At 38.6% G+C, this 71,631-nt stretch overlaps 5 protein-coding genes and 1 long non-coding RNA gene across 14 annotated transcripts; 3 read left to right on the forward strand and 3 right to left on the reverse strand.

Moving 5' to 3' along the window:
• The first annotated feature begins 1,221 nt into the window (after positions 1-1,221).
• LOC148398961 (uncharacterized) lies at positions 1,222-6,596 on the forward strand. 2 transcript variants are annotated; one of them, XM_088374359.1, is made up of 7 exons: positions 1,222-1,409; positions 1,599-1,676; positions 3,060-3,158; positions 3,252-4,022; positions 4,169-4,311; positions 4,830-4,939; positions 5,557-6,596. In XM_088374359.1, the coding sequence occupies exons 1-7, from the start codon at positions 1,391-1,393 to the stop codon at positions 5,690-5,692; spliced, it is 1,356 nt and encodes a 451-aa protein (XP_088230485.1). In that variant the 5' UTR covers positions 1,222-1,390; the 3' UTR covers positions 5,693-6,596. The 2 variants fall into 2 exon arrangements, with proteins under 2 accessions (XP_088230485.1, XP_088230484.1); XM_088374358.1 differs by having other exon boundaries at positions 1,225-1,409; positions 1,511-1,676.
• Positions 6,597-8,639: 2,043 nt separating this feature from the next.
• Positions 8,640-26,546, reverse strand: LOC148398962 (calcium-binding protein 2-like). Of its 3 annotated transcripts, XM_088374070.1 has the most exons (8): positions 26,380-26,546; positions 25,992-26,174; positions 19,098-19,319; positions 12,114-12,144; positions 10,893-11,027; positions 10,357-10,466; positions 10,102-10,249; positions 8,640-9,661 (listed from the first exon to the last, which is right to left on the reverse strand). In XM_088374070.1, the coding sequence occupies exons 1-8, from the start codon at positions 26,437-26,439 to the stop codon at positions 9,636-9,638; spliced, it is 915 nt and encodes a 304-aa protein (XP_088230196.1). In that variant the 5' UTR covers positions 26,440-26,546; the 3' UTR covers positions 8,640-9,635. The 3 variants fall into 3 exon arrangements, with proteins under 3 accessions (XP_088230196.1, XP_088230194.1, XP_088230193.1); XM_088374068.1 differs by lacking the exon at positions 19,098-19,319 and having other exon boundaries at positions 26,380-26,539; XM_088374067.1 differs by lacking the exons at positions 25,992-26,174; positions 26,380-26,546 and adding an exon at positions 19,603-20,085.
• LOC148398963 (uncharacterized) lies at positions 22,953-24,964 on the reverse strand. The gene is made up of 3 exons (XR_015858074.1): positions 24,389-24,964; positions 23,959-24,033; positions 22,953-23,858 (listed from the first exon to the last, which is right to left on the reverse strand). It is a non-coding gene; the product is annotated as an uncharacterized LOC148398963 (long non-coding RNA).
• Positions 26,547-28,362: 1,816 nt separating the features above from the next.
• Positions 28,363-33,783, reverse strand: LOC148398964 (prostaglandin D2 receptor 2). Of its 6 annotated transcripts, none has more exons than XM_088374562.1 (3): positions 33,691-33,783; positions 32,492-32,550; positions 28,363-30,541 (listed from the first exon to the last, which is right to left on the reverse strand). In XM_088374562.1, exons 2-3 carry the CDS (start codon positions 32,545-32,547, stop codon positions 29,239-29,241), a joined length of 1,359 nt encoding a protein of 452 aa, XP_088230688.1. In that variant the 5' UTR covers positions 32,548-32,550; positions 33,691-33,783; the 3' UTR covers positions 28,363-29,238. The 6 variants fall into 6 exon arrangements, with proteins under 6 accessions (XP_088230688.1, XP_088230692.1, XP_088230687.1 ...); XM_088374566.1 differs by having other exon boundaries at positions 32,508-32,550; positions 33,691-33,756; XM_088374561.1 differs by lacking the exon at positions 33,691-33,783 and adding an exon at positions 33,611-33,656.
• Positions 33,784-35,104: 1,321 nt separating this feature from the next.
• Positions 35,105-44,512, forward strand: vwa11 (von Willebrand factor A domain containing 11). Its single transcript, XM_088374424.1, has 18 exons — positions 35,105-35,160; positions 35,677-35,864; positions 36,321-36,457; positions 36,548-36,692; positions 36,895-36,988; positions 37,557-37,685; positions 38,242-38,428; positions 38,588-38,757; positions 38,912-39,024; positions 39,159-39,275; positions 39,357-39,530; positions 39,648-39,780; positions 39,924-40,076; positions 40,192-40,284; positions 40,425-40,690; positions 42,503-42,636; positions 43,598-43,757; positions 43,895-44,512. The coding sequence occupies exons 2-18, from the start codon at positions 35,682-35,684 to the stop codon at positions 44,282-44,284; spliced, it is 2,778 nt and encodes a 925-aa protein (XP_088230550.1). The 5' UTR covers positions 35,105-35,160; positions 35,677-35,681; the 3' UTR covers positions 44,285-44,512.
• Positions 44,513-44,940: 428 nt separating this feature from the next.
• On the forward strand, positions 44,941-48,591 carry LOC148398966 (uncharacterized). The gene is made up of 4 exons (XM_088374425.1): positions 44,941-45,572; positions 45,648-45,766; positions 46,487-46,538; positions 47,304-48,591. Exons 1-4 carry the CDS (start codon positions 45,278-45,280, stop codon positions 48,380-48,382), a joined length of 1,545 nt encoding a protein of 514 aa, XP_088230551.1. The 5' UTR covers positions 44,941-45,277; the 3' UTR covers positions 48,383-48,591.
• Positions 48,592-71,631: the final 23,040 nt, after the last annotated feature.

Genomic DNA, 71,631 nt, shown 5'->3' on the forward strand with positions numbered 1-71,631 from the left:
GTAGTATATATTTTAGAATGACTCGCTTCTGGAAAATCATTAGCCACCCTGAATAGCAGGTCTCGCTGAGCTGGTAGTCGGTACTGCCGTGCGATTTATTGTTGACAGAGATGTCATCCACTCTGCCCTCATCCTTACAACTCACTATCGCCTGAAGTCCCTGAGTCACTGTAACATAGACCTTCTTTAAACTGAGTCAAAACACATAGAGTCATTGACCCTCTTTAAAACTGAGTCAAAACGCATGAGTCTATTTAAAATTGATTACTAAAATACATATGTATCTTACATTCTGCACTGTTTGCAATTCTTAGTGTGAAGAAAAAGTTGGAAAAAGTTGACCAACTGACTCAGCCTTTTTTCAGCTGCACAATCAGCAACTCTGTGTTTTGTAAAATCGCTTCTTCCTGATATTGTTTCTTATTGTGAAATAGTGCCTGAGTTTCTGTTGTGCAAATATTTCTTCTACCTGAAAGTGGTTCACTTCTTACATTCCCAAACAAAAGATAAATTAATTGATGAGAATTGAGGGATTCCAAAGATGTTTTCCCCTGTAAAAACGAAATTGTGACTTAAAATGACTTTAGTTTTGTGTCATGTCATTTCTACAAAATGAAACAACTGAATGGACATCCTCTGAGGCCGGTGAGTCCATAGTTTTCGCCAGGGGTTGTGATATCCCAATATTTACTGAACCATAATACATTTACTCATGTTTTTTATTTTAGGAGATTTCAAGTGTATTCCTAAAACTTTGAAACCAACATTGAATGAGCACCATTTTATCAAAAGAGTACCTAATAGTGCCTTATCTCACTTCATGTATTTTTTAGTGCCCCTCTCAAAGATGTTTTTTTTCCCAACTGAGTTGTATGGGTATAGGTTACATCAGGTTATTAAATCCTTTATCTTTGAATCATCACAAACAATTTAAAAGGAGTACGTATATAGACTTTCTATGTACATTTTAGCTTGGTGCATCACATCATGAAATGTGTGTTGAAATGACAAGGATACATGAAAAAACAGATGTTTTTAATGTCAAGAATACACTTGTGTATTTGTTTAACAACTATACTGAGAATTGTTGGGTGAGCAATCGAGGTTGGGAAGAAGTTTACCAACTGGCTTCTTTTTGTGATGCTATAAAAACTGTACATTCAGCATCTCTGTGGTTTGTAGAATCTCCTCTTCCGTTATATTGTGAAATAGTGCTCGAGTTGCTGAGCAGTTGCATCACTTTCATCCGCATGAAACTGCTTTCTTTCTCACAGTCACAAATGCAGCATAGGTCAGTGGATGAAGTGTGACTATGATTTAAATTAATAGCACAGCTAAGGAACTATTTAACTAGCTGCTCCAATTTGCCAACTCGACTTTTAGAATTTATATGAACACTGCAAGGAGTGGTAAGTCTTCGTCTTCTTTAAATGTTACATCTTTTTTTTTATCTCACATTCAATTTAAAGTGCCCCAAAATTAAATGCAAATGCTTTATTTATTCATCCAGCAAAAACTTGTACCTGGATCAACTATTTACTCCAGCAGCAAAAACGAAGCGGCTAGAATAATGACTGTTAAGTATCAAACTTCTACAGAGACAACCATGGACATAGACGATGGGAGTGGCGGTTACAAGCATCTTTTAATGAATGGCAGCAAGCTTCAGTATTCAGGTAACAGAATTCCAGTCTATTGCTTTGCTTCATATATAATATTCTCATTATATATGTTCTTACACACTATAACCTTAATAATGTGGCTTGAAAGGTGATCAGTTTATATAATTATAAATACATCTCCACAGGGCTGTTGTTAAAGAATCAAATTGAAGCAGGAAATATTGTTCTGTCTCCGTCGATCCAATTTTCACATTTATATACATCCAAAACATTATTATTGCTGCAGGAATAATCATCCAAATGCTCACAATACCTAAACTGGCCACTGGGAAATTATCTTTTGTAGTATCTATTGTTATATTTATTTATAACATTCAACACTATACTGCCTACTAATAGTGATTCATTTGCTTATGTAAAAAAAAAAAAAAAAGCAACAAGTCCAGACAGAAACATAGGAAAGGCAACGCGGGTATGCTAACAGCCAAGAAAGAAGAAATAAACTCCTTCACTCGCCTTGTTAGTTTCTTTTGCTCTCGGTGAGTGGGGGCGAGGTGTCTGTCACTCAATCAATTGTGAAGGAGTGCAAGACATTGATGAGCAATGTGGCCTCCAATTTACATTAGTTTTCTAATTGTTCTATAATTAAGCATGGTCCTTATACAACTCAGTAACAGCCACTCTGCAGTTATATTACGTGAGCCAGTCAACTATCATTTTGATTTGCTAGAGACACAGAATACGCAGCCAGTCAGACGCATGTATTCACAAGTAAGATAGTGGAGACAGGGCTGATACAGTAATCCCTCTCATTTTTAACATACATACATTTTTTGTGTATCAATAAGTGTATATTAAAACATATAATTAGAACATCAAATAATAGTTTCAAACATGTAAATACTGTTTATATAGTACACACTGTAAATATGTTTTTAGAATGCTTTTATTATTATAACAACTTTTTTACAACAAAATACAAGTGTATATACTGTAAATATGTTTTTAGAACACTTTTATGATGATAACATTTTTTTATAACAAGGTACAATACTGTAAATATGTTTTTAGAACTCTTATTATTATAACTTTTTTGTTAAAAAAGGTATACGTGTACGTACTGTAATTGTGTGGATAATCCCTACCTTCTGCTGGCGTGTGGGCAACTTTCGTGCCATAATTCCTCAATTTAGAAGTTTTATTTTGAATTTGTGAATTTTTTTTTTCTTTTTAATTTGGGAAAAAATCTGCGATGTACTTAATCCGCGATGTAGCAAGGGATTACTGTACGATTGATGCCACCCTTGTTGCTATCATTTTGCTAATATTGTGTGAGTGGTCTCAGCTCACCGGATCAAGATGCATAAGTACCTGACTGTGTGATGGACAAACTTCAAATGCCACATTACTAATTTAGTTTAACATGTTTGTTTTCAGTTTATGCATTGAGGAACAGCCCTTTTAGGGTTTCCACGCTTTTTCTTGGGCTGATGTGTGCTATCCTGGTGGCTGGGGTCATTGGGCAATCCATCCACTGTGAGTCTACCTTTTGTTATGTTTGCCACAGATGTCAAAAGTTCACCAATGGTGTAAAACTGCTTAACTTTAATACATCTATTTTCTGTGCAGACTCGAAAGTGGGTAAAGACAATCAGAAGAAGTTAGAAGATGTAGGGGGGGAGAAAACCAAACTACAGTCCCAACTCAAGACTGTACAGAATGAGAAAAAGAACCTGGAAGTCAGCCGTGAGCAATTACAACAGCGTTACAACTACATATCTAAATCGACCACTCAAATAAAAACCAACAACGAGCTACTGAAAGCGGAAGCAAACCAACTAAAAGAGAGTCAGAGTAAATTGCAAGCAAGTAACAATGCTCTAAACAAAGAACTCGAGCAATTGAAGGCCACTAAAGAGCAGTTGCAGACTAATAACGATGCCTTGTTAACTGCCAAAGACTTACTACAAACAAAGTATGAATCACTGAGCAAGAGCAAAATCGTCTTGCAGACCAACTACGATACTGCAATTAAAGAAAGGGATAATTTGCAGAACAGATTCAACAATGCTACAAGGTCAAGAGAGAAGGTGCAAATGAGTTATAACGGCCTGATCAAGGACATTGAGCATCTCCAATCGCGATACAACTCCTCTGCCAGCGAGAGAGACAACATTGCAAGCAGTCACAAAAACGTGACATTGGAAAAAGAAAATCTGCAGGCAGTTTACAACACACTTGCCAAAGCTACTGATGAATTGATGGCGTCCTATAATTCCACAATTGAAGAGAAGAAGTATCTTGAAAGCCGTGTGAAAAATCTGACTGCAGAGAGAGACCTGCAAAGAGCTGAGATTGATCAACTGCAGGCCACAGTCATAAAATTGAACGCGTCACAAGGTAACGCTTTCTATTTCTAACAAATGCAACCAACAAAAAATTGTTAGATGGCATTTTTTTTCTGTAATCATGGCATTAATACTATTACTTGTTCCCATAATATATTTTTTTATATCAATGAATAATATTCATTATTGATATTGTAGTCAAGGTCTGTCCAAGTGGTTGGAAGAAGTTTGAGAACAACTGCTACTATAGCTCTTCATCCAAGAAAACATGGTACCTGAGCAGAAACTACTGCCAAGGAAAAGGAGCAGACCTGGTAGTCATAAACACCAAAGAAGAAATGGTGAGTTGACTTTAAACTGTATAAAACATTTCCTTCTTTGAGGCTCAGTGAATCTCCTGGTTAGACGAGTCTTTTACTAGAAATCTCACTCGTCAACATTTTATCAAAGTAGTTCTAACTTGGTCAGTTTGAAATAAGCACTTGACACAACAATGGACTTGACACAACAAGAGTGACAAAGTGCTGCACAGATGAAAGTCGAAACAAATTGCCCAAAACCATATACGCTGTACATGAAAACACTAAATGGGAGATAAAATGAAAAGAAAACTCCTTGCCAATATGAATATGTATATGTTCAAAGGTACGTAATTAGCTCACACACACAAGAGATTATTTTTATAAACTAAGACACAAGTTGCATTTCTTACAAAAACACACACAAAAAAAATACCATTTCATAAGCAGATTGTATTTGGTTTCCTCCATTTTACAATCATTTAGTTGGTTTTTTGTTGTACAGTCAGAGCAATTAAATGCATAAACAACCAACATTTTCCTTACGTTTCTTTTTCTAGGTATTTGTTAATGGATTGTTTACAAGTAACAAAGAGATCTGGATTGGACTGACCGATGAGGGAGTAGAGGGTCATTGGAAGTGGGTGGATGGGACCGCACTGAGCCTAGAGTAAGTAAAATATATAATCTCATTTTATTTTATTAACCTCATTGATCAAGAGTTATTTACCAGGTTACCACACTTGCTGCCTTTATAATTTTCTTCTGACGATATGTTAAGATTTCATACATAAGCATTTTACACTGTTCCCTCAGTTATTGTAAAAAAAAATTCAATTGATAATGCTGCAGTCATTTCTGCAGCAACTTTTAAAGTCCCGATGATCGTCACACACACATCTGGGTGAGGTGAAATTTGTCCTCTGCATTTAACTCATCCCCGTGTGATTTTGATCCATCCCCTGGGGGAGAGATGAGCAGTGAGCAGCAGCGGTGTCGTGCTCGGGAATCATTTGGTGACCTAACGCCCCAATTCCAACCCTTAATGCTGAGTGCCAAACAGGGAGGCAATGGGTCCCATTTTTATAGTCTTTGGTATGACCCGGCCAGGGTTTGAAACCCACAACCTTCCGGTCTCAGGGCGAACACTCTACCACTAGGCCACTGAGCTTTTTAGTCATTTGCATGGAACCCAATTACATGGAAAGCTTCAAATCTCCATAAGGCTTCTGGCCTTCACGACCCAATCTTAGGCCTTGATATAATGTGTTTCCTTCGGTATTGCAGGTATTGGGCTGACGGACAACCGAATAGTTACAATGGTGACCAGGACTGCGGGGAATTTTGGTACCGTTCTTCAGGAAAAGCTGAATGGAATGATGAAAAATGTAGTTCTCAGAGATATTGGGTGTGTGAGATGTAGATGCCTCAGTAAAGGCAAGCACACTCCCACGATCTTGAAGACTGTACACATCTTCATTGCACTCTTGGGTGCTGTGACCCATAAGTTAAGGTGTTCACTGTTTATACTATACCACGCCTGGACCACATTCTCCCAAAGAATTTTTTTCTGTTGTATACCCGGAGGCTGAAGCACTCTGTAAAGGTCTAACATATTGCATGATTTGACTCAATTATTTGCTTCCATGTTCTGCTGGTGATGACTGGGTTAGTGTTGACTTGTCCCGGTGGTCACAACATCTGCAGTTATTGTAATGGTGAGTTAGATGTTGATCATTCTCATTTTTTTTTCTCAGAATTGAGGACACCCTTAGAATTTAGTGAGTCAACAACTTTGTTGGTTGCGCACAAACATCCAGGTTATACCTGTATTCGCGACATACCAGAAGTCTGGATGAGAGAATTGACATACCTTTTCAAGTGTGCAAAACAGGCAGGCGGGTGAAAAAACGTGACTTGTGCACCCATGAGAGAATATGGGCCTTCATAAAAAAATATTTATCATGTGATATTTGTGTGATAGAATTCTAGCTTATGAAGTATACAAAGAGGGGAATTTTAAAGGACGGTAACACCCAGCCCTTTTTTTTTCAACCCAAATATGGATATCATCTACAGCTTTATTCACAGACTGGAAGTAAATTTTAGTTTTTGCTCTTCTTTTCTTGTTTCAGATTTTGTAGTTCCCTCCTTATGTTAATCGTGGATGTATATATACATTTACAATTAGTTACCATTAGTTGATTCTGAAGGATAACATCCAGGAGCATTCTCTTTCATGGAATACATGCAAATGCATAAATATGTATAATCTGCATGAACAAATAAATGTCTGTGTAAGCTTCAAGCCAGAGAGACAGTTTAAAGGGACGGTGTGGATTTCTTTTGCCCTTTAGTGATGAACTAAAAGAATGCAATGACTCAAGTCCAGTTAATGCATTTTGAAGCACATGCATTAACTACTGTGTCTCAGAAAGACCACATGTCACAAGCCCACCACTAATTTCTTCAACAGAGATGCAAGCAAAATATCACCACAAATGACTTCTAGTATTCTCTCAAATGATTAAGTAAGTTCACTCCATTTGTTACACATGCAAATTAATGCAGCAATTTTGCTCAAGCCGTGATTGGCTTGCCAGTATTGCCCCCTCATGGTATACATACCAAACTGAATGACAAAAGTGAAAAGATGTAAATTTTTTGGTGTTGTCGGCTTTCTACTTTCTCTTCCTCTTTTATGCCTTAAATGATCAAATCACAAAAATGAGAGAGAGAGATAGAGAGAGATAGAGATAGAGATAGAGAGAGAGAGAGAGAGAGAGAGAGAGAGAGAGAGAGAGAGAGAGAGAGAGAGAGAGAGAGAGAGAGAGAGATCGAGATAGATCGAGATAGATAGATAGATCGAGATAGATAGATAGAAACAGACATGCAGTATATTCTTATGAAAGTGTCATGCAACAGTAGTAAGTAAGTAAGTAAATAAATAAATAAATAAATACATAAATAAATAAACCCAAGATAATTTCTGTGATCGTACCAATGTCCCCTGTGTAGTGTTAAAAAGTCTCACAGTATGGGGGAGAAATGATCCCCTCAGCCTTTTCGTAGAGCAAGACAGTGCCAGCAGCCTGTCACTGAAGCTACTCCTTCACTTGGTGACGGTGCTGTACAGTGGATGGACGGGGTTGTTCTTGATGGACAGCAGCCTGGCCAACACCCGTTGTTCTGCCACAGACGTCAGATCAGGAAGCTCTGCGCCCACAACAGAACCTGCCTTTCTCACCAGTTTGTTCAGGCGGGAGGCATCCCTCTTCTTGATGCTTCCCCGCCAGCACACCACTGTAAAAAAAGTGCAGGCAATAGCGTCCTTCACTCCTACCTTCTTCTGATACGGAAACTGTAGAAGGTCGAGAGCATCTCCTGAGGTCTGATGTGTTGAATCAGTGATCGTTCCAAAGTCTTCATCAAATGCGAGGTTAGCGCAGTTTGCCTGAAGTCATTCAGCTCCACAGGTCGTGGTTTCTTTGGGACAGGGATGATACATGATGTCTTCCACAGCTGAGGCACCACACCCTTTTTTAGACTCAAGTTGAAGATGTGCTGTAGTGAGTCACCCAGCTCCAGAGCGCAGGCCTTCAGCAGACGAGGAGATACCCCACCTGGACCAATTGACTTGCTGGAGCGGAGTTTCCTCAGCTGTCTGCTCACTTGATCCACTGTCATCCTGGGTGGAAGGGTATCGTCCACCGGTCTGCAGCTGAGTGACAGAACATGGGCAGATCGGGGAGCAGAAGGGGCTGGCGGGAGCGAGGACGAAGGCGAGCGGGTGTTGTTGAACCTGTTAAAAAAGTCATTCAGCTGCTTCGCCCTCTACACCGCCACTAATGGGGACATCTTGCTTTAGGCCGCAGCTGGTGATTATCAACTCATCCCATCCCACACGTCCTCCATGCAGTTCTTCTCCAACTTCTGCTCCAACTTCCTCCTCTATTGCAATTTTGCCTCCCTGAGCTGGACCCTTATCTCCCTCTGCACATGCTTAACCTCTCGCTGATTATCATCCTTGAATGTCAAGCTCTTCAAGTGCTATAAGAAACAATAAATTCCTGGGAAAAGTAGAACAGCTGTCACAAACTAACATGTGCACTGCAATACACTCATCAACATTGACGCTGACTGAACATTTTCAAGGTTATGATTTGAGTTCCACATTGAGGGCAATGGCGAGTGTTGACAGCCATGACCAGAAAATTAACGATGTGACGCATCATGAGCTTCTAGGCAACGGTAGAGAAAAGACGTCCTGCTACTAAAAATGTTCAGGGACATGGACAAAGGTCAATTCATGCATGCACTTAAAAAAACAACAACAAAGGGGTGGAACCACATCAAACATCTAATATGAATTAGTTGGATAAAAGTGCTTTATTTCATTTGTAATGGCATCTAACACTGTAAAAATATAGCATTTGTTTTGTTGAAACAGTTACATATTTCTTAAAACATTACCATCCAACAGTGCTACTATAACCCAATAGAATAGATTATGTGAAAAAGTAGGATTTTAGAAGAAGTAGTCATAACAGTCTTTTTTTATTTAAAATGTTTTCAAACATTTTCAACAATTATTTAGCTCATAACTTGATAAAAAGCTGTTTATTTGAATAAAGTTTTTAATGGAAATGATTATGAGCGTGAATAGTAACAATCTCATCTGTTTTTTTTTAACTTCTTACCAACGTTTCTTCAAATACTGTTGATACATTTAATCTCAGAACCATGGTAGTTGATGACTTTCTACATGATTATTTTCTAACATTTTCTACCAACAAAAGGAAGCAAACTAGGGTGTCGGTACAGTATTTTCCATCTTAAACATTAGTTATCACATTCACTTAGTGTTATAATCTAAATTGCGGCGATGAAAAAAGACACCGGATTACTTTAGTTGTTGAGCCCCTGAGTATTTGTGACTGCTATAAAACAAAAGATGTGCAATGTCGCTAATGTTGCTCCAACAGTCACATTAACATGGTCAGTATTGAAGTCCTAAGTCTTGATGTCTGAATTGAGGTTATTCATGGTGAAAAATTTGTTTGCGAGCAGCAGGTTTGTTTTATGAAAAGTCAGTTTTTTAAATTTTCTTATCCATCACTTTTATTCTATTCATAATATTTGACCATGAGCATTACCTTGCTCAGCTGCCCTTCTATTTCATATCATTCCATGATATGACTCAAATTCTCAACAGTCACATTACATTGTCGCAGAGCGGTAACACATGCAGAGGGTTCTCCCACACCTGTTACAGAATAAAAGGGTGGATACAAACAATGTATAGCAAGAAGAATTACAACATTAACAGCGTGTAGTCCCCATTCACTGCAGCATAGACGCTTCGATCAGCGAGACATCATTCGGACAAACTCTGAGGAAAGAAAATATTCTTATCAAGGCCATCCTTTATTTGATCTCAAACTGAATTTTAATCCAGTTGCATATTTAAGGAGTCGGACATGTGTCCTGTACATTCATTGGCCATGACATTGGCTACACATGCACATTCAAATAAAATCCAATATTGATAAAATGTTGTCTGTTCAAAGATAATAGCAAAACACCCAGTATTGATTGATACTGACACGTATTCCTTCATATGCCTTGTTTCATTATTTTATCAACAATAATAATAATAAAAAAATAATATATGTGATGCAAGCAGCGGATTATAAATATGTCACTGCTAATACTATCACTTTTGCAGTGCTTAATTGTTTAGTAAATATAAAAACAAAAAAATGTGTATGGCACAGTATATATTCTAAGCAGTTATATCTATAGTGGAGGTACATACATACACATACTCACCCTCAAAGTCCACCTGTCCGTCCCCGTTGAGGTCGACATCACGCAGGATCTCATCGATCTCACGGTGGTTGAGTTGTTCTCCCATCAACTTCTTCATGGCTTCTCTCAGCTCCCCAAGGCTGATCTGACCATCTCCATCAGAGTCAAACTGGGAAAAGGGCAAGAACAACAAGGCCAAATGCAAAGGATCCCACAATTAATGATTTTATATCATAATACTAGACAACTTGTCGAAGCAGCATCTGTAATTCTTACTTCTTTAAAGGCATCTCTCAGCTCTTTGACTCCAATCATGTCTGCAGTCTCAGCCAGCATTTTTGGACCCATCAACTCCACAAAGTCTTCAAAGTCTACTCTGCCGCCACCTGGAGGCCAATAACCACAAAAGGTTAAAAAAAATATAAAACAGATTTTTTTTTTTACCATAAAGTCACACTTTAACAAGACTTATTATTTTTTAAAAATATATATTAATTTGTTTGAAACACCCCAAGGATATATAAGCATTCTTTTGTGTATGGTTTGTTAAACAAGCAGTGTCAACAAAGGCCTGCTCAAATAATATTTCAAATGAAATACGCATTTTTTACTATTATTTTGTTATCATTTGCAAATAATATTTTACCATGTTGCAGTTTATTTATAAAATCATTTGGGGGGCATCATTCACTTAAACATGAAATCACTAGCATGATATTTTATCCCCTGTATAATTGTTGTGACGAAGACTTTTGGATGATTTTTTTTTAAATTTGTTTTTTATGTTTTAAAGAGCAGTTTTTTGGACTCACAGATCTGCTGGCTGAGCTCTATCAGTTCCATTTCTGTTGGCATGTATCCCATAGTCCTCATGCACTCGCCAAGGTCCTTACAGCTGATAAAGCCATCCTTGTCTTTGTCAAATTCTCTGAATGCCTCACGCAACTCTGTAGGAATAAGTGATTTTATCATAAATAATAATAATTACTATTTTTAGTTTACAGTAGTGTGAAAAAGTGTTTACCCTCTTCTTGATGGCTCGGGTTTTTTGTGTGTATATGTGTGTGTGTGTGTGCGTGCGTGTGTGTGTGTGTGTCACACTTCACTGTTCCCCATCATCAAATAATTAAAATTTAAATAAACACAACATGCAGGTTTTAAATCAAGAGTTTTAATATGAAGGGGGTGGGGGGATCCAACTCTTCATGGCCCTGTGTGAAACAGTGTTTACCCACAGCATTTTAATGAGATTCAAGATTGAACTTTAACCAGGCCACTCCAAAACCTCAATTTAGATTTTTTTTAAACTTTTCACAAATTGACTTGCTGATATGTTTTCAATCGTTGCTACGATGCAAACCCAAGTGAATAAATCAAATCACGATTTAAAAACTGCATTTTATGCTTACTTATTTCCATCTTTTACATTTGTTTGCTGACTTCAAATTTTAAAGTGGGGAAAAATGAATGAATGAATGAATGAATGAATGAATGAATGAATGACTGAATTGTGGGATTGACATTCAGAATGAGAAAGGGCAAATACCTTTTCGTGGCATTATAACTCTCTCTCTCTCTCTCTCTCTCTCTCTCTCTCTCTCTCTCTCTCTCTCTCTCTCTTGCTCTTAAATATTTATAGAGGATGAAAATCGCTGCCAAATGCTTAAATCCATACATTCATGACTGTTGTGTTGACATGGAGGGTATGTTAAGACAGTACGTATGGTTAGTGTTCAAAATTCGAAAACAATCACAGGGAAATTGCTGTCCTCCCCCATCTTTTACACATTTTTATTTTCCAATATAATGTTTATTAGGAAATTACTGCAATACTTTCCCAATCAAGCATCTTCACATGGAAGTCACATATCATTGCAGCACTTACTGAGACGCACATAGTTCATAACAGCAATGAGATGTGTCAAGGTGAGGGCAAAGTCAGAAAAGCTCTCCTGTTCTCAATCAATAGATTAGATCGAAAGGAATGACAAGGTAGGCGAAGAAATGCAATAATTTTATGAGAGTAACTATACCTTCCATTTCCTCAGGCCGCAGGTCTCTGTCCTGTTGAGTGTAGATTGAGGTCAAATAGTCCACGAAAACAAGAGGGAAGCCAAAAGAGCGGGAAAGCAGATTAAACTACTACACATGAACAACACTGCCAACAAACTCACTGTACCACCACTGGTACAAAAGCCAAAAGAAAAATGTCTAGTGATTTGTTGACCCTAAAACAAGGCTACTTTCTGGCACGCACACAATAGTATTTTTTGGTAAATTACGCAAATACAGTGTTCCAAATGATCAATTATATAACATTTGTCTGGGGGGAAAAATCCTTCAACATACTACATACATACATACATACATACGCACGCACGCACGCACGCACGCACGCACACACACACACACACACACACACACACACACACACACACACACACACATACATACATACATACATACATACATACATACATACATACATACATACATACATATATACATACATCGTTACATACATACATACATACATACATACATACATACATACATACATACATACATACATACATACATACATACATACATACATACATACATACATACATACATACATACATACATACACACACACATACATACATACATACATACATACATACATACATACATACATACATACATACATACATACATACATACATACATACATACATACATACATACATACATACATACATACATACATACATACATACATACAAATGTTAACTTGGGCCCCTGAAATGTCTTTATATTAACAATGCAGCCCCTCATTGATATCAATAATTTAACTTGTAAGTTTATGTTTGGCGGTATGGGGCCATCCAACGTTATGGCAATACTTAGTAAGGATGCCCCACAGGTTCTTAAACGGGTTGAGGTCAGTGGACACAAAATCATTTTATTTCTCTAAGTCAGACCCATTGTAGCTTGTTTCAGTTATATTGTTTTTTAGAAATAACAGTGGAAGACCTGATGCTTGTTTTTTTACCATGCCGGTAAATGGCCACTTAGTAATTCAACATATTTGGCAGATGTCATTTTGATACCTTCAGCTATCCTTGAAGCTTACAAAATATTACTTTGTCACCTTGTTGGGTGTCACAGCCTTAGGTTGGTGTCCAGCAACCGTCAGTAACGCCCCAATCTGGGGCAACCAAAGCACCATGGAATTCATTGTTGAATGAATTTAATTGTTTTCATGTATTTCTGAGCCCACTACAAATGTTTCTCCTTGTCAGGGGTGTGGCTAAAATAGAGCTTTTTGCATGACTTTGAACAAAACATAAAAATCTATTTTTTTTTAAATATCTAAATGAAATCTATTGGCGCAGGCAGCAGATTCTGGCCTTGGTCTTATTACTGCCTACATTGAGAGGTTCTTGGGACTCCAGAGAAAGAGTCTTTTTAAAAGCTAAAATATGATGCATTTGGTTAAAAGAAAGGTTCCTTAATGGGCCACTTACTCCGCGATTTTTATCACACAGACTTGGGAAACTAATGATCGAACCTGTCTGAAATTGATCAATTACCTAAATTGACAACATGCAAACATTTTCAAAGATTCTAAATGCATAAAAAATTGTACCACAGTGGTGAGGTGACACAAGGATACATCTGTTCACGTTATGTTTTGCAAGGCTAGGGCATCATCAGCAGGAATAATACATGGTTGGATTAGAGGTTGCTGAAGGCCAACACAAGGAGATTACAGCCCTAAATTGTATTACAAATCACGAAAGCTTATCGGTTTTTCAATTTTCTACCCCAAACCTATTTTGTCAGCTGCCGTTTCATTAAATGGACATCAATTCACTTGCATGATGGACACACATCACCATGTATAGTTATGATTGAATTCTAATACGAATATGAATGTTAACCAAAGGTTTTGGGCTTGTTTTTATTTTTTTTAGTTTCGTTCTTTGACATTCAATTTTGCTGTTGCTCTTCAAATCAGGCTTATTCTTAACTGCAATAAGGCTACTTTGGCTGTACCATACATACATAGTGGGCAACTTTCCCTTTTATGCAATACATTTTCTCAATAAAATGTGTATCGTAATTCCCCCAAAACATTTCTGTTACATAATACTCTGAGTAAATAAAATCAGAAGATATCGTAATGCTTGAAGTGCTGAGGACAGAGTGAAAGAATTGTCCTGCCTTTCCGAGCGAGACAGCAAAACAACTTCTACTACTTCAGTAAATTTATTGTTTTAATATTTAAGTATAGTACAGCAAACCAGATCACAGCAATTGCTGAGATTTTGGTTTCGATCAATACCCAGTGCCTGTATTGCCGATACCAATACCGATACCAAGTACTTTTAGGTTTAAAAAAATAATATGCTTTTTTAAATTGCTTGTCTTATTTATTATTATTATTATTATTAATAATAATAATAATAATAACAATGATTTGTGGAACTTGAAATTTTGGTTGACTTTTTAACCGTGCCATAATATCTTTAATAGAAATATACCTGGACTGTTGTTTTCAATCGCAATGTACAAAGTAGTAGAGATCTTCATATTTTTAGTGCCTGCCTCTCAAAATCTTTTTGTCCAGACACCGTCTCCTGGCTTATTTTGATTCGATTCAATAAACAAGCCAATGAGTGCAACCTTATTGTCCATTCTGGTTTCCTTTCCACTGGTATTGTACTGCCAATCAGAGAGAACACAAAAGGAAACATTTCAAAATGCACTCTGCTTGCAGGTTGTTTACTTGCAGTTAAGTTCAAACTATTCTCACACAGACAGTAGATTTTATGTTGTGCCATAATAAAATACTGCTGGTAGATAGAAAAGCTCAAACAAAGCACAATATGACTTTTAATATAAAATGTCCATCTCTGTAAATATATTCAATCATTCGTCTTCTTAACCGCACATCGTCACGAGGGTCATGGACGTGCCGTAGCCCATTCCAGCAGTCTTTGAGCGGTAGGGGTGGTATACCCTTAACCGGTCACCAGCTAATCACAGGGCACAAATAGACAAACAAGCATGCACACTCACAATCACACCAATGGACAATTTGGAGAGGTCAATCAGCCTACGATGCGTGTTTTTAGGATATGGGAGGAAAGGGTTAGATTTTATAAATTTAATGTATAATGATGTGAGATTATATAAGATTTTATTTCAACCTTTTTGTTTAAGAGGGAGTTTGATGGTCATCATAACCAGGACGTATTTATTGCTATTGTTGGCTCCTGAAAAGTTGTGTGTCTTGTGGCTTTTGCTTTGGACATCACAATATAGTTTATCTGGTTATGGTATAAGGCAGGGGTGACTGGTATGTCAAACTCATTTTTGTCACGGGCCGCATTGTACTCATAGTTTACTTCGGAGGACCATTATGACAACGTCTTATATTATAAACAGTATAAGGTACATAACAAACGGATTAATAACTAGCTTGAAAATCAGAGAGTAGTCAAAACTGTTCAAGTATTTAAAAACAATGAATGGTAATAGAAATTGCTAGCAATATGTGTAGTTTTTAAAAGTGAAGACAATCTGCAATTTTAGTATTGACACACAAGTCGATCCACAATTTATCTTCACGGGCCACATAAAATGATGTGACGGGTTGTATCTGGCCCCTGGGCTTTGAGTTTAACATCATGGAATAAGGTCTTCCTGGAAATTTGATATGGGTGCCAAGTGTTGGCAAGACAAAGGCTATTACCGTATTTTCCGGACTATAAGTCGCTCCGGAGTATAAGTCGCACCAGCCATAAAATGCCCCAAAAAGTGAAAAAAAACATATATAAGTCGCTCCGGAGTATAAGTCGCATTTTGGGGGGCAATTTATTCGACAAAATCCCACACCAAAAACAGTCATGAACGAGCAACAACAGGCTAAACGATAGCAACAACAGGCTAAACGATAGGTATGCTAACGTGACAAACACAAACAAAGAGCTGAGAACGGGCCTGATGTAACATATAGGGTGATTAAGGACAACTATTACATGAATAACATGTTTATAAAACCATCGGTGTCACTCCAATTCATTAAATCCATCGATCATTCGATACGATAGCAACAGGCTAAACGATAGGTATGCTAACGTGACAAACACAAATGAGGAGCTGAGAACGGGCCTGACGTAACATATAGAGTGATTTAGGACAACCATTACATAAATAACATGTTTATAAAACCATCGGTGTCCCTCCAATTCATTAAATCCATCGATCGTTCTTTGTCAACAATGGCTGCGCGCGGCTGAAGGGGCTGGCACTTCAAAATATTCCACAGGCTCATATAACGATAGATAAACTATATTTCAAATAACTATAATATAAGCAATAATATTATCAAACCATCCGTGCACTTTAAATCAATTAAATCCATCGATCAAATTCCTCGTCCTTTGTCAACATCGCCGCGCGTGGGCCCTGACGTCAGCCCTGACATCAGCCTCGTCTTTATTCCACAGATCTAGTATATAACTATATTGTAGCGTTAACAAAGTACAAGGATAGACGTGGGTTTGGTAAACGGCTCTTTATTCCACAAAACAAACTTCCAAGCGTGTGGCGGCGTGGACTTCCAGACACGAGAGCTCCATGGCAGAGGACCGGGCGTGCGTAATGGCCATGTCCGAGCCCCATGCACCGTTCGCGGACAGCCACTCGGCCGAGCGCCGGCCCCCGACTCAGTACAGTAGGACCGGGCGTGCGTAAAAGCCATAATAGTTTTTCAAACCTTCTATGTCACTCAAAATCCTTAATTCCTTTAAACTCTTTGTCCTCCGTGTCACTTAGAAATGACCACCGCTAATGATGCCGGGAGTCCTTACGTGGGTCGCGCCGCGCGGTGCCACTGACGTCACTTGAACTAGTAATCCATTGGTACTTCACGGTTCTCCAAACTTTCTTTCTGCTGCTCGATTACTGTTTTCAGCTGCATATTTTACAACTTGTTTGTAACTTGCAAAATATGACTTTCTTTTTGGTGCCATTTTTCTTAAGCCCACACAGTTGATGAGTCACGGTCAACGGTGAAATTTAAAGCGCCCTCATCCAGTTTCGTCTGAAAATATATATTTTTTCAGATGTAGTTTTTTGTTTTGTTTATTTGGTTGTTTTATCAAAGACAAAGTCTGCTTTATTGTCGATTTTGTTTTCATATACCAAGACACACAAAGAGATTGAAATTACGTTCCCACTATCCCTCGGTGAGATAGTATACATATGCATACAAGCAACACAAAAAAAACCAAGAAGGCATAAACAATGAATAAATAAGAGTGTTGAATAAATGATAAATAAACAAATAATAATAAATAATAAATAATAATAATAAATATAAGAGGAGCAAACAGACAGTGGACTTGGATATGGTGCTTTAAAGTGTTAATTGCTTTATTTGATGTTTTCTCTATGTTTTATGTTTTGAATATGTTCTAGATAAAGATATAAAAGCATGTTAAGTGATCAACTATACTAAAAATAACATGGTAAGTGGTCAGCTGTACTTTTAAGTGATGTCTTAATGATCAAGTAAAAATTTGTGAAATAAATACATATAAGTTGCTCCTGAGTATAAGTCGCCCCCCCACCCAAACTATGAAAAAAACGCGACTTATAGTCCGGAAATTACGGTAAACCTTGACAAATTCAAATAGTCGAAATCCTCTTTCATTAGTTGTTACTCCATATTTCCAGGGTGACCCTTTCCAGTCTTGATGAGGATAAAAGTATCTCGTTTGGCATGCCAGTCTACCTGAACAGTTAAAATGTCTTTGTTTGACAATAAGCTGTTCTAACTGACCATAAAAATCGTTTATCCCCTCATGTTCTGACATGGGTGCATACAACTGTGTGATCAAATTTAAGGGTTTGGCAGCAATTTGGATACATTTCATCTTGTTATTAAAAGGGCAGCATTCCATCACAGATCATGTCTTTGTATACCATGAACACTAACCCACTCTGATGTTAGACTTTCTAAACAAATTTGATGTCCCTCATCAGATGTTTTCCTTGCCCTCTTGGGAGTTTAAGATCAGTTTAAGATCAGGGGGTGTTTGAGAATATCTTTCGTTCTTCACATGTCCTGAGTGTTGTTGTTAGTCACCTAAATGTTGAACAGAGGCTGTGATTTACCGAAGTCAAATTCCTTGTTTGGCACGCTCAAACATGGCGAATAAAAAACTCTTGAATCTTGAATCTTGAATCTTGAATTACTGAGCCGTCTGACTTCTGCCAGGCCAATCATATCCAATTTGTATCTTTCCATCTCTTCCAGTTTTCCAGTGGAACGCAGTGTATGGACATTCTATTTACAGATTGTAATAGTTTTCTGTACTAAGTTTCATTTTGCATTCTCATACCACCCTTCAGCAGGTATGATTACAGGTTACCAATGGCAAGTTTCCTGACCTAACTTAATAGCTAGAATAAGTTAGCCAAAATTTGTCTTGCCTGTTTTAGAGGTTTGACTGCTACAACACATCTGATTCAATTTGTTATCAAAGTTATACAGAGCTTGCTGATGATATTTATATTTTTAAAAAATCAGATGAATTGCGATTAATACAGTAAATAAATGCATACTGATGGGTCTGGTGAGGTGCACTACTTTTCTGCTGAGCAATTAGTACTGTCCTACTGTTTGAAACCTGTCTTACAAAGAAACTTTGAACCTGGCACATAAACAATGAGTAACATTATGGGAAATCATAAAGATGATAAGATATTGCCATGATATTGAATTTAAACCAAGCTGTAAAAAGTCTCCTCTACATTCATGGTTATTGCATGTCCCTGTGGACTATAACTCAGTCAAGCGGCCATAATCTGTGACTTCGCTTCCTTCTTAATGCTTTTTGTCAATTAGTGCTGCGAGCCTGTGATTGAGCTCTACGCATTGCATGACATAAATCTGGACAAAAATAGTGGGGGATGTTTCAGTCTCTTTTCAGAGTGTGTGCGGTAGTCATACATACGAGCTGGCTCTGTGCGAAGCCCTGTTTGAGGAAAACGCACGCAGGCCCCACTATGTTGTGCAACATGTTGCAGTTCTTAACCAGAGCGCAGAGCGGCTCATCGAATTCCGGCTCACTCCCTCTTTCCTCGTCTTCTTCTGTGCCCATCTCACCTGCATCTCTCAGGCCCCCGAGCACGGCTGTTGCCAGCGGGGACCCGCTTCGCTCTACAGGAGAGGCCCCCTTAGAATAGAGGGATTCCATTAAAATAGCAGCATTGTATCAGCAGTGTAATTTTTACTATACTCCCTTTAATGGAGGTAACTGCATTTAAAATATTAATATTAGTTTGACTCAACACGGCAATGCAATTTGTAGTATATTGTAGTATATAGTATATGTACTATATTCACACATTTTTGTTTGAATGTGATGTTAACAAAAGTGAGAATGGTGGATAAATCGATGAAGGTTAAGTTTATACTAGAGCATATTATGCAGCAAAAGCAGTCACAGGAATCCTTACCTTACTCTTTGTACTGTTTTTTCTTGATGTCTTGTTAATATTTCCCATCATCACCCTCTCCTTTCCCCTTGTTTGTCCACCCAATATTGCTGTGCTCGTACTCAACAGTCAAATTTGAATCGGAAATCCAACAGTGTGCTCCATCCTGCGCATATCATTGAATTTTGCCTCCAAACAGCTCCAAGCAAACTTTCCTCCTGTGTGAACAAGCTACAATCCAAGTTTTTACGGGTCCTGATAGAGCCAATGTATCCGCATACTGCCGTGTCCGATCCTTAACTCCCAAAAGTTATTAGAGGCTGGTAAAATGAAATTTCACATGAATATTATAAACAGTTACTGAAGAGTGATAGGTCAGTATTGGAGAGCCTGGTCATATATACAGGATAAAACAATCCGCAATCTCTGATTACATGACTTGGACATTTTCTCTCTCTCTCTCTCTCTCTCTCTCTCTCTCTCTCTCTCTCTCTCTCTCTCTCTCTCTCTCTCTCTCTCTCTCTCTCTCTCTCTCTCTCTCTCTCTCTCTCTCTCTCTCTCTCTCTCTCACACACACACATGCACACACACATACACAAACACACACACACACATACGTACATACACACATTTTATCTATCTGTCACCCCAGCCTACTGGGACTGATCTCTTGAATTTGGACCAACTTAATCTAATCCTCCCCACCTACTTTCCTCTCTCTGCCCCTCGCACATCATGTTTACGGTCTCAAAATGGCTAGCCTGGCACAACTCCGCGTGTGCATGAGAGAGTATGGAAGGGGGAGGTGTATGGGCAGAATTACGGATGGGGAGTTGGCTGTCTGTTTAATCCCTGGCATTTCAGATTAGAGGAAAGAGTTATGTTGGACATGAGAGAAAGGGTTTCTGTTGTAAGCAAGATACATGCAAGTATAAGACTGGACATTTACTTGTGCAATTTCGCAACTGTCAAACTTTAAAGAATACGTAGATAATATCTATCTATCTATCTATCCATCTATCTATCTATCTATCTATCTATCTATCTATCTATCTATCTATCTATCTATCTATCTATCTATCTATCTATCTATCTATCTATCTATCTATCTATCTATCTATCTATCTATCTATCTATCTATCTATCTATCTATCTATCTATCTATCTATCTATCTATCTATCTATCTATCTATCTATCTATCTATCTATCTATCTATCTATCTATCTATCTATCTATCTATCTATCTATCTATCTATCTATCTATCTATCTATCTATCTATCTATCTATCTATCTATCTATCTATCTATCTATCTATCTATCTATCTATCTATCTATCTATCTATCTATATACAATAAAGCATAGATGTACAGTAAAATGTCCATCCATCCATTTTCTATACCACACCAATATCCTGTTCAAGAAACAGGAACCTATCCGGAATAGATTTGGAAAATAAGCAGACTACGCTATAAACTCCTTGCCCTCCTGGGAGTTTAAGATCAGGGGATGTTTGAGAATATTTGTCATTTTTCACATGTCCCGAGTGTTGTTAGTCACCTAAATGTTGAACAGAGGCTGTGATGTACTGAAGTCAAATTCCTTGTTTGGCACGCTCAAACATGGCAAATAAAAACTCTTGAATCTTGAATTATGTATTTTATGTGCCCTCTCTGGATCCATAGCAGCCTGGTGATCCTGAAAGGGAGATCCTTCCATCTGTGGTCCCTTCTCAAGGTTTCTCATTTTTCCCCTGGTTGGGGTTTTTTGAGTTTTTCCTTGCCCTTTTGGGAGCTTAAGATCAGGGGATGCTTTGAGAATAATTGTCAATTGTTTGTCTATGTGAAGCCCTTTGAGACTGCTTGTGATTTAGGGCTATACAAATAAACTTGACTTGACTTGACTACACCTTCAACTTGTCACAGGGTACATAAAAGAGTGAGAACTAAACCTGCACTGGCTACGCAAAAGTCAAGTGAGTGAACCACTGCATTGTCAGTATGTAGCTCTGAGGATTAACAAGTGTTGTCACAGTACCAAAATTCTGACTTGGATACTATGACTGCATAAAAGATCTCAATAAGATACTAAAATGATACTTGTCTTTAATGACAGATACCGACCATTATATGGCCATAACCCCGTTTGCCCACCTCGATAATGGAGGCATGGAACATGGTATACTCGCACTCATTTCCCACGCCTACGCCATGACCTGAGTGAAGTTGTGATGAAGGAGGGAGTTGAAACTTCTTTTAACAGGGGACTTTGAAAGAAATTCTCAGCAGACCCTCGCAATCCGTTTGGTCTGCTGGGTCAACTGGCATCTTCTCCCACCATCAGAGCCAACACATCACCAGGTGGTGATTGAAAAAATACCAATATCGCGATATTCACCCATATAATATGCATATCGCAAAGATATGCAATAATTTTCTATAGATTTATATGCCTTTATCTGAATTTGACCAGTCAGATGCAAAGTTTAATGTGCATTGCTCTCCAGCTTGCTTGATTTTCAGCATGAATTTTTTTTCATTAAAAATGTATTTTCCTTGGGTACATGTTAAATATTGCAATAATGTCTAGCACTATATTCAACAACAATATATTTTTCCAATATCGTGCAGTCTCTCGATGATCAGTAAGTACGTATGTCGGTCTTTGCTTAAGATTGACTTAGAAAATGTTCTAAGGGGAGACATTTTTCTTATGCCATCACTTGGCTCAAGTGTAGCTTCTGGTATTGTTTTTCAAATCACTTGGTCCAGTGCCTTTCATATAGGGAAAAGGCCGCTTCTAGGACAACACGCCATTCCAACAGCCACTGGCAATTTTTGAGCCAAAAGTTATTGTCTTCAGAACAGCTTCAACGTGTTGAATTATCAAATCGCCAACAGAGTGCAGCAGAGCTCCTTTAATTCCGCTGTTGGAAAGCGAAAGCTGCACTCAAATGCAATACAGAATGGCCAACGGTAGAGGTCATAGACGGAGAAATGGAGCACAAGACATCAAGATACAGAAAGATTAAAGCCCTTTCATTTTCTCCAACACCCAAGCGTATTTGATTTACAATGATTTCCCCAAACCGCGCTACCTCTCCTTGACCTTGAAATTTGATGCAGGATGTAAATTTAAATTATGTGCAAGGAGAGTGATAAGATGACAAGCAACATGACTTAAATCCACAATGTCTGTTATATAACTGTATGTGCCTTAACAGCTCACTGATCCAGCTGGACAGTCATCAGATTAGCAAACCTCATCCCTGGATGAGATTCCTATGCATTGTACATTTTCACAGACGTTCACTTGATGATTCACACTAAAAACTACACTCATATATATATATATATATATATATATATTCCAAAATGTAGAAAATTATTTAAAAATAAAAGAGTATTCTCTATGATGTAAAATTAATATCAATTAAAAACATAATTGTTTGAAGAAATGTCAGTGACAAAACGCCAAACAACACTTTGTTGAAAATTAAAAGGTATTTCCTTAACAGCCCAGAGGTTAGGTCAGACAATCCTATGCTGGGGCAGTAAGCAACAGAATGAACAGACACCAACATTTCCGCATTATGATCACTAAAACTTGATGTGGGCCAGATAAAATAATTTAAAACGTTTTATGGGTTGGTATGCTGTCATGTGTCTACTAACACTATGATAATAATCGTAAAGGCTACTCCGAGATGTCATAAACCAATCATAGTAATTAAAACTCTTAATGTATTCTCTCCATAAAGGTTTCAGTCTATCCATGAAGTATCAATGTCGGCAAAGTGCATTACAAAAGAGTAATATGCAAACGCTATATAAACCTAGTCAGCTTTGTGATTGAAAATGTAAGAAGTAAATCATCTCATTTATTCCTCACAGTTTCCTCCATGAAAGTAGATCGTCTGACATTTGATGTGAGCTAATCACTCAAATATCTGCTAAGACATTGTGAAGATTTTAATTGGCACGATCAGACTGCATTAAACCAAGTTCAACTAATTTCAATTTATACAGTTGCATGGTACAGAGAAATAAGTAGGATAAGATGATGGAATTTGGACTAGAAAATACTCTTTTTGTGGATCAAAAGCTCTTTTGAACCTATGGAAAAAAATATGAGTAATATTTCTGAGCATTAATTTCCAACCACTGTGACACAGCAATTCTCCTTGATCTGTCATTTTGTCGTGATGGAGGGCTTTGTGTGTCCCAAAGATCCAAGAAGCTTAATTGTCTGGGACTTTATGCCCCTGGCAGGGTCACCTATAACAAAGAGATCCTTGGTGAGGGACAAGATATAATGTGGCTCAGAATCCCCCTATTATGATAAAAATGAGTGGATAATTTTTGCCCTCAGCCTCACTTGGTCACCGGGTCTATCCTATGGAGATGGGGCTCATTGACCACCAGGTAGTGGTCGGGCCTGGACTCATTGGACCTGGAAGCCAGAAGAAACTTGGGTTTTCTTTCCCATGGGCTAACTACTCGCGATGGGTGCAAAGGGTGGTGGTGCACAAAGAGGGGGTTGGACGTATTGTACTCTGGAGTTACCCACGGTGAGAAAGGTTTGGGCATACTTATTTAAATCATCTCAATAACTTGACTTATTAACTTATTTAGAGGTTGAGGGAACGATGATATGATGAATATAACATAATTCACTGAACATTCAACCATTATTATTTATGTAATGTAAAACAACAAAAAAGATAATGAAAAATTGATTTTTATTTTTGCAGATTTTTTTTGCCCTGATCTTAGTCAAACTTATCCCTCCTCTTATTTTCACTCACCCACTCGTGGAAGGTTGATGATAGCTTTTGCGCCTGTCCAAATTTGACTTTGAGTTGCAGTATGACCAGGAAGTATGGTCCACACTCACTGACATCCACTGGATGATCTGGTTTCTACGTAAACTGGATAATACGTATCCATTACAAATGCTGCAGGATAGAACTGTGTGTTCTTGATCTGTACTCATGGTTGAGGACACAACTGCTGTATTAAATGCCACTTTGGTGACAGCGCAGCTGCTGACCGACTTTCATAAGATGGATAAAGAGGGACATGGTGTTAGAATAAAGTTCTCATCATCTTATTGTATATATATATATAGTGTAAATAAATGCATATAGTGCTGAAGCATGCAAGCAAGCAAAAAAACAAACAGACAGACAGACAGACAGACAAACAAACAACTCATGGAAGAACAACCAGACGATTTAAAATGGAGTAAATGTTAATAAAATAATGTTGTATTTGGTTGGGATCTCTGCCTCTCAGTCAGAGTTTCTGGTTTCATGTTCTCTCAGTCTTCATTTGAGTTTTTTCTTTTTTTTTTTTGCTGACCCCCACATTCAAAAATCATGCATAAAAGGTAAGTTAATGTGTCACTAAATGACAAATAGGTGAGAATGTTTGTGTGAATGACTGATTGTCTATATGTGACTGAATGGCAACGAGTCCGTAGTGTCCCTAACCCATCACCCAAAGTCAGCTATATGATAGGTTGATCCTGACAAATTAGTGGAATGAATTTAATTGGTTGATGGCCAAATAGATACACTGAATCATATTTGTGTGTCCAAACTGTGTTCCATGCCTCAAGTTTCTTCCGTCTTATTGTGAGAAAAAAAGTGGTGGAAATGATGCGCATCTGGCTGTTTGTCTTCTCACTCATGGCAGCTCAATTTGAATCCCTGTCAAATCAATCAATATCTTCTGCCTTTCTTTTTAAATGACATTCATCAATGGCACTCATCCTATAGCCCCTACCACCTTCATCATCTGCTACATTTGAATATATGAGTGACTGACTATATCTTTGATTTTTTGTTTGTGTCTTTGTAGGAGCTCACTATAGTTTAGTATTGCTTGATGACGATAGGTCTTATGTCCATAAACTCTAAAATATTGTTTGAATATTTTGAGATTTATGTGGGCATCAGTATAGATGTCCATCTGAATGTTGGTGATGATTGATAACAATAATGACTGTCCCAATCACACTATCAGGGGTGGAGAATCCCGGTCCAGAATGTAAAAACACAGTTTGGGTTTAGCCACAGGCGTTTCTACTCAACCTGTAGGTAAACATCCTCGTTTGAGTAGAAGCACCTGTGGCGAAAGACCTTGTTTGAGTAGAAGCACCTGTGGCGAAAGACAAACTGTGGCAGGGATTTTACCTTATGGAAAATCACATTTTTGCATACCTTTATGGTTAATAGCTGTATGATGAAATAATACAAAACACAATTATACTGTACGTGAAGGCCTTTTTGACAATAACCTTAATGTGTTTCTTTCCTCCTTGGTTCCTTGGTACCTCCCCAGAACTCACGTCGAACGACGAATGAAACAATTCACAACAAAGTATTGCCTAGTTTGGAATCCTACCTGTCCAAACACAGAGGCAACAATGGGCCGCAGCTTTCCCTTGTCTTCTTCTTGCAGCCAAAGGTCATCACGGTCTCCCACAGGGGAGGACAGGCTCAAGGTTTTGGCCTTTTGCTTTGGAGGCCTCTTGATACTAGCTGAACTCCAACGCCTCAGAGATTCAATCTTCTTTTTGATGGAACCCTGCCAAGAATGCAATATTCAATTCATCAAGGTGAGTGTGGTGTTCTGCAAGTTTCCCTGTTTGGACAACAGAAAGCATGTATGACAAACACGAGCAGTTGTAGATCTCAAACAGTCAGCAGGTTTAAGCAATTTAGGCCTCCAATGATGAATGCACATTGAGAAAAGATCAATAAGACATTATGAGAGCTGTACATCAACTGACCTTCTTTAACAATCTTCCCTCTGGCACATCCAAGGATGACACGTTCTTCACGTCTGTCATCTTTTCTGCCAAACCTGCATGCACAGAGATGTCCGCTCTTTCCTTTTGTCCTCTTTATCTGTTTGTGGAGCGTCTGACACTGGTTGATAATCTGAGGCACATCTCTTACTGTGGTTGCTCCTCCTTCCCTCACCCCTGCCTCCCTTTCATCCCTACTGCTTTATGCATCATATTTTCATTTGCCTGGTAGTATGCCGTGCATCTCTTCTTTAATTTACACAAACACGAACTGGCATTATTTGCTTACATGGCAATATGTATGCATATGCGTACATAAAATAAAAAAAATCACTCAATTGATTTAAAATGAGCACAATGTCAGGGTAGGTGCAGAATTATTTTTCTTTACCCTTCAGAAATGACATTTTCTCTCTCTCTCTCTCTCGCTCTCTCTCTCTCTCGCTCACTCCCTCTCTCGCTCTCTATGCCCTGTCATTGACTTGCAACCAACTCCAGTGCGTACTGCCAAGTCCATCTCGCCCACGGTTTGTACCAGTGATGCAGAACTGGTGATACAGAAAAATATTATAACCAGTCCACCCTAATGTTGTTTATAATCTTAAAAATATTTCAATTACCTTATTTAAAAAAAAAAGAATGAAGGCTACACAAAGTGCTAAAAAACATACGTTCATAAGAATCATTGATATTGCTTTTCACGAATGCATTCCAAAACATATATTTAACAGAATAAAGAACATGATTTGACATGTTTTGACTATGACAATGCAGCAATAGTAATCGACACAAACCATGAGTACACACACACATGGACAAGCATCTGTCCGGTCAAGCTGCTCAACTTGATTTGATTTTACAATTCTAACAATGTGATACACACACAATGCCATAGATTTAGTTTGGTAACAGCAACACGCCTTAAAATATGTCGAATTCTAGTAAAAAGGGGAGTATAGGATTTCTGGTGGCCAAAAGAAAATCACAAACACGGGACACAGATTTAATGCTCTACCAAGCATCTGTCAACTACAAGCACAGTATTAGTGCATTAAACCCGTTCAAGCAATTCTTCCAATCTCCTGCCACCTTCTCACTTCTTTCGGTTTAGACTTCCACTGTCTTCCACTATCTGATCAGTTTAAATCATTGATTTTTATTGTGTTAATGCCAAGATCAAGCCATATTTTCTCTGAATTTACTCCTGATATTCACATTTGGTTTCATTTCCAAGAACAAGACTCAATTTGCTTCATCCCCTCAAATGCCACAGTATTGCTGTACATGCTCGGGTATGTTCTGGAGAAGAAAACAATGGAAGAGTAACGTCCCAACTGCCGAGAGATTATCTGTTGAATGGCTGAAATAGAAAGGGAGCTGTGTATGTAGGTCTGACTCTTTCCTTTTAATCCCGTTCTGTTTTTGTATTCATGATCTTTTCTCTTTAATATTCCCTCCAAATTACAACTACCTCCATGGTAATCCTACATTGGTTTGACCCACATTACATTCTGTGTGTGTCTAAATGTGATGGAACCAGACAATTTGGGTCTTGGTTGTGAGACAATCAATCAAAATTAGTGTCTCATATAGTATGATCAAATCTAATCTTCCAGAAAGGTGGTCAAATGTTCAGCACTGCAGATTTATAATGATCCTGGATTAGGGGACCTGAAAAGCATAATCCTACTCCAACATGTTTCATGTTAATGAATGGGATGACAGACTGCCCTCTAGTGATTAACAATCATGTTGTCATTCAGAATCTCTGTTGTAGTTGTTTTGCAATAGTACTTGCCAAATGCAAGAAATATATATTTTATCCTTAATTTGGAATTCAATGAAACCCTGCAAAAATTCTCTTAAAAGGAGGCAATCAATTGATCCATTTTTTAAAAATGTTTTTTCATATGTCACAGTATTTGACAATTACAATGAAGATGGGGATTAAAAAACAGAAGACAATTACTTTCAAATCCTTTTCAGTTTTAATTCAGTTGACTATGCAGCAAAGATGAGATAATTAATGCTCAAACTGATAAACTTTATGTGTGTGTGAGTGCGTGTGTGTTTCCAAATATTCACTTATTTTGAATTTAATACCTGAAACACAATCCAAAATAGCTCAGACAGGTGCACATTTACTACATTTACATCACTTTCACTGTCAAAACACTCAATACGCATTTTGAAACTAAGAACACAAATTGTTTAAGATTTGCACGTTGAATTCTTTCCCATTCTTGCTTGATGTACAGCTTCAGTTGCTCAACAGTTCAGGGTGTCCGCTGATGTACTTTGTAACAGTTGCAGTTGTAATGTGTCATGGTAATGTCATGCTGAAATAAGCAGGGATGTCCCGGGAAAATATATTACATGGATGGCAGCATATATTGCTCCAAAACATGTATGCAGGATTAATGGTGCTTTCAAATATGTGCAAGTGAAATATGCCGTGCTCATAACACATACTGGCCATTGAACTTTGGTCCTGAGGATACAATGTCCATTTTCAAAAACAATTTTAAATGTGAACTCGTCTGACCACAGCATGGGAGTCAGTCTATCATACATGAGCTCAAGCCGAGAGAAGCCGATGACGTTTCGAAGCATTGCTGATGCAAGGTTTTTGCTTTGCATGGTAGTATTTATTTACATTTGTGAAGCGCAAAAATGATTCAACCATATTAATATGAGTAAGAATGCAAACTGTTTTTGTAGAGATGTGTCAAATGGGACGACTCTCATTCATGAAACAGATGACTAAAGCCTTTCACCGATTCGACATGTTGTACATCATTGCTTGAGTCGCAATGCTTTATGGACATCACTGAGGCTCTATTATTTGTTGGTAGTATCCAATTTTGGTGGGAGGCCAGGTAAAGGAGTCCTTGATGATCGTGAGGTGGTATAGCAGGAACCTCGACTGCATTTTGGCCTCATATGAGCTTGTACACCGAATGTTGGAGACAATCGTTTTCCTCCTCCTTCCTCTACGAGTCCATCAAAAACAGCTACCAAACTTTGTCTTATCCTCACGCAAAAGTGCGGGCAGCTGAAGGCGTACAGAATGGGATTCAGCACTGAATTAAAGAAAGCAATGGTTGTGGCGAGATGCAATCCCACCTCCACCACTTTAAGGTTATCCTGGTAATATAGGGCTGACACCTCAATCATGCAGAAGATGTGATAGGGAGCCCAGCATAGGGCAAATACTGAAATCACTGATGTCACCATCTTTGTGAAGCTCTGGTTGTGATGGTTAAGACGAAAAGATGTGCCTGGGGACAAGGGTGGAGGTAACAAGGATGATCGAGGAAAAGCAAGTGGCGTTGGAGCTCCCGACGTGCCATTATTGTTTGATCCAATTAACGCCTCATTTAATTTGATGCTCTGTTGCATCCTCTTCCGACTCCTTTTCCTCAGGCTGAGTCCAATTTGGATGTAGCTTCCCGCAATCACCATGAGGGGAATCAGGAATGCCAGCAACAGTTTGGAGACAGCTGTGGCTGTTTGCCTCACTTCACAGTCTCTCTCAAGTGTGGCTTCCGATGTTTGATGCAGGGCAAAATTATGGTAGCAGAGTTTCCTTTTATCCGCAGTCTCGGTCACTGAGCGAAATAGGAAGTAAGGAAATGTATTAATTGTTGCCCACAGCCAAGCCACCAAACACACCTTCCACGCTTGCGCCACCGATCGATGATTCTGGCACCACACCGGTTTGATTACTAGAAGGCATCGGTCCATTGAAATGGCTGCTAGCAGGAAGGCGGACACAAACATGTTCAAGAAAAAGATGGATGCTTGTATTTTGCAGAGAGTGTTGCCAAGCTCCCAACTGTGGGAGGAGGCCAGGTAGAGAGTGAAGAGTGGAAGTGTCAGTGTGGCCATGAAGTCAGACATGGCCAAATTGAGCACCCAGACGGCGGTCACTGTACGACGCTGCAGACGGAAACCCACCACCCAAAGGATCAGGGCGTTCTCTAAAATGCCAAAACAGGAGAGCAGGCCGTGGAAGCAAACAACGATCCAATTGGTCTTTGTCTGGTTGTTCAGGGCATGCTCCTGCATGATCTGCAACAGGGGACAAAAATGTTGGTCCCCCGAGGCATTGGAGGCGATGGTTGTGTTGGACATTGGTGCTCTGAAAGAAAGAAGACAGACCGGTCAGAGTTAATGACTATAAAAATAGACTTACATATTTACACATGCTACTTTTTGCATACAGTCACTTTTCTATTTGCCCTCAATTACTTTTGGCAGGGTAATGGTATGTTCTAATTCACTTTGCATTAAGCACTATCATTGTTTGGCAGTATTCATGTGACCATAGTCTTTTATTTGTCGGCTACATTTACCAGGTTTGGGAATCTCACAGTAACAATTCAATTGATAATGTGTCACAGTTCTGTTGTCTGATTTCTATGCAGGCAGTATGGATTTAAGTCTCAATGATGGTGTGAGTGTGAAGGATTGCTTGTCACTCAGGGTCATATTCTGCCATGTGCATAAGGGTGGGGAAATCTCACACTCACATTTGAGCAGTATAGATTCTCCCATCAATTTACAGTAAGTCTGTCACTTTCTGTCATATTATCTCATCAACGTAAGCACATTTCCTCTTAGTACATACCAAGAGACTGTGGTAAGTTACGTCATACTGGGAAATCTCACAGTCGCTCACATTTCAGGAGAGATAGAGGCAACAACAGGCTGAATAGTTGTACGGTATGCTAACATTACATGACACATAAACAACCAACTGAAAACGTGCCTGACGTAACATATTGAGTTATTCAGGTAATTATCGCATAAAAAACATGCTAATAAGTGTATCAAACCATCCGCGTCACTCCAAAAGATTAAATCCAACGGAATCTTCATCCTCCGTGTCACTTATAAACAATTCCGCTAACTCCGGAAATAGAAGATGCGGCGCTTCCTCTTCTATGTCGCTTATGTCAGACTCATCGACAGTTGCAGTTACAATTATTCCACAGGCCTAGAGCGCCCTCTTGCCGTGTAGTGTGAAAATAACATGTGAAATGATATAATGTGTTAATAATTTTACACATAAGTCGCTCCTGAGTATAAGTCGCACCTCCAGCCAAACTATGAAAAAAACTGCAACTTATAGTCTGGAAAATACAGGATATATTATTTGCTCATTTGATTATGTCTTTATACTGGTCTGTCAAAACATGTCCAAATAAAATAACAGTTGCTCTGTGGAGCAAAAAAAACCCACTGTGGTCTGCTGATATAGAGATCAGTTGGGAGACGCCTTTATTTTATTGAAGGATTTCCCAACATGCATTTAATCGTTAGCAGGGTATTCTGATTAAATTGCTCACTATTCTGTCCTCCTGACATTGGTCCAAATAATGTAATTTCAAGTTCCTGAAAAATGCTGTGATTGTTTATTTTGCAAAACATCCTAAATTAAAGCTGAACAGCTCCAGCTCAATTCCATCTCTTTTTTTTTTTTTTTTAGATTTATGTATGTGGTGTTGTATGAAGGTACTAGAATCAATATCTAAATACTTCTGAGCATAACTGTATGAGCTCTCACTGTGTTGCACTGTAATTATTAAAGTTATTGTAGTACAGTGACACATCGACAAAAATGTGTTCCACAACTTTTCTGTCGCATTAGTATTGAAACAACCACCAGCAGAACAACAACAAGAAGCCATTAGGAACGTGTTTCTGCTCTGATTGAAATGCGTCAAAGCCTGTTTTTGTGTTGACGAACCACATACCTGACTTAGTATGTGGTTACTCTGTTTAGATGAACAATGCTCTTTGGAAATGCTAAACAATGCTGCACTAGCAACTCACTTTAATCTTCCCCTTTTATGGCTTTTTTTTAAATCACTTTTTTTCACTCTGTTAAACATAAAAGTAATGGAAGTCAACGTGATGTTATGTATAGGAGCAATTGTGAATGACTCACATGCGGCACATGGGCTGTGAAGTCCAACTGCAGGATTTTTTTTACTTAAATTTTTTGGAGAGGGTTACAGAAGCAATGATCCTTTTGTCTACTCTAATGAATGATAAAGAACAGTAGCCGGTAAAGAAAATAACTTGCCTGGCACGGTTTCTACCTTTGTGTTGCGTCAATGAAACGCCACTTGCAGAAATCATCAGCTGTAAAAAAAAAGATTCCATTGTTGACCAATGTTCCGGGGGGAAATTTTATGCATTTCTTGGAAATTAGTGAGTTTATATAATAGCATGCTCATCCAATCACAGTATTCAGAGTGGCTTTAAGCGAAGCTGTACTGTCTATCTTACCCAATGTTCAAAATTGGCATCGCAATCACAGATTGTCTGCCTTGAAATTGGACATAATATATTAAGTTACGGTAGGTTCGTTGAATTCTTATAGACATGAGTAGCCATGCGCGAAATCTCATTATCAAATTTTATGATCACATTAAATTAGCCAAAAGCAACTGCCTTGTTGGAAAAATGTCTATGTGGTAAACTAAGCAAAGATCTAGATAAAATATACAAATACAAATATATGATGAACATATAGAATCTAAACAGTATTTATATTATAAAGGTATCTAAATATTGTCTTAGAGAAACTTTAATGGCCTTATTTTCATGCCCAGTGCAAGCCAGTCGTGAGTTATGCCCAAAATTTGCACAGTGGCAGGCTGCACAAAGTTTTGATATTTTTGTAGATCCATGCAAGTAAGTGCAATCTGGTACAAAAAAAAAGGCATTTTACGCCATGATCATAGAGGTTTGCTGTTTTCGGAGGTTTGCTGATAGTGCTTGCCATGCTAGAAATAGAAATGGATCCCTCCAATGAGTCAGAAAGTTCACTGTTATCCTATTTTTGAATAAAATACAATCACATCCACCAAACACGTCCACCCAACTCACCAAAACAGTGCTTGAATACCTGTTCGAAACGGAAATATGATTCTTGCAGATGTTGAGAACTAAACTTCAAAATAAACGCACCGAGGCTTGTGTCAGCATGAAAATCAGGATACCCCGGTTTTACGCTCAAGCGCACATAATCTGGATATAGAAGCCTAAATGTTCAGGACATAACATTTAATTTAAAACGAAGTTTGAAATACATCACCTTAATTTTAGTTTAGCTTTATCAGACTATACATATGTTCATAATAATATCCATTTCACTCAAATAAAGGCCCTGAATTCCATTGAATAGGGATTAAAATACCATTGAGTGATGGAGCTGACTTCACAGCTACAGACCACAGTTTGAGAGACCAAATGCATCTAGTAGTTTGTCACACTCACCTAGACTTTATATCTGAGGGAGGCATCTATTTGTTTCCTTTCTACTTACTATCACAAGTGCGTATCTCATCCTGTTCTGTCACTCCAGCCTGCACAAAAGAACAAAACCTTGCTTGCCCCTCCCTAAATGCAGATGGGGGAAGGTTTTAAAATAAGACAGGGTGTAACTTAACACAAATGCATATTTGCTTCATAACTTTATTAAATTCCATAAAATTGCAAGGATTTGGACACGATGTGATAACTGCTTGATGGACAAACAAAATCCTGCCCAATCAAAATCTTGTTGGAAGTTGTCACAGATATGAGACAAATGGCAACTAGTACCTTTCCACTTACTGAACTTTAGCATCCCAGTACAAATCAAATATTTTATTTTTATCAATACCGTGAAATAAGTCCAACATTGTATTGTTGTTAGTAGTTTTTTAAATTTGTGTTTAAAAAGTGTGTAGTGTGCACGACGTTTAAATTGTCAGAATAGAATACAGAAAAGAATACAAACAGTGCATGATGACGACGTAGCCTTTGGGATTATGCTGAACAGTCTTACATAATCACACTGGAACTCTTTAATTGTGTTCTTAGGTACTTTCCATAAGAGTGGAAATTTCCTTGTTTGGTCCATTGTCTTTGACACATCTAATTATAATGTTACAGCCACACTTGTCAGGTGATATAAAAATAGATCATGACATCAAATAGGAAGTTAAAGATGAAGAAAAAAAAAAGAAGATAAGATGAATCCCTTCGAGAACATGTATTGCTTTTTTGACTACGGGGAATCAGGTCACCATTTGTTATATAGAAGAGTACTTTGTGTTCTAATTCTTTGTTCAGAAATGTCGAGAAAAATGTTTCGTCAGAGTCAGTGATGTTATCATGAATCTACAGTAAATGACAATTTAGCTTGAGACATGTTCAAAACATTGTAGTAAGTTCTCAAAAAGTCGACAGGTTTAATGTAGCATGTTATACATCGTTGAATGTTAATTCAAGATTCAAGAATCAAGATTCAAGAGTTTTTATTCGCCATGTTTGAGCATGCCAAACAAGGAATTTGACTTTGGTAAATCACAGCCTCTGTGATTAATATTTTGATATGTGATCGTTGTAAGGAATAAAACGAGTCAATGCAATTTATACTTCCTGGCTACCACATTTAACATGAATTTTTCTAACCTATACTTTTTTTTTAGATCCAGCACTAGCACTGCTTTTGCAAGGATTAAAATGCTGTTTTGACAGTGTCTATAATTGTGCTTGTAGAAACAAACAACACATTTCATTGAATCATTCAGTCTCTCAAATGCATATTCCTTTTTATGACGATTTTTTTTGGATAATGATTCACTTATCCATACTTTTTCAACATTAAGCTCCACCTCCCCACCATAGAATACACATTTGATGATGGTGTTGCAATCTTAACTTTGGAGTCATTCAAGCCAGCAAAGGTTACATGCCAAGGTACAGTTTTTTCTTTGTTCCGTTTAATTTGACAACTAAACAATTTAGAATTATACAAAAACATTTGATGATATCTAATTAATAATCATTTATGTAATGTATTTTACAATTTATTTAATTCATTTATCTACTGCTATAGAAGGATTCAGTGTTGAACATTTCTGTTTGTTTCCTGTAGATATAATTTATGACCCAAAATAAAGGTTTGGTTTCCGACCTTATTTCTTCCCACTCGCTAAAGATTGTTGTTATTTTTCCTGATTGATTCACTTGATTGTCATTAATTATAGATATGGTCCAAACGTGCGAGAATTGTACTGATTACTTGGGGCTTTCTCTCGAGATTAAATATACATGAACACAAAATAGACAACACCACAAACGATACAAATTTTGTTGAGTGTGGCACTTGAGATGATGTAACAAATGTGTGTCCTGACCTCGAAGCTCTTACATTTTATTGTCAGCACAATTACATTTTATTGTCATCACAATTCATTTTTGTTTCCTTTTCAGAGATAATGATGTTAAGGTTGTGCTTCACCCTTCTGGCCTTGGTCCTATCTGGGCCTACTGTGGCCTTTGTCCCCATCGGGGGTGGCGTGTCCACACACGTCAGTATTACAGGAACATCCCTGCTACAAAAAGTGATAGAAACATGTCGAGCTGTGGCCCAGGCTGCTGGTCATGAGTTCACTCCCACGGTAGGATAGAAGCTGTATGGACTTGGCACACAGCACACGTTTGTCATTTTGGTAACAATGATTGAGGAAAAGACAAAGTCAACAGAACAGACCCAACTGAGAAAATATGAAATGTATAAAAATACATATTAAAATACACTTTTCCCCCACTTTTCAAACAAAGGATTAGGATTATAAAAATAGACTAAAGTAGACTATGGTTGCTGTACGGTCTGAGGGCGAGCGAGCTGCCCTACTGATAAACCATGTCGAATCAAATTGTAACCCCACTTAATTGTATCGATAATTCTTATTTAAAATACAGATTCCTATAATCTTATCTCAACATATGTAAAGAGAATTAATTGCATATTTGTTTGTTTTTTTATTGGTAATTGAAAATGGAAAGAAGAATTGTTGCTGCCCTTCATGGAGTTTTCCAATCTTTGACAGCCGGCCATTTACCTCTGATTCCAGGGTTCTTCTCCTGGGGAGCTGGTCCAGGCCTGTCTTGGCCCTACAGCTACAGGTGAGGTGTCAGGAGTGAAGTTTCACTCTGCTCTACAAGAGATTTACATCCAAAATGGAATTGTGGATCGAAATTTTGTCAATAGGTAGGTATGAGTAGACTGAAACATTTCATTTTTTATCCTTTTCAATTACAAATATTGAAACTGATGAATATGAGGTCCAAATGCTTTCAGTGCTCCACATCATTTCAATTCGGAGGCCTTTTTGGAGGGGCGCAGTCTTATAACAAAGGGAATGGCATCCATTAAGGCTAATATTCGCAGTGGGAACTTCAAGGCTGCCAGAGAAACATTGGGTAGAGTCCTTCATACACTACAGGTGAGTGGAGTGGAGTACACGTTATATGTTTTATTTATGTGTGTGTTTTATAGACACTTGAGAAGTTGGAGTACAGTAATCAATTTGAAAGTCTGTTGGGTGGATGGATGTTGAGAAATGAAATACAGTGTACATATTAACATAACTGTTATCTCACACTTAAAATGAAAAGGAATTAATGCGCTTTACAATGTTCTGACAGGACTTCTATAGCCACAGTAACTGGGTGGAGTTGGGCAACACAGAACCATATGTCACTCTCATACGTCCTGACCTTCCTTTGGAAAACCTGGCAGGTAGGAATGTGTGATTGTGTGCACTCTTATGTTTCATAACTGCAGTCATAAATACTTGAAAATTATTTAATTCAATACTGGGTTGGGTAGGAAATCATAATGATTACACTATGCAAACAAGTTGGGTAGATTACTCAGCTGGGAAAAGAATAACAAAAGTGACGCATATAAGTGTGGGAGTGTGGATATGCTGATAAACACGTACAAAAAAATGAGGCAAGAATAAGCCTCCTCTCCAAAACTATTAAAAACGTATATTAAAATATTAAAAGTTAAAATTGAAAAATAATCTGCAAATATTTAAATCAGCGAGAATGTGGGGGTCAAGTTTACATGAAATATAACGACATGGAATGCATGCTAACAGCTAACTAAGGACATTAAAGTGACTCAACAAAAAATGTTCTAGAAATAAAATAAATAAATAACTAAACTACAACAAACCATTTTTCTTCATCATCATTCAATTTTATGACTTCTATTTTTTTCTCATTTTTGCCCTTATACTCTGTCTTAACACTGGCTTTATTTATAAGGTGTAACGTTGTTTTCTTTTCTTCCTTTGTAGATATTGACACTGCCACCTGCAGTGACTGTGCCACAGGAACATGTCCCAACCCAATCCTTCCAAACATTCTGAATGGGAAAAAGCTAACTTCTGGCTACATGGGCATCATTTCTGCTGCCAAGCCACAAGGTATCACCATCCATCACATATTTTTAATACCAAAACATATTTAACCCAAACTGTTCAATCTATGTATCTGCTTTGTATTATAATTTACCACATGTAAATATTTAAAAATAATATTAAAGAGCAAAGAACAACATTATAACAATATGTTTTAACCATAATTAAAGAATTAATATTTTTTTTCATCCAAAGACAACCATATAGTAAACCTACAATTGCACCCAAACAGTACCAAATGCAAAACATGTATAAGACCTATGAAAAAGGTATTTTAAAAGACAACTGGCTTGTTGAAAATGTGTATAAATGTGAAAAAGGAATGGACAAATGAATAAACAAGTACGGATTGGATGTTTTTCTTAATTGATATACTGAAATCGCTAATTAGGGACTTAATGCTAGATGAGCTGCCTGACACTTAAATCATTATCAATATACTTTACCATACCTGATTATCCCCAGTCAAGAAACAGACACCAGCGTGTGACAAACAACACAACAAGCAGTTTCCATTATAATGCAGTTCAATTTGGTTTTTTTTGTCCTTTACATTTTCCAGGTAAATGTAGCCATGGGGGTGAAGGTGATCTCTCAAGCACAGCAGTTCCTCGAGGAGGAATCAGCAAGGATGAGCGTCGCTCTGACAACGTGGCCTTCCACAATGCTGCTGTAAATGCAGCCACAGCCGCCAGTCTCCAGCTACTGGAAGACATTCGCTTGACTGTGGGGAACAACGACTTTCTACGGTGAATGGATAACAAAAAAAAAAAAAAAAACTGCTTCCTCTGTATGGTGTCAACAAGCCAAGATATGTTGCGCTGTCTGTTTCTGCATGTCAAATGTAAAACTATTTCTTTCTTTTTGTTTGCTTTGTTGACCGTACGAGTTCAATTTCTTTATCACAGATTGATGGGGATCGCCCGTTCTTCTGTGGTGGTGTTTGTCATTGATAATACTGGCAGTATGTCAGATGACATCGTGGTAGCCAGAAACACTGTGTACAAACTTATTGACACCAAAAAAGGAACGCAAGATGAGCCATCAGAGTACATTTTGGTAACCTTCAATGACCCACGTAAGAGTGCTACTTATGTTTTTAAACACTGATACTGCATTTTCGGCAATCGCTGTTTAGTAAAAATGTGTCAATACAAATACAGTTTATAAAGTGTGCTTACATGTGAATAAGAAGTTGATATTGATTATACATTCTTATGCTTTTTATATAGATTTTGGACCTTTATTTAGGACAACAGACCCTGATCAAATGAAAGCAGAAATTTCAAAGATAAAAGTGTCAGGAGGTGGTGACATCCCTGAGATGTGCTTATCAGGACTTCAGGTGCTAAATTGGCTTATATGTTGAAAGGAATTTGCAAACTAAAATACATAGTAATGGTACTTGCAGTATATAAATTGCATCCTGCAGAGTAGGATGAGTTAAACAGTCTCTTTTTTCACTTTTGATGTCACCAGTTGGCTCTCACCGGTTCTCCTGCCTCCTCCCACATCTATATTTTCACGGATGCTCCAGCTAAAGACATCCATCTGAAAGATACCATCGTGGCCCTCATCAGAACCACCAAGTCAACGGTTAATGCTGACTTTCAATTGCACCTCATGAACATTTGCTACGCTTATTTTAACTGAATATCTGACACCTGATCTCGGTAGGTGTCATTCTATATCACTGGGAGAACTAGACGACGCCGCCGTTCTGTTCGGGCTGCTTCATTTATTGATTACAAGGACCTGGCTCTGGCTTCAGGAGGCCAGGCCATAGAGGTGTCCAAAAGTCAGTTGGTTCAAGCCACAGACGTCATTCTTGATACCTCCACTTCAGCTTTGGTATTAAAAGAGATTAAATTCAATCATTTGAGGCATTCAACATTTGCTATGTGATTGTTTTAGGGAACCTGTGGAGAAAGTAAAAAATAAAGCCTTTTTTTCCTCTGCTGATCTCAGGTGACAGTTTTTCAGAGCACAAGGGATCTTGGGAAACCAGAGACCTTCTCTTTTATGCTAGAGGAATCCCTACAAAATATCACCATCTACATCACAGGATCATCCCTGTCTTTTACACTGACCAACCCTGCAGGTGTCAAGCACAGTGAAGACTCTGCTGCATGGGCAGTGCCAAACTACAGCACATGCCACACATTTTCCCTCTTGGTTATTTGTTTTGAGGAATTACATAATCTTACAAATGATTAAATAATAATGCATTCTTACATATTCCAGGTGTGAGCCAAAGTGATACACAAACCACTGGTGTGCTGGCATCCATACAGGCAGTGGGCAATCTGAGGAGAATTCTTCTTCATGCAGACAGTCAGCCAGGCTCCTGGAGAATCAGCATTAACTCTAAACAACCATATACAATTAAAGTCACAGGTCAGTAATATGATATTAAATACATTTTTATTATACATTATCATTATATTATGACCAGACCATGACATGCGTTGTAGTCGGAAGAAACCGGGATTTAATTGTTCTTGTGTTTCAGGCCAAAGCACAATTACCTTTATCTATGACTTTGTGGAGAGCTTCAAGGGACCTCACCCAGGTTATGCCGTGCTCAGTGGGCTCCCACAAGCTGGTACAGTACATGTAGTACATCCTATAACTGCAATGATAAAGGCACATGATTGTGATTTAATCACCTATGGGGATTCAAGATTATTTTTCTCAAATGTGTGATGGTCAGAAGTGTCTTTTCTTGTTTGCTTCTCTTACTAGGCCAGCCAGCCACCTTGATCCTCACTGTTATGGGGAGAAAAGGTCCATCCTCCATCAGAGTAGAAAATGTTGGCCTGGTAGTGCCGCACACTGGAGTTGAACGTAATGGTACAGTAACTGACATGGGCAGCGGTGACTTTTTGGTGACGGTTGATGAAGTACCTGCTGGGGAGTTTGTGGTGATTCTGAAAGGAACTGAGGTGTCAAGTGGTGCATTTCAGAGGCAATCCACCACTCAGATGTCTGTCTCCAAAGTGATTATCCAGGTCTGGCCCTTATCTACGTGCAAACCACAATTCTAATGAAGTTGGACTGTTAAGTAAAAAATGCAATGATTTGAAAATTCTATTCAACCTATATTTAAACAAATACACTAGAAAAGACATGCAGGTTATGTATTGTTAAAAGGGATGAACATTATTGATTTTTTTAATGACTGCAACATGTTTAAAAAAAGGTGAAGGAGGGGAAACAAAAGGTTAGGAAAGCTGAGGGATCCTAAAAATATACGTATTTAGAAAAATCTACAGGTGGACAGGTCAACTGGAAACTTGGCTGGGTATTAAATAAGCTTCCCTGATAGGCGGCATTGTTCACAAGAAAGGCTGCAGTGTGCTTCACCACTATGTGAAGAGTTGTGTGAGTAAATAGTCTACCAGTTTAAGAACAACTTAACGCAATTTAAAATGGAGTTTAGGGATTTTGTCATGGATCTAGTTTAACATCAAAAGATTTGAAATCTCTGCCTGTCAGGGACAAGGCCAAAAATCAACAGAGAATGCCTGTGACCTTCCATCCTTAAGGCAGCAATTAAAAACCAGCATTAAAAACCGGCACCATTGTGTAACAGACATTGCCATGATGGCAAAAGAATGCTTTTGAAAACCATTGTCAGCTAACAGTTACACAATGTCATGAGTAATTTGCACAACTGTGTAGGAACCATCACCAACAGCATGACTTTGTAGTAAGACTGATTGGCCTAGTGTTATATTTTCCCAGTTCTTTATCTTTAATGCTCGCTATGCTAAGAGATATCACCAGGAGGCTGCCCTCTCAGTTTAACTGCCTTCTCTGCGAGATTACGGAAGAAAGCCTAACCCTCACCTCCAAGATTCCTTCTCTTTTACTCTTAGCCGCAAACCTACAAGGGGGCGACTCTACCTAGCCTGTGTGATAGTGTGTGACCTTTCAGTCTTAACTGAAATCAATTACCGTATTTTCCGCACTATAAAGCGCACCGGATTATAAGGCGTACCTTCAATGAATGGCCCATTTTAAAACGTTGTCCATATATAAGGCGCACCGGATTATAAAGCGCATAGAATAAATAACTCAATGTGGCTCAAACGTTAATGCACTTACAATATAGTAACACTCAAAATAGTGAAAACAATAACAATATATCAATAACTCAACGTTGCTCAAACGTTAATATCACACGACACACAAAATAAACACATAAAGCTTACTTTAATAAATTAGTCCTCATCCATATTGGTCCATACATATATAAGGCGCACTGGATTATAAGGCGCACTGTCGGCTTTTGAGAAAATTTGAGGTTTTTAGGTGCGCCTTATAGTGCGGAAAATACGGTAATATATATGTGCCAAGTGTCAGAGAAGGAAAGCCAGTGAAAGCAGGAGAAGGGTCACAGAAAGATAATGGCATAGCTCAAGCTACCTGTCTCATCACAAAGAGGCCTATTCTAACACTGCCACCAGTGAAGCACAAAATATGACAATGGATACCTCAGAATGTTGCACAACGGAAGCTGTGAATCAATCAAGAATGGGAAAGAATTACACCTACCAAGCTTTACTTAATGTCTCCAATTCCTAAATGCTTGTTGAGTGTTGTCAAAAGTAAAGGGGATGTAACCAATCGTAAGCATGCGCCTTTCGGCATCAAGTTCAAAATGAGTTAATAATCGCCAATGTAGCATTTACAAACAGTTGTATTGTGCTTTTGTAGATTTTACGAAACAGTCTCAACATCATTGGAATTGCCATTTTTACAAGACACGATACATTTTACTGTTCAGTATTGGTAAAGTGTTGATTCTTGAATTTTAGGCCACAGTGGACAGGAGTGTGGAGCCTGGGGAAAACTTCACACTCCCTTTCAGCATTATGACCCAGGGCCCAAGTGGTACATTTAACATCACTGCAAGAAATGACAAAGACTTTCCAATGTCATATCCAAGCAGGTGAGCTTGTGGATGAAGATATTATATATATATTGATGATTAGAAACCCTTGAGCAATTATGTTAGTTTTCACGGAAAACACTAAATTGCCTGGGTGACCCCGAACCTTTGAATGGTAAAGTAAATTCAAGTTGCATGTTGTTAACATGGCTGATTTGTGTGCTAGGCAATTACATACATCACAGTTAGTTCATTTGTGTTTGAAGAAGTTCCATACATTTTAGTGATGTTAAAAATGCCATAAAATCACTCATGGCTGGCAGCATATCTGTACTTTTTCCTCGAATAGAGATTAATAGTTGGAAGTATTACTTAGTAATGTCTCCCATCTAGCGGTGAATGTTGTTACAACTTACAAATTATCTGGCGTTGTAAGGGAAGCTTTTTCATGTTACTGTGCTACACAGTACTCCAGACAAATTGGTACAAATCTAGCACTGTTTAGAGCACAGGTGTCAAAGTCAAGACCTGGGGGCCAGATACGGACCGCCACATCATTTTATGTGGCCCGCAAAGACAAATTGTGCATCTAATTCGTGCGTCATTACTATTGCAAATTGTCTGCACTTTTAATAATATCTTTTTTTTTTTTTAATATTTGACCAGTTTTTACTCGTTTGATTTGAAAACGAGTTATTTGTCAGTTTGTTTTGTAGCTTTTAATGTATATACTAATATGAGGTGCTCATACATTTATTTGGGTTGACAGTCATAATGGCCCTCCGAAAAAAGCTATGACTACAATGCGGCCCGTGAAGAAAAAGGGTTTGACACCCCTGGTTTAGTATAAATAAAAAAAGGTTGGTAACTTAACTACTGCAAAGGCATTCAAGCATGGAGGTTCTAGAGTCAACTGCAATGTATTTACACGAAAAAGCGGATAATCACCTCACATTTTAAACAACTTGTTTTGTCATTAAAGAAATGTTTTTAAGGGACATTTTGCATCTTCTCTTGACAGTCTTAACCTGACAAATGGAACATATACCAACGGAACTCTGACCATTACTGCGCCTTCTAACACAACATCAGGAACTGATGCAACTTTGACTTTAGAAGCCAAATCATCCAATGGTGTTGACTCCAATTATGCTGTTCTGAGTTTGTCTATTGTAACTAAGGTAAGTGTTTTTTTTTCATTTTACACACAAAGGCTTTTGTTATTTGTTGAGTAATTCTATACGTATGTACATCTCAAATATTATGTATTGCATTCTAGAAACAAATAAAACATTTCCCATTTCTCATTTGTTCTCAGATTACAGATTTTGTGCAGCCTGTGTGTGAGGTGGTCAGCGTATCGGCTGATGACTGTCCTCATGATTTGTCTCAATGTTCGTTTTTCGAGTGGGAGCTGTCTGCCAATCTTACTGATGGAAATGGAACAGGAATTGAGAGCATTTCCCTCCGCCAGGGGGATGGCACTCTATTCTACACCTCTCTGAGTGCCCCAAGTATACAGGCAAACTACAATGCCTCCTGCTGTTCACAAATTGTTGAGTTTGTCGCTATTGACGAAGTTGGCAATGTTGGCAAGTGTTATCACTCTATTGTACGATCTGGAGGCCGTCCTGCTGTAGGTCCATCAACACCTTTGTTGCTGTGCCTCTTGATGTTAGCTTGGACTCTAAAAACTGGAAGCGCATAGATCTGTGTTCTCTAACTATCTCATAGAATATTGGACTAAAAACCTTGATTGAATAATGCACAATTTGATTGTTAAATACCGCAAGGATGATTTAAATTTGGGAAACACCACATGGATATATTTTGTACAGTTGGTGTCCCTTTTAAAACACTCTTTCGGAAGAGGGTTAGGGCCACAGTATAGTGACTTTTTTCCCCTCAGAATGCCTACACCCATCATTTATCATGAAAAATAAATCTTGCTATATATTGATGCTCCTCAAAGGCTTCTTTCTCAAGCATACTCGTATCAGCCCACATATGCTGTAAAAGAGCACATAAGAGTTTCAATGAGGCAATTAATATAATCAATATCTGCGATTCAGTGAATTAAATTTAGCCTGCAGGGAAGGGGAAACACGGCTATTTGTTGGATTGGAAAGAGGTGCCCCCCCATTCTATCACAAAAAAACCAGAACAAAAATCTTTCATCTACAAGTGGTGCCCTTCAATAGTTAACACAGTTCTCAAAGTAGCTTTCTCGCCACTAAAATAGCAGCATTAATGTCGAGAGTGAGTTTTATGAATGTTAGAAAATTGAATTCCAACTCAACAATAACGACAAGTGGGGTAGGGCAACTAAAGGGTTTCACTCAATTTAAAACGCCTTTTGGATTATGTTTGGCCTAAAGCAGCCACCGTAGCACGTCACCTGTCTAGCTACAAAAAACATATCGCTGGAAGATTTACTAAATGTGTGCTATATAAACATATATTTTTGTTTGATTTGCTCCATCGTGCTGACCTGGGGAGATTTTCAGAGCGGGTGCTGTTATGATAACATGAATTGCACGAACACCGTGATGTGTTGGTCAATAGAATTCATTCGTTAGCATAAGCTTGCTAAGCTAAAGAAGAGAAGTATCCGCAGCTGGAAACGACCGTTTTTTCCAATACGTACTTTCAATTTTTATTTTTTTTATTTTTTTTAACGAAACGCATACTCGTTCCCGTCATGTCAGACTTTGACAACCTCGTTGTCACCTTCCAGACGCAGCTACTAGATGTGATGGAGACTGTGGTGAAAACAGCCATGTATAAGGTCACACAGCTGGTAGAGGACTGCTTTTTGGATGAAGTGAAGCGTAGGTACCAGGAATTAGAGACCTTAAGGATAAAGTTGGGATGCGCTGAGATGCAATTAAATAATCACAATGGGAAAGAAGTAAAAAAAGATGGCACGCGTGTTGATATTACAAATGATGACAATGGCAATACTTCAGAAGAAAGGCTTGGACAACTCCATGATGGTAAGAATTGATACAAAACAAGTTCCTGTAAATAAGGATTACAGAATTATGATTATTGAATGGTTTTACTTTCAGATGTTTTGATGTCCTGTGGTGGGGGAAAAGAAAGAGACTCTAGATGGACGGGCAGCCAGATCTGTGAAACAGAGGCAGATGGACCTCCAGCCAGTTTCATCGCAGTGGAGGACACACATGTGATGATCTCCCAGCAGACATGCAAAATATAATGAGTGCACTATATACACATTATTCAGGGTGTTCTAAAGGTTCACACGCATCCTTTTTTCTGTCACCTCTGGTATTTTTCAGACTGACATGAGGTCATTAGTATTTGACAACAGATGCCATACGCCTATAATTGACATTTAAACAACATTGATTCATTGACGCAGAGCAAAATGTTTTCTTTATCGACTACAGTTCGGCACCAGTTTGAAAAGCTTTATAGCTGTTTCACTACTCTATGGTGCAGTACAATTTACGCTACCTGTGGAAATGTTTTAGCAAAACGAATTTTCTTTAACAAACCATGGAGCTGAAAGCCTGCCTCCACGACCGCTGTTGATAACACAGTAGTCAGAGAGGAGACTCAATAACCTTGTTAAGCTTCATAATATGCCTGGAGCCTTGAAACAACATGGATTTTAATCAAGCTTTTGTGGATGCTAAGTTTCAATGTAGCCCCACAGACAGTCATTCCTTGGCTCTACTTTAATGATACAATGCAAATGATACCTGAAATGAATTAGTAAAAAATAATGCACATATTGCCTCTTGAGGACCCCTGTAGATTAATTACACAGAAATTCCAACCATTTTGCTTTCCAAACATTTCTGTAAAATTATTAAAAGGAATTGTGTGGCAAATGAAATTTAGCATGTTTAGAATTATTTTCTGTTTGCCCCTTTTTCAGAAAACTGAACATGCTGATGTGATGCCGGCTGTCAATGTGAAGGAAGAAGTCAGTAAGTTTTAACTATGCATCTTGGAGAATGAGATGTTTCACCAATGGACCGCGTTGTTGATAAAGTTCTGTCGCATGTAGCATACACAGACCCACAGCTCTCAATATGAAGCGGTACGCTTATTCAGCACTTCAAATTTCATCTTCATTAATATAAATACCTCTTAAAAACGGAACATTAACTTTGAAGAATATTTGATACAGCTTCAGCATCAGTGAGCTCACTAAGGCTTGATTTACATTGCATGGTTCAAGTAACACAATTGCACATTATTGTATAATGATCACACTGGACACCTACGTGTTGCTAGTCTGTTTACTTCTGACATCTGAGCACATTACACACAATGCCTTATGGGAATCGCTAAGCATGCTGGGAATAGTAGTCCTAACTACAACCACAATTATGGTATCATAACTAGGAAAAAAACGCATGGAATCAGCCTCTTTCAGATGTGGACAAATATCAGATACAATATGTGCCATTTCAGTGGTGTGCCGACTAGATGAAGTAGACAAAATCCATATGTTGTTATCCATTTTAGTGGGTGGCCATCTTGCCACTTGCCAACTGCAAATCACATCACAGTTGCCAGTCACGACCAATCATGGCTCACCAGTTTTCTTATCAGCTCATCAGCTTTAAGCTGTGGTAATACTGTAAATGCTGAAATGATATATAACATTGTGTGTGTGTGTTTTTTTACTGAAAATAATCATACATTCTTGGTAAACTTGCAATTGAAATTATTTTTCTCATTCTCAGATGAAGAAGGATATGATTCTCACAGTCTAAGTGTGAGGATAGAAACAAACCCAGATGATGATCAGGAAACCAACACGGGCGATGTGTTTTTGAAGAATGACACAGAGAAAGACCTACAGATATCAAATGTATGCAACTTTCCTGAAGGCCTAGAGAGCTCGGACATGCCTACGGATCTGTCTGGGGAAATGGACACTGACTGGACGCAACATCATCACAGAGTTCGACCTGACTGGGAGTGTGATCCAGCCAAAAGCAATTGTTCTTTACAGCAAGCAAAGAATGAGCCATTAGACTCTGCTATAGAAGATAGTAGGAGTTGTGTTAATACAAGCAGGGATCAACTTTCGATCTCTGATTCTTCCTCCATGAAAAATCCCAACTCACCAAACATTCCAATTACTAAGCAGGTGGTTTTTGTGGCTCCAAATGGTGGTGTTGACGCTCGTATCATGAGTAACAAATCATCAACAAAGTCAGGAATCGCATCCTTCTCAAGTGCTGTTAAGCAAAATACAAATTCCCATATAACCACAATGCCAGATGGAATGAAGCTGCATTCTAAAAATACAGAACAGGACAGACTGAAACACGTAAGCCGACCCATGAAAAAGCCTCTTCCCATACTGTCAAACAGCACTGCAGCTCCACCTGACAAAATTTCCCCCTCTTCTAAAGCTACGCCCCCGACTGCACTTTCAGATCACCTCGCAAACAAATTGACTACCACGCTATTGGTTAACAATAGAGCGCAGCCTCCGTCTTTAAACTCCCATCATGCATATCTTTTATCCCCTCCAGACTGTCACCTGGTTTTCAGGCACTCCCTGCGCTGTGGCCAGTGTGGGAAATGTTTCCCCCACCCTAGCAATCTTAAGGCTCACCTGCAGTCTCACTCAGGTGAGAGACCTTTTTGCTGCTCTTTGTGTGGCCGCAGCTTCACCAAGCTGAGCAATCTCAAAGCACATCGGAGAATCCACACTGGAGAACGACCCTATTGCTGCTTGGCATGCGGAAAACGGTTCACACAGAAATGTAACCTGAAACGCCATCAACGGATACATGTTGACGAGGGATAGTCTTAAAGAAAGTTTTTGCGTGTAGCCTGTGTTGGTGTTTAAAAGAGGACAAATGGGGTGTTGTTAAAGATCTGTGTTAGAAAAGATATGTCAAATATTTATTCTGTGACTATACCAATTCTGCCATTTCCATAGACTATACTGTACAGTGCTGAAGATGTAACCCTAACCCGAAGATGTTGAGAATTAAATTTTATAATGTGAACACAGCTACTAATGTGTTTTGCTGGTCCAAGTTGTGTTTAATACGTTTTGCTCTTACAAGCCTATCAGGGTGGAAAAATATTGACGTCACCAAGAGCTAGAGCTGGTAGGACCAATTTGAAATTTGGATGGTCAGTAGCGGTTTGTGAAGGCCCTGGGCAAATAACATGGCATCACATAGATGTGGAAATTATTCACAAGAACAAAAGTAACAGCTGAATGATGCAATATTAACATTTTTATTGTTTTGCTGAATTAAAACAAGAAAACAAAGACCATAATAATCAAGTCTTACCCTCAAGTAAAGCAGCAATATCAAAGAGCAACACCACCATCTATCGGTGATGTTTCTGTACTACCAGAGTGAAGGCTGATGGAAAATTCATTTTATTTTTCCCAGGAGTACTTTCTCCACAACATGCCACATGAGGGAATAAAAGGGTACCACTAATTCATATTTTAATTACAAGTTAAGCTTTTTTTGTTCTGATTGTACTATTTTAATTCTTGTCTTTTATCATTTGTTACAGCACTTTCTTACAGCAATGGTTATGCAGTGGTGTATGAATAAAGTTGAATTGAGGATTAACTAAATTATTGTATGACATTTAAATTAAGAAAGACATTTCATTTTTTTAAAGACATCATTTTACAATTAGTCAAACTGGGGATCTAACTCACGCCAGAAAAATCACCCTTCACTGATGAAGCCATTTGCTCTAACCCAGGGATAAAACTTTTTGAAATGCAGAGCTCCTTCTTTGACATTATTTCATGGAAAGAAGTACTGGAGGACTAGATTGATACACACTTCTAAAATAACAAATTTGCTGAAATTACCCAATGTCTGTATAATTTTTGCATGTGATATTCATCTATGTGAAGACACTGATCATGTTAATGATTTCTCATGAATATTAGGAAACAGATGAATATCATTGTGAGACACTTTAATTCTACAGATCTCTGCCAGTGTTTGGATTTTCAAATGATCCCTTCTCCAACAGTCTTACAGAATCACAATGTTCTCACTGGTGAGTTACCAGGAGTGCGAGTTGATATGAACTGGGAGAAGATGACAGGATTTTTTTTCAGTGGGAGGTGGATGGGACCCCTCACTCATAGTTGTAAGTAGATCGCAACACAACTGATTATTAACTAAATAATTTCATTTTGTTTCCTTAATTATTTGAGTTTCATATGAAAATTGCTCGCGTTGTCGATATCATCAAGTTCACGCCTTCTGATAGGGTTGACAACTTATTTTGGACTTATGATTATTTTGAAGTGCTGACTAGAACCGTTAATTGTGCTTGCGTTTGCTGTAACCTTGAGTTGTGCTTCAACCGGGAGTGGAAACTTCTGTAGACATAAAAGAATAAGACCACCTCTGCAACTTGTTGGAACCAGTTTGCAGAGGTGATCCCAGATGAAGCTTTCACAAGATAGAGATGTAAACGTAAATGGGCAAACTGTCTAGCAAAAAAAGGTTGATGGAGAAGAACTCTTATCACCTTCCTTCCTTCAAAAGTAGACTACGTCAAAAAATGTCATTTTGGGGTTGATTTTTTGGGGGGGGAATATTTTCTTTTTATTTTCTTTTTAGTTTTCAGTTCAACCCAGCTAACAACAGACAAACCAAGAAGAGAAAAATATAAGAAGAATTAAAAAAATATATAATAATCATACAATAAACAAAAAACCTCCCCCGAGACCGATCCCAAAAAGGGTGCTCCATGCAAAACACCATAATAACAATAACAAAATCATTCAGAATTTCACAATCCTTGCAGTAAATTGAGGACAGTCACATTTCAATATTATAGTATCCACAAAATCCAAATAGGGCTGCCAAATTTGAACAAAGGTGTCATATCCCATAAATTTGTTATATTCTTGACATGATTTACCACTGGAAACTCTTGTTTGTTACTAGGCTCATGCAGGTTTAAACCTGATATCGATGCTAAAGTTGCACGTATAAATTGCCGGTGGTGCAGATGATAACATTTCAATCTTGCCTTCAAAGGACATAAATAGCCAGCAGAAGCTATCATATTGTGTGTGTGTGTGTGTGTGTGTGTGTGTGTGTGTGTGTGTGTGTGTGTGTGTGAGAGAGAGAGAGAGAACGAGAGAGAGATAAATAAATAAGATAAATGTGGTTTCTAACAGTTCCTTTGTTGTAGATGCTATCACCTCTAAAGAGAGATTTATATTACTTCCAAGGAGAAATCCATTACCCACAGGTAGCAAGTGGAAAACACCAACACAACCTTTTTCTTCCCTCACATTCTTTTCTGTTAATTTTTTCCCATTGATATATATTTGTTCTTTTCATATACAAACCTGTTTTGTATGGAGTTTTTTGGGTTTTATTTTTGTTGTATTTCTTTTATCAATCATAAGGTGTATTTATTATTTTGAGAACTGAACACAAGAAAGAGTGAAGTTGCAGCTTCATTTTATAGCAAATTCATCCACTTCTCTCAAATTATTTTGTCAAGCAGATTCCTTGCTAACACACTTGGAACATTTCTTTCAATTAGCTACGTATATTTGAGATTAAGATTCTGATGCAAAAAAAACACATCTTTAGTAACAATGAACGAGAAAGAGCAACAACAAAAATTGACCAAAATATTTCTCAATGTATCAAATAAATATAAGCCCTAATAAGAATAAAACATACAGCGCAAGACTTTTGCTTGCCTCCGTGAAAATAATTTTAATTTCATGACATAATGCTGCGAGCGAATGTGCTTCTTTATTGCGTTTTGATTTCAAAGTCATTGTGCTTTCGTGAAAATCAACTGCCTCATTCTGGCTGTCGCATAAAAACAGCAGATTACAAAGACCTACTTTACTGCCAAGGCACGGGCAAAGAAACTTGTTGTTCCTACGCAAAATTTACACTCTTATTGAGTGGGAGCTGAACAGAACCCTGCTTGCACAGAAGTCAGGCAAGTGAACTGCTTCCTCATCTGCAATTACAAAGTCAATCTTCCATACAACATGACAATGATTGCAAATCGAGGCGATTATTCCGTGTGGCCGTTTTCATCACTGCTGATTTTCTTTAGTTTTGAGCTCACCCCTGTTTTTTGTACTGAAGACTTTGTCATTGAATGCTTCTGAAATCCTTGTCTTTACCGCCTTTAAAATTCATGAGGCAGTCACGAGTCTAAGCAGAGCCGAGAAACAGCTTGGAAAATAGGCCTACTACTTAATTAAATTGAGAGCGCTGAGAAACTCGTAAGTGCCTTAAAATTCCGATGTTAAATTTGGTGCTTAACAGGCAATGAATACACAATGAATTGAACGTAGATGTGTTCTTCAAACTTGTATTCCAATTTGTTGTAGGAGCACTGAACAAGTTTAAATCCCTGAACTTTACCACCATCATCACAGTTTGGAAAAATACCTTTTGCCAAGATATATTGAATTTTTCTTCTGGTTTCTCCTTCTTTTCATCTAAACCCAAAGTTTGTAATAAAATGTTAAGGTCTTGTCATAAGATTAAAAGAAACAAAAGAAAAGACACTTTATGTCCCAGAAAGCTAAAAAGCATTTGTTTTATGTGCTTAAAGGATAAAATGTTAAAAAGCCACTTGAAATTTAGTGTTATTATGCATGTCATGTTTTATACTTGTCCATCCATGTGTGAGTGTGTGTGTGTGTGTGTGTGTGTGTGTGGAGGGGGGATTAGCCTGTGTGTAATATTAATAATAACCATGATGGAATTAGTTTTTCTGTATTAATGTTTTTATAATCTTGTCATTCTCACATTTGAAATCTAATCTTTCCAATATGGCAGACACTTCAGAATTCACAATAAGTCATTTTTTAATGTGTACACATTGTAGTGCACTGTACTCTGAATGTATGTTTTGAGTAAGGCAAAGTGTGTGTGTGTGCTCGTTTGTGTGTGTGTGTTTGTGTTTATGTGGCCATAAATTAGCTTTTCATACATTTTCTATTTACAATGGCTATGGTTACTTAATGTTCTATCCCATTGTAAACCAAGACAAAAAAAAAATTGTCCCAGAAAATAAAGATGAATTCCAATAATGTTCACACTCCGCCTGACTCTGGAGTCCAATATGTCCATTCTGGCTCAGTGACAAGCTCATTACTGCAGCGGCTGTGGTGCTTGGGCAATTTGCCTCTCATACAGAACAAAGAAAAAAGTTTAATACAAGGTCAACTTCTCTACCTGCTTGTCTGCACAGAGTGGCAGTGTGGACACATTCAAGTTCACCAGGAGAAAATGGGTCATGTGTGGTCAGTTTGTGTCTCGGGTTAATGGCCCTGATGCGTCAATATGACATATTTACAAGTACTGTGTTGGTTCTCCTCAAAATAGACCCCAGACGTCCCAGGTGATTTCTGTGTCATGCACTCTCACTGCACCAGTAAGTGTTCGTTTACCCTGACAGAAGTGCCAGAAGATGTTGGCAGTTATATAAATATATATATATATATATATATTCATCTTTTGTTTGTCATGTTTTCTGGTATTCTGAACAGACTTTCTTCATTGATAAAAAAACCACTGATAAAAAAAAAAAGTATTTTTTTTTCAATGCGTGACTGCCGTCACTCACCGAATCCATCATCGATTTCTTTTCTTAGGAAAATAGCCCGTCCCATTCAGTCACAAGAGCTTCGTGTTCCAAAAAGCATATGATGGCCCCATTCAGATTTAATGAACAGAACTGGAGAGGGGGTGGCGGGTTAGTCTGAATTTCGCTCAGTAGGGGTCAGTGCTGCTCTATTAAACTCAGTCCATCGTCAGTCATTGTGCTGCTTTTTTATTCTCTGAGCAATTTTGTGCAAATCCGACACACAAATTGTCATTGGCAAAACATGCAAATGCATATGCCACGTAGACTTATTTCGATTTGACAGATGGAGGATTTATTCATGTAATGGTTTTAATGTTTTTTGTCTATTTTCATCTTTTCATTTTCCTACTACGTAAAATGATTTACTTTGTCCTAGCATGTAAATAAAGTGAAAATATTCTATTCAATAGTTTGTGTCTGTAAAAAAATTTTGTTGGGGTGATCTTTGTTTTCCCATTCTCGTTTGCGACGTCACATGCCGCGTGAAGCTGCATTTACTTCGATGCAATGTTTTCTATTTCTTTTAATGTGTTCTTGTTGAGAATTAATGCATAGGAGATCAATCAATCATGCGAATACATGTGAGTTATCAGTACCAGTCAGAATGACTTAGACAGCTTTGGCAGCGTGATCCTCAATTTCTAGCTATTACATGTGCCACCCCCCTCTGTCCCCACTCCCTCTCTCGATGTGGAGTATGAAGGGGCATTCATGGAAGCCATGAAAGGAGAAAAATAAAATTCCAAGGCTAAAATCCTTCTGCCTGGCTAAGCCTGCTGCCACTATTTGGACAAACTATTGACAGCCTCAAGCCAGCAGACAGGAGCGTATCTCGCAACGTACTGAGAAAGCGTGATACAGAGAAGAAGGAATGTGCGGTTAGGAAGAGAAAAATTGGGAACGGATTAGCTGAGCTCACATTTATTCCATTACCTGGAAATATAAGTCGGAAATACCCACAAAATAGTGTTTGGGGAGATAGTCCAAATGTTCTTGTTGCACAGAAATATAACATAAAAAAGTATCATGTCCAGAAAATTGATGGGGGAAGCATTTTATTAATTATGTCTTGCTAGAAGCTCTATGAATCCCCGATAATCGTGAGTCCTGGAATTAAAAGTATCCAGGGGTGTCCTGTGTCTTTTGAGGAACTTATAGCAGCATAATAATTAATAACCCCCGAGTAAACACAGTGAGGAATTGCCAAATAAATAATTGAGGCGAAATGTATAAATAATTTCCCTTCTTAATCTACTCCAGTGCACTTTCAGGTCTCTAAAGTGATGATCATCCCCCTGGAAAGTCTGAAGGTTAGCTTTCTTGCCTCATGGGGGCGCTCTTGGCATTGCGTAGAAAGCAGCTTCTCGGCTTGCAATTGGGAAAGTGAAAAATTGAGGGGAGCATTAAAATAGTACACGCATCTGCAAAACTGGCCTTTACTCTATTAAAAAACATTTTTGGAAAAGAATTCATTTCTTATCAACGTAATCTAAAAATCTGGGCGCTTTGAAGAAATGAGAGATTTTGTGCTGCTTGAGCAATTGCTCGACATTGTGCTCTCAGGCTAATGCAAAGTGCCAGAGAGTCTACTGAGGCATGGCCAGATGACTTTGGATGAGAATTGGTTTATACTATTCCACACATCATAATTAAGAAATGTACTTCTTGTGAGTCTCTTTCCTCAAGTCTGCTTCCTCCCCTCTCTGTCTCTGGCATCCCTGCTTCTTCCTCTTATACAAATGACAACAGTTTGCTAATGAGAGCGAGCGGGGTCTCATTATTCAGTATATCATTAGCATTTAATTGCGCTCTGTTAATCCTAATAACTATCTCCCACAGTTTAATCGTTTGCCACTTTCTGGTCAAACCACAACTTTACTGTCTCTTTCATAAAATGTCTCAGAAGGGATTTGAGGGTAGTGTATTTAGGTAAATATTCACATATGAGCAACTATATATCACTTTTGTTCCTCATTACTGACTATTAGTGGGCTTTGGAGTCAGTGGCAGTCCAAGCTTGAATGGCGCTCTGGGCCAGATTGCACACAAACGGCAATGATTTACATGTCATTATGCTAAAATAAAATCCTTTCACATAGCATTTACTTTTTAGGCCCCCCTCATATTGCACATACCAGGAACGGCCCCTGTTTAGAGTGCTTGTGGTGTTATACTCTCATCGCACCATCACTTTGTCACTCTGTCACTCTATCACAGATTTATTATCTTCAAGCTTTTTCAATGCATATCTGTTTGTGTGTGCTTCCCCCTTCCCCATCCTCATCTTCTACACAGTGATTCTATAAATTGTACGGGTCCACTGCAACGAAGATGAGGGAGAAGCTGACAATCTTGCGGGCAGATCTTCCCCTATCATTTATCAGCTTAAACAAGGAGGCGGATTTGCACAAACATATGAGGGAATGAAAGCACAAAATGGGAAGCGAGACAGAGAGAGATGGGGATACGTGAGATGAAAAAAGTGATGGGGTGAGCAGCCACCCAACACAGTCATCAACTCCCTTCCATCAATCATCTGCCTCAGTTCAAAAATGGTGGCTGCTTGATCAGCATCACTTCCCTGTGCGTTACAAAGGGATGTTCTTGGATACGGGTGTGCCAAAGTTGTAATGGTGTTGTACAGGCTGCTACGGACCAAAAATGGGGCCTCAAGCAACATTTTATTCGCGGGCACCCCAACGAGGGGGTTGCTGCTGAAGGACACTTGAACGATGATGTGCACATTTGGATGGTGCTCAACAAAGAGAAGCATGTCATGCTAATAACACTAAGGAGGGTTTCTATACAATGAAACAATGACCCTTTTACCACCTGATATTTCCAAAACTGAGTTTTAAAACAAAATAAAACAGGAAACAAACACCCCCCCAAAAGAGGAGGGAAAACATCAGAGGGGTTTAACAGTTATGGGGGCAGATTTCCAACAAGTTAACCCACAGAGGGGAGGGAGAAGAAGGGAGACAGCGGAACATGTTAGAGGTCATCGCCTTCCTCTGGGAGTGCCGTTTGTGAGGCAACTTGAAGCTCGAAGCTTGAATATTTTGATTATATTTATTGCTTCCACAAATATTTTCCCACTACAACAGGGTTGAATACCTTTATTGCTAATTGGGTACTAATCTAGCATCAGTACAGTTGCTGTATCCAAGAATGCAAGGTATATGCTAGTCGTACAGACCTCAGTGACGCTAATTTGCTTCATTTTGAATTGTATTTTGTATTCAAGGCTGGTTGCTATCCAGTGTCAGTGTCCTGTCCAATGTCCATTATCTGCGCCAACGTCTCCTCCAGACTGCCACACATAGTCAAGTTTATTCCCCGTCTGCCTCCTCTGAAGCAAGAGGACATGAATGATGCTTACTGCACTGACGCCAAACTTTTTATCTCCTTCCCCTCACTGCCTTCCACCCATTTTGCTAATGAGCAACACTAGCTCTATTGACCTACTTGTGGAGTTCAACAAAATCGGATCAAAAATGCCTCAGGTTGCTTTCTTACTGCTTTTTGAGATAAAAAAGATTCCCCTCCCCTGTCCATCCACAAGCATCATTATCATTCCTCCTTCCTCTTTTTATGTCTCTGATCAGATGTCATCCTGCAAAAGCACCTCACTGTTGCTCTCTCGTATTTCCTCTTACCATCCCTCTCTGCTGGTTGTTTTGCTTTTCTAAGGCCAGTAAAAATTGAAAACACACCTGTGCAGATCATTATCAGCAGGACAAAGCTGTTCCTGGAGCAAGGAGATGGTGAATGAGGAAAGGTCTTGTCAGCCACAGAATGATGCATCATTGCCTGTTTTTCAATGATATTTTATACATGGAACTGTTTCACTTTAAAGTCAAAAGTTAGGGGTCAGACACGTTAAAAACAAAAGTTCTTGAGTATTTTTTTCACAAAAGTTAACATTGATCTCAGACTGGATTATTATAAATTTTAAAGTCAACACACATTTATAATGATTTCAGTAAAAATGCTCAATTACTGCATTACTTTGTGGATTTGGGGGTACTAACTGTCAGCAGTTTGAGGTAAACAAGAATATTGACTCCATGCACCATCCTCGGGCAGAATTTGTTTCATGAGCAGTCACGAGTTGTCGCAGTTGATTTTCCTTTTTCTTTATTTTTTTTGTTACTGTCACTTTCTGGCAACTATGCTTTGAAGTGAGTAGTTTCAAACACAGCATGATACCATTTTTTTTTTTTTTTATGGAGGGGGAGTGGGGGTTGACAGGTTTCATAAATTATTTTTAATGGCCATTTTGACACTTGAATAAAATCCACAAATGTTGATGCTACAGTCATCTACGAGGCCTTATTTAGCACAAATGTTGACACAATAATACAAAGTGTCTCTAATTAGATCAAATATTATACCATCTGCGCCAAATGCCTGAATGTGATTGAATGCTGTCCCCATAGATGGCTAGTAGAGCTTTATATAGTTGAACTCTAACACTCCCTAAGATTGTAATTGCTCCAGACCCCATACTGGGCCTCAGATGCTGCAGGGGGCATAGCTAGTGTTTGCTTTGTGTGGTGTTTGGCTTTGTGGATGCTGTGCTCTAATAGAACATTGCGACCCAAGGGGGTCCGCTAACAAAAACATACAACTGACAGCAATATAGCTCCCTGTGAAGTACGTCATTTTCGGAAAATGAACATGAAGTTGTTTCATTCATTTTATCCAAACAGGCTTTTCCTCATTAGCGAGAAAGTGCCAATTTAAATAAAACCTACTGCAGTTCCTTTCAACAGGCTGACATGTGTGATGATTATACTGTATTACATTTTGGGTAACTATGGCAACAATACTGCAAGTCACATTAGCACTTAGCGATACTGACTGAGGACTGAAATATAATAAAATGAAAATTGCTCAGATAGTGCTCAGATTGTTTTTTTACATTGGAGTGTGAATGGCTGCATGGCGACCAAGTGTTTAGTACATCCGCAGCACAATCCTGAGGTTGGGGGTTTAGATCCTGCTTCGGCCCTCCTGTGTGGAATTTGTTCATTCTGCCATTGCTTGCGTGGATTTTCTTCAGGTACTCCGGTTTTCTCACACGTTCCGGGTAGATCGAAGACTCTAAATCAGGATTGGGTCACTTCAACGATGGAAGGGGCCACAATTTTTCATCACTGCAACTCGGGAAGCCACATAGGACCATACATATCCCAACCAGATGTATGACAAAAAATGTAATTGTAAAGGACATAAATATGTGCATACAGTAGGCTATGTCAATTTTTTTAATTGAAAATCACATTACATCTCCTGCACCACAACTTAGATCCGGTTCCATCTGGTGCAAAGTTTAGATGATCGATAGAGATGGGTAAAAACAAACAAACAAACAAACAAACAAACAAACAAACAAACAAACAAACACATGAAAAAACATCTGGCGTAATGCCCAGTGTGGCACAATGCGGTCTGCCACATTCTTACACATGCTGAACGGGACTTGCACCCCCACGAAAATCAAGATGCACCAGTTTATACACCAGTGTGCAGAAGTATTGTCTTTGACTATAGAGCTCATACTGTTTTTACCATACTCTCTGTTCTTCCCTGGTCTCTGATTGCAGATGTGGGGGTGGAAGTGTTCTTAAGCAATGTCTGCCATTTAGTGGTGAAGATTAATATTACAACCGAGCGCACCCCACCTCTCACTCAGTCAGCTGGGGTGGGCTCAGCTCATAACCTAGTGAGGTTAAGCACTGTAGAAAACAAATAAATGAACGCAATATGGGTTTTGTCTTTAAGGCATGACAATTCATTGACTGTGAATAAGAAAACAATCTCATCAAAATCTCATCCATTACATATATTGAAATCTGATATGATATGGCTATATTGGTAAACAATGTTGGTTTTTTGCTTGGAAACCATTTTAGTTTTTTTATATTTCTGTGTTTCTCAGCAAATGTAATTGTGATTGAACAAACATGAAAGGGATTATTTAAGGACGCTATAACTTGAGTATCTGGTTAGAAATTAGTATCGATTCATGTGCACTCAAAGCCCATTTCAGGAATTGAATCTCTTTGGGCCTCAGAACAACATGTTTATCCGTGAAATGCTGTTTAAGGTCTTCGGGGGATAAAAGACGAAAATAAAACAATATGCTGGGAAAAGGCTGTGGTCAAGCGGTATCTAATCTTAAAACAAGTAAGGGTAACTTCCAAAGTCCTTTCACATTCAATAACATGGCTATGTTCCTAAACACCTTATCCTGCTTGAAATGGTATATTGGTTATTTTAAGTCAGTAAACTGATGGTAAGAGATAGATAATGATGAGCTGTGAACATACCACGGTGGTTTAATACACGGTAACCCAAGGAAGACACCGTTGCTGATATCCAAGTGGACAGGGGTGTTGAAGTCTGGCAATTTTTTGGAAGTAGAATAAGGTGGCCTTGGTGATGGAATTAGGTGAAATTTGTAAGTGTAGTTTCAGATGACCCCGAGGTCACTCGACCCGGGTAACAAGCACAAGGAACAGACCTGTTCGTTGACTGAATTTCCATCAGGGCCACCCCTTCCAAACCCCTTTTAAACAACATCCATTTGGGTCCAAATTGATTAGTGGCATCCTTAACTGTAGATAGAAAATACTGTCAGAGAGAAAATGAGAGCTGCTATTCAGGGGAAACATGCATAGGACTTACAAATGCTAGTGTATTTATAGGAGTGTATTTTAAATTGCAGTGTCACACGGACACCCCCCCCCACACTGCGTGCACACACAAAAACACACACACACACACACGCACGCACACACACACATACACACACACACACACACACACACACACACACACACACACACACACACACACACACACAAAGAAGAGGTATGCTCCTGCTGTTAAATAATGCAACGGTTGTGAGATCTGAGGTACCCCTATTACTTCCAGAGTGTGTGTCAGTGTGTGTGTGTGTGTATGTGTGTGTGTATGTGTGTGTGTGTGTGTCTTCGCTTGTCTGTGCAAAAGCTTAGCTTTTTATTAACAGACTTGGTTGTAAATGTGCCTCTTTTGGCTTATTCAGTACATCAATGTTTATGAGTCTGTATTTTCTCTTTCATTTCTTTTCATTCCTAAGTGTACACAGTTTTTTAATTATCGCTTCATGTTCTTCTCCTTGATGTGCTAATATTAAGAAAAGGTTTTTGAAATGTTTCTCAACTTGTGATTTCTCTGGTGCCCAATTAGGTGGCTTCTTTCAGAACCTTCACATGGCTCCATCGCTTGGCATATCTTTCAGTTCTTCATTACACCAACCATCCCTTTGTCCCTTCATCTGCCCATTCTGCTGGTTGACTGTGAAGAAGTAAAATTAATGAACTGGTACTGTAGCATTGCAAAAATAACCTTTCCAGTCTGGAATGCCCTGGCCTGGCATAGACACGCTCTTGCTATTCTTGCCAATATGCAGCAACTAGAAAAGGGGCAGACCAACAGTACACAGGCCACAATAAACAACCAGATTCAAACCAAGTCTATTTCGATCATCTCAAAGGGCTTCACAAGCCTGCAGTTGTCAAACATTACTAATGACATCCACTGATATAAAGAGGGCAAGGAACAACTCAAAAACGCCATATGGGGAAAAAGAAGAAACCTGATCAACTAATTGCGCAAGAGAGGTGTTGCACTGAGTGAGTCAAATGGTGGTCACACCAGATTGCCTGATTTTCTAACTCCAAAAACTCCAAATGCAATGATGCAAAGATTAGAATAACCTGTATAATAGTGAGGTAGATGGATTATAAAATAATGTTAGACCTTAAAGTTAGATTTAAAAACAAATTGGAGTAAAAACAGTGTTGCGTTTATATATATATATTTTTTAGTGTAGATTCAAATGGAGTGAGAGACAGTGCGATGAAAAGAGTGCGTGTTTCCTACAAAACAGATGTTCATCAGTATTTCAGAACGTTCCTGCGAAGCCATTAGACTACATTACCAAGCGTTCACTAATTATGGAGGTGCATGGGGAATTGAGGGGTAATGCACACTGGCACAGCCAAAATACACCATGCATGTACCAATTATGTGAAATGTAAATTTTAAATGAGTAAACAATCTCAAACAGAAAAACTTTCACAAAGTTGTAAGCCTGTGAGGCTACAGTCACATGGAAAATTGGTCTTCGGCACCTAACAATTTGGAAAATAACAAAACCATACTAGGTTGAACCGTCTATGACCCAAATTATTGCTTTCAAACACATCTGCATCAGTGTCTGTTAAGATATCATACAAGAATTTCACCAACCCCCCAAGGGCTTGCGCTAACCTTAAACATCACCCCAATTAAGAGAAAAAGCTCTTAGATGGTGCTCCGTGAAGAAGCTGTGAAAACAAATTTGGATAACCTAATGTGCTGTTTGACAAGTTGTCCCCAGTAAGCTTGTGAGCCACTGAAAGTATTCCCAAATATCACCTTTGGCAGAACCTTCAAGTACTCTTGCAGAATCTGATATCCTAAATCCACCAGCAAATTTGTGAGTGATGACAAAACTGCAATGGTCTGCTGTACGATTCTAATGTAGTGATTAGAGACTAATTCTGCTCCAATTATTATTTTTCCTTCCTGTCACCAATCCCTTCTAAATCATTGTTTCTCAATCTTTATTGAGCCATGGCATTCATTTTTCTAATGGAAAAAATCTCATGGCAGACGAACAAACAAAAATGGCCAAAAAAAGTAGGAATTCTGAAATATTGATCGAATCTCAATTTACTTTGAACAGTGTGGCACCCTTTGCTGATCACTCACAGTACTGTGGATGAAAATCACTGCCCTGAAATACACATCACAACTCCATCCTTGTATACTTCCGGCCCCCCATCCTTCCTTTGCGTCTCACGCACTCTCCATTTTTTAGTCCTTGCTCAGCACATTCACTGTACTGACCTCCACCTTGGTTCCCTTTTCTTCCTTTCTCGTTTCGCCCAGCACCTGTCAAATTCAGTGGTCGGGCCTGTGGTTAGCAGCGGTATGGTTTTTATTATCACCTGCTGAGTACACACTGACCTTGGACATAATTCACACACAATGGATGGAGCTGTCTAAACCGAGGAGCTAGGCAATTGCAGAGGGCTGCTATAAAGTATTCGTCTGTGCACGTGTATTTGTGTGCGTGTGTGTCTGTGTCTGTGTGGATGTGTGGATGAAATAGAGGCAGGGAGATGGTGGGTGACAGAAAGAGTGAGTATACTAATTTCATGTGAGCATAGGTGTGAATATGGGATTTGGAGAAATTAATTCATTGGAGATAGATGATTAAGAATGCAATTTTCTGATATTTACAGCTGAGTGCTGAGCTCAGATGAAATAAATAGATTTTGTAATCGGTGCAACAAATTCGTTGGTCTCTAACATTATGGTGAGCCATAAGGGAGAAACAGGAAATGTATCTTGAAGTGAGAAGAACAAGTTGTACAAATTTCTGGGTTCAAAGGAAGTGTCTGATAGACAAGGAAGGGTTGAAAGGGTGTGGCTGACTGCCTGAAGTGAAAACTGTCGGTTTTGCTGAGAGAGAAAAGAAACATGTCTCACCTTAGTCTCATCATTTATCACAACGCTACAGAATATGATCCGTTGGACCATCTGGACCACCTAAATCCATCCGACCGCCCTCCTATACGTCCGTCCATCCGTCCAACCAACCAACCAACCAACCAACCAACCAACCAACCAACCAACCAACCAACCAACCAACCAACCAACCAACCAACCAACCAACCAACCAACCAACCAACCAACCAACCAACCAACCAACCCATTCCACCGAACCATCCATCCGTCTGTCTGTCCATCCACTACCGTTCAAATGTTTGGGGCCATTTAGAAATGTCTTTAATTTTTAAATAAAATCACTATCATGAAACAAAGATAACATTAAACTAATCAGGAATAGACTCTTTACATTGTTAAAGTAGTAAATGACTATTCTGGCAGCAAATTTCTGCTTTTCAATGCAATATCTGAATAGGTGTATACGTAAAGGCCCATTTCCAGCAACCATCCCTGCAGTGTTCTAATGGTCCATTGTCTTTGCTAATTGTGTTAGAAGGCTAATGGATGATTAGTAAAACATTGAAAACCCTTGTGCAATAATGTTAGTTTTCATGGAAAATACTAAATTGTCTGGGTAACCCTGTACTTTTGAATGCTAGTGTATATTATTTTTTGCATTAAAAATAATTGCAAAGGACTTAGGCAATGTACAATATGAATTAATTATTATTGCAGCGGCTAAGCTGTATTTGAATAACTAACTAAGAAACAAAAGAAATCAGTCAGGCAAATAAGACAATAACATCCACTCGTTGCGCTACAGTGCACATGCTATCATGTTGCTATTATTTTGTAGTTAGTAAACAACTCCAGGTGTATTATGATCTCTCTTTAGACCTTTGTTTGTATGTAGCACTGGGAAAATAGAGACAGACACAATTAGATTTGTAATCTGGATGCAAACAAAAGTTTAATAAATGAGATTTTCTCTACCCTAGAGAGCCTGAAATGGAAAAGATAGCGCCAAAGAGTCTTGAGTGATAGCAAAAAAAAAAACGGCAGCAAGGATATATCCAGTGCACGCAAACTCGCGCATGCACGCATGCATGCACATATACACGTACACACACACACACGCACGCAGACAGACACAGGACTCAGAGACAAGTTGCACATAACTTTTATTTGATTATGCATTCAGATGCCGCGCGGTATTGTCATAATTACATTTTCTGTGCTTTTTATTGTATTCGAAAGAATAGTGTGACAGTGGCAGGCTGGCAGCTAACTTGAAATAGGCCATAGAAGGACAGAAATAAAATATGGAGGGACAGTTGGATGGATTGACTTTAATTTCATGTGTGCGTAAAGCTAAAGGGGGCTAAATGCAGATAGCGTGATATAATCTATACTATACAGCTCTGTTCAAACAACAGTATTTTATTCTATAAAAAAGATCAAGATAAGTCAAATACTTATTTCACCAATATGTACAATAATATAGTGTAGCCACTTGGCTATAAAACATGGACTTCAAACTTTTATGTTAAGAGTTATCTTAGATGATTCTCAGGACCTTGAGGAATACAGGCCCAGATTTTTGTTGCCATGTTAAGCGTCACAAGACACTTTTTTTTTTTTTTTTTTTTTTTTAATATTCAGGTCTTCATGGATTGTCCACTTGATCTTTTTCTTTGCATCCCAGGAGTTGCAATGTTTGACTGTGTAGAGCTTGACTTGAGCCCTTCAATGATGCATGGTTGTATTGAGAACTGTCAAAAGGTAACTTGACAACAGCACTCGGAAGCAACAGTGAGCAATGGTTACTGAAGTAAATCAAAATTGACAAAAGTAACAACTTGATCGACAAATACTTTAAGTAAATAATAAAATGCAGACATTTACTTATTACTTTGTATTAGGTTCCAACAAAATAGTTTAAAAACAAGCCCATGAAACTGCACTATACAAATGCAACGACATAAAATAATCCAATAAACAAAATATTTTGTTTCTCACGTTTTGGAGTTATTCTACTGCAAACAAACAATTGTGCATCTCTCTATGGCTTCCTTCTTGATTTATTTTTGTCCCATTCCTTGAGAGCAAACTGCTCAAGGTTTAAAAGGTGACTTCTTCTCACTGCATGTTTCAGCTTCTTGCTCAGGCGTTAATTTGGTTGACTTCCGGCTTGGTGGAGGTTGAGTCCTTTGCTGAAGGGCAAATGATTTCTTCTATTACCTCTTCAGACTTTTCCCACATTGAATAGTTAAATTATCTCAGAGTACATTCTTTTCACCGTATAACTTGTGAACAGTGATGTACTCTTTGCCAGAGGTTGACTGCTAGAAAGTACAGTATGTGTCTCATTAGAAAGAAATAGTGCTCTCATTTCATCAGTGAACCTGCTCTCCAATTAGGGGCGCAGTCCTGTACAGAACAATTGACCCAGAGGGGGATAAAAACTTTCTGTGCTTCAGCTAATGTAACAAAGGTTGCTCCTGTTGAAGGGCCACAGTGAGATCTTCAGATAACCAGGGATAGCAGTGGAATAACACAGCCTGAATTTGATGTGTTCACAAACAACTTGGGAGCTGATGGACAAAGATATACAAAAGGAATCGAAAGATACAGTATATGGGCTCTGTGGAGGATTTGATGGAACAAAGCAAAAACCTTTTCTTGCCCATCTAGCTCTTAAATTGTTCCCTGGATGTCAGCACAGGAGTGTTGAAAGGAGGAATATCAAAAATTGACCAAAGGAATGCTGTACTTATTGTGACAAGATGTATGGCCAGGAGACATACAGTACTTCTGCTTTTGCTATTGCTGACAGAGTGGATGCTTCTTTGTATTAGACGCAACAATTTAACACTTTTCAAACTTTTCAAACTGAATTGACTATGATGCACTCCTGTGAATAGAGGGAGAAATGAACCATGGCTCAGTGTGTATTGCGATATAGTCGTTTTACCATCAAAACTGAAGCACACTTTTCGTTTTACGTGTTTAATCATTTTAATTTAAAAGGGTGAGAAACCACCACTTATCAGTTCAGCTATTGTTATAGTCACAGAGATGAATATACAAAGGTTAAAATGACAAAACAAAGGCCAAGCATTACAACATATTTTATCTGATCAGTGTGTGTGAGGTGTTGTGCGAGCAACTTCGTATTGTAATTAGGAATTATGATGATAGCCACTGTGGGTACCCCTGCGGTAAAATGTAATTAGACTGTGGAGTACGAAGTCAGCTTATTCATCCATTATTACAATTGACAAGATGCATGAGCCTACACAGTGAGTACTTTGGTGCTCTGTTTTTGGTGCTAATTTCCCAAGTTTGTCTGGTCTTCATTCATACCCCTTTGAATGTGTTCTATCAACAAGGAGCTTGGGGGAGAATCAGTTGACTCACTATTATTTGTGCAAACTGTTCTTATACTGCCCTGCCTCGGAAGTGCACACAAATTAAAGTGGTTCGGCACTAAACACTTCAGGTTATACACTCAGAGGCCTTTGGTGAAAAAGTCACTCTGAGCAGAGAAAGACACAATTCAATTGCTGAAAATCATAAGCGGGATATCATAAGGAGACACGACAGAAATAGGCAAAGAAGTGTAGGAGGCTCAAAAGCAGAAGCAAAAAAAATATAAAGTAGTGGCACAGCTTGAAATTTGCCTCATGAGCCAAGGGTATTTTTGAGTTCTCGAAATGGCACTGTTAGTTTTGATAAAAGAAGTTCAGAAATGGCAAATCAGTGTACTTTCAGCCCAATCATTAACAGAAAGTGGCCTCGAGAGGAGCCCAAATCACAACTAGTTCATGAAGCAAATTTGAAGCTTCATTTTCCCATTGTGGCTGTGACCAAAATGTTCAATTTTGGTCTTATCATCATCATATGATCAAATAACTCCAAATTACTTGGTTCCACTGGCTTTGAATTTTGTCTAGGTGCTGTCTGGCATATTGTGAGTGGGCTGTTTTGTAACGTCGGTGCAATAATGGCTTTTTTACCGAGCAGCACATTTCTTTTCAGGCAGTGCCTTATTGTGCATCTTGAAACAGCCACACCATTTTCTTTCCCGCAGTGAAGCCGGTATTTCAGTTGAAGTTGTTTTTTCTTTTTTTTTTAGTTTTTCTTTGTATCCCCAAAATCTTCCTCGTAGTCGTGGCTAAAATCTTTTCGTTTGTTGACCTGTCCGTAACTTGGCGTCAACAGAGCCACTACATTATATGACTTCTTTGATACTATATATGAATAAACATTAAATATGTCAAACATGTCACTCTGGAAATGTGCAAGGGTACCTCGAGAGCTTAGAAACTCATCAGATATGTATACATGGACACAAATTACAATCAAAGAAGTCACACGAGTCAAAACATACTCTTAACAGCTATTACAACTGGTCTGTGTCAATGTTAATATCAGGCCAAACATTCAAGGGTATGTAAAAAATTGATTAGGGCCATTAGGGTAATTTCAGTTGTAAGTACATAATTTTTGTTGGCATTTCAAAAAAACACAAGGAACCGTTTTGCATGCTGGTTTTCACTGGCCTTTTACATGTGCTATTGAAAACAGCCAGTGTAATTCATCTCAGGTTTGATAAAACTGCATGGCAATTTTACCCGTGTGGTAGACGTAATCCTGGGTGGGCCCAGTGTGTTTATCAGCATCCACATCTGAGCAATCAAGTTTGCGCCTGTTTTTACACATATTAACCTTTTAGTAACCCCATGCATTCACGTCATAATCCATCCATCCATCCATCCATCCATCCATCCATCCATCCATCCATCCATCCATCCATCCATCCATCCATCCATCCATCCATCAATTTTCTGTACTGCTTTGTCCCCACGGGGGCCGCAGGCGTGGTGGAGTCTATCCCAGCCGTCATCGGGGGACACCCTGAACTGGTGGCCAGCCAATCACGGGGCACACAGAGACGAACAACCATCCGCACTTGCACTCACACAATTTGGGAAATTTGGAGTGCTCAATCAGCCTATCATGGATGTTTCTGGGAAGCGGGAGGAAACCAGAGTGCCCGGAGAAAACCCACGCAGGCACAGGGAGAACATGCAAACTCCTCATAGGGAGGGCCGGAGGTGGAATCGAACCCGTACCCTCTGAACTGCGAGGTGGACGTGCTAACCAGTGTTCCACCGTGCCGCCTTCTTGTCATATTAACAATGGTTAGATGATTTCTATTTTTAATTTCTCGTGACATCCCCCTTAGAAGGAAGTCTCCTAATGTTGGCGATATTGAAAGCTCCACAAGAAGCACACTTTTAAAGTCAGCGTTTGCTATTGTGTGGTTTGAACATGGGGCTCCGATATGTATTTAATCTCCAGTCACACAAGCCCCCACAAGGCTGTGTGTAGTATTGCATGTGTACTCTGATAACTTTCTCTAAAGTATCAACCAATTAACTGTTTTTAAACTCTAAGTTGTATGTGTGTGTGTGTGTGTGTGCGTGTGTTTGTTTGCAGGCGCGTGTGAGAGTATGTTTGTTTGTGTATATAAGCATCTACAATTCTACTGAACAGAACAGTCGTTCTCTCCATGACAGCTTTGTGTTTTTCCAAACATCAGTGTGCCACCTGAACTGTGGCACAACTAAGTTTGAGGCCCAGCAGAGATGAAGCTCAGGCATGTGTCCATTTCTTTCCATTCTAAAAAATATCTTCTGTATGTAGCTCAGACTGACCCTGCTGATGTTGACTCTTATGATTTGTTCTCTAACAATCATAAACCACAGTCAGAAAATGTTGTTTTATTTTCATACACAGAAGGGTGGCAAGAAACTTACAGTATGTGTAACTCAAACAAACCCCATGTTTTCATGTGAACTCCCAGAGACCAGGCCACATGTCTTTTTTGTTTTATGTATATATTTTCTCTTTTTGTACAACACTCCCTTTATTTCTACTGGCAAGAGACTATTTATTGCTATCTTTTGAAAATCAGTGGAGAAAAAGAGACATCAATAAACAGCACGATCCTCAAAACAAATTCTGGACCAATTACGATATATTTTAGTAAATCTTGTGAAAACCACGTGAATATTTGCTCAAGGCTCAATGACAACATGATGTATGTTTCTACTGTTGGACAAAATGCACTATTTATGCCAAGCAGAGGAGAAAAGGTAAGGGGGATCATTTGTAATACATAAGAGCAACATTCTGGCACATTTAAGCTTTGGTGTTTAAAAAATTGGAGTGGATTTTAAGAGCAACTTTGCACACTATATTTGCAACAAATCTTGTCACTTAAGTAGTTAGTTAAAGCCAAATATTAAACAATTCTCCTAAATGTTAAGTTCAAACTTTATACACACATTTTATACACGTTATTAATTTTGTTAGCAGAATGCTTTTTCCCCCTCGAGTACACACGTCCACAGCTCAGCTCAGCCTTTGCTTCCCATCTCTCTCCCCTTCCTTGTCCGACTCACCTGTCTGCTCTGCCATAATTCCAGTCCCCGACGTTGCAGTAAGTGCATGGATCAGTGAGACAGCGGCTGTCACAAGTAATTGAAAAGAGAGTTACACCTCTGTTGTGTGCGCGTGTGTTTGAAAGCCCCATGAAACAAATCTTCTCTGATTTTAACACTGCGCCTTCCAAGCTACATTCTCCACTTGTAATTTCTTTCTTCATTCCACCATCCTCTATCAGTCATTTCAATCTCCTAAGCCGATTTTTATTTCATAGTTGAAACTTAAGCTTGTCTTTCTCTTGTAATTTATTCCTTTTTCTCACATTCTTGCTTTGCACTATTCCGAAACTCTTATTTAAATTTAACACAAATAATACAGGGGAGCATGACACTTGCTCTTATGTTTTTATGAAATCCTTTCTTAGCTCATTCTCTTCAATGTCTTCTTATTTTAGCCACCCCCCACCTCCACCCATTCTTCTTTTAGTAGCTCGTGTTTGATAACCCCCACTTTCCACCACGCTGTCATGGACTTCCAGTCTCAGTGTCATCTGGTATGATAGATAGCACCTTTAGCCTTGGGCTGGGGTGTTTCTGACAGATGGACTAAGCTCCCCGGCTACAGCCAATCCCACCTGTCAAAATACACAGGCCTACACACACATAGACACTGGAAGGTGATGTGTCACAATGTAGTACATACGTATAATTTTTGCTGTTAGTCCTACCACCCATCCTATCCTCTGGTTGCAGCTGCATGGGCAGTGGTGGATTTTGTGTCCTGATCAAGGTGAAAGGTTGCCTGTGAAACAATGTGAACCCCTATCAGAAGCCAGGACTGGAATGGTGGAGTGTTATCCCTAATAATGACAGTTCCATCTTTCGTCATTTGAATCGGAGGACCGACCATGGCGAACAATGAGGCTTGAAAGAAACCAGAGAGAAACGGTGGAGTTATATTTAAAAGGACATGCCAAAGAAAGACAAACAGATAACCAAAATGGAAAAGATGCCATCTGCACAAAAAGGAAGATTAGATTTGTGTTACTCTCGCAAGCCTTGTCTGCCTCTGCCTTTATTCAGGCAGTCATATAAAATGCCTTGTTTGACAGCAAATAGACTAAAGGGGTGACAGGTGACACAACAAAAACAGGATTACATGCCAAAAATGAGATTTGTTCACAAAAACAACTTGTCAATCACTTTAAAGTCTCGATATTGACTTGCGCAGAGGCTGTGAGAGTGACCTCAACTTATTTCTGCATTTTTGAACAGTGTCATCCACTCTGCATATGTCAATAAAAAAATAAGACACTTGCAGATTTATAAAAGCATGTCCTCAGAGAATAAAGATAAAACATGAATAACTAGGGCTCGGCTGTAAGTCGGATTTTTTCGGAGGAATTGATTTGACAAAATCCAAGACAAAGAACAGTTACGCTCAGCCTGGAATCCAAAATCTCCGCTCCCATTCGTGTTGATGGCAGCAAACGAGTTCTGGTTTGAATCATGCTGCAAGTAGCGTTCCTTCGCTACTCCGGGGTTCGGTAATTACAACTTAAAGTAATTGCAGGTTTTCATATATGAGCATAACTTCATCTATTGCAGTTTTTCCTTGCTATTATGCTTGCTTGCATGTTTTCTTTTTCTTTTTTCTTCCTTGTAAGCCGGTCTAGTTTTTTTTTTTTTGTATAAATGTTTTACAGAACAATTCCTAAGGGGTTTTCTGGCTTCCATGTTTTCCTGCTGCAATTACCCTGTTGCTTGTGTCGAAACGTAGGATGGGGAGGGGGGGGCGTATGATGAAATCATAATCAAAATTGCAATTGTAAGTTTGTGCTGTGTTAGTGACCAATAAACCCGAATCAAGTGGTGTTAGTGACTTGTAAAACCGAATAAGGTGGGGTTAGTGACGTGTAAAACCGATTTACAACAGCCCATTTGACAGTGCTGTTTGAGCTATGTTGATACAAACAGCCATAGGCAAGGGTATCGTTATTCTCAAAATTTTAGCTAAATACTCAAGATGGGAAAATTTATGATCAAACCCCTCAACACTTTGTTTGGTCATGGCACCTTTAGCTATTATATCCCATCTCCAAAGTTTTTATAATGCTATCATTACCATATCATGGGGAAAGATGAAATATATATTAAGTCTCTCCAACTTTTCTCTGAGAGTCTGCGCATACAATGACAAATGCATTTCAATTAAATGTGTGAATTCAAATGCATGGTGCACTCATATATAATATGACGCAAACAACTCTGTTCTGATTATTTTAATATGTGCCGCCGTGTTGAAGGCTGCTGGACCAAACAATCGCAGGGAATGTAACAACATTTTTATTTAAACTACTATAATAAAAGCCCCAAATGTCCTGAAGCAGATAGACATGCAATAACTGTG

This window comes from Syngnathus floridae, chromosome 4 (genome assembly GCF_059516105.1).
Source record: "Syngnathus floridae isolate MCC-2025c chromosome 4, RoL_Sflo_1.0, whole genome shotgun sequence".
Classification (NCBI taxonomy): domain Eukaryota; kingdom Metazoa; phylum Chordata; class Actinopteri; order Syngnathiformes; family Syngnathidae; genus Syngnathus; species Syngnathus floridae.

Coding starts and splice junctions, on each gene's coding strand:
- LOC148398961 (XM_088374358.1), top strand. CDS start 1,571: ATGACTGTTAAGTATCAAACTTCTACAGAGACAACCATGGACATAGAC. Junction 3,159..3,251: donor CATTGGGCAATCCATCCACT/GTGAGTCTACCT, acceptor TTTTCTGTGCAG/ACTCGAAAGTGGGTAAAGAC. Junction 4,312..4,829: donor TAAACACCAAAGAAGAAATG/GTGAGTTGACTT, acceptor TTCTTTTTCTAG/GTATTTGTTAATGGATTGTT.
- LOC148398962 (XM_088374070.1), bottom strand. CDS start 26,439: ATGACAGACGTGAAGAACGTGTCATCCTTGGATGTGCCAGAGGGAAGA. Junction 12,145..19,097: donor GCTTCGCACAGAGCCAGCTC/GTATGTATGACT, acceptor TACACTCAACAG/GACAGAGACCTGCGGCCTGA. Junction 10,467..10,892: donor AGAGCTCAGCCAGCAGATCT/GTGAGTCCAAAA, acceptor ATTGGCCTCCAG/GTGGCGGCAGAGTAGACTTT.
- LOC148398964 (XM_088374561.1), bottom strand. Junction 30,542..32,491: donor AAAGGTAGAAACCGTGCCAG/GCAAGTTATTTT, acceptor TCTTTCTTTCAG/AGCACCAATGTCCAACACAA.
- vwa11 (XM_088374424.1), top strand. CDS start 35,682: ATGATGTTAAGGTTGTGCTTCACCCTTCTGGCCTTGGTCCTATCTGGG. Junction 35,865..36,320: donor GTCATGAGTTCACTCCCACG/GTAGGATAGAAG, acceptor CTCTGATTCCAG/GGTTCTTCTCCTGGGGAGCT. Junction 39,025..39,158: donor TGTGCTTATCAGGACTTCAG/GTGCTAAATTGG, acceptor TGATGTCACCAG/TTGGCTCTCACCGGTTCTCC.
- LOC148398966 (XM_088374425.1), top strand. CDS start 45,278: ATGTCAGACTTTGACAACCTCGTTGTCACCTTCCAGACGCAGCTACTA. Junction 45,573..45,647: donor GCTTGGACAACTCCATGATG/GTAAGAATTGAT, acceptor TTTTACTTTCAG/ATGTTTTGATGTCCTGTGGT. Junction 45,767..46,486: donor TCGCAGTGGAGGACACACAT/GTGATGATCTCC, acceptor CCCCTTTTTCAG/AAAACTGAACATGCTGATGT.